The sequence below is a fragment of the Panulirus ornatus genome, chromosome 11, assembly GCF_036320965.1.
Source record: "Panulirus ornatus isolate Po-2019 chromosome 11, ASM3632096v1, whole genome shotgun sequence".
In the NCBI taxonomy this organism is placed as follows: Eukaryota; Metazoa; Arthropoda; class Malacostraca; order Decapoda; family Palinuridae; genus Panulirus; species Panulirus ornatus.
Genome location: NC_092234.1, coordinates 38158510 through 38230598, shown reverse-complemented (window position 1 = coordinate 38230598; position 72089 = coordinate 38158510). Strand labels below are relative to the sequence as shown.

Here is a 72089-nt window from a genome sequence, read left to right as displayed (position 1 = left end):
GACTCATATATTATATATATATATATATATATATATATATATATATATATATATATATATATGGGAACTTCAGTGAAGGGCGCAAATGGGGAGGTGATAAGTAGTGGTGATGTGAGAAGGAGATGGAGTTAGGATTTTGAAGGTTTGTCGAATGTGTTTCATGATAGAGTGGCAGATATAGGGTGTTTTGGTCGAGGTGGTGTGCAAATTGAAAGGGTTAGGGAAAATGATTTGGTAAACAGAGAAGAGGTAGTAAAAGCTTTGCGGAAGATGAAAGCCGGCAAGGCAGCAGGTTTGGATGGTATTGCAGTGGAATTTATCAAAAAAGGGGGTGACTGTTTTATTGACTGGATGGTAAGGTTATTTAATGTATGTATGACTCATGGTGAGGTGCCTGAGGATAGGTGGAATGCGTGCATAGTGCCATTGTACAAAGGCAAAGGGGATAAGAGTGAGTGCTCAAATTACAGAGGTATAAGTTTGTTGAGTATTCCTGGTAAATTATATGGGAGGGTATTGATTGAGAGGGTGAAGGCATGTACAGAGCATCAGATTGGGGAAGAGCAGTGTGGTTTCAGAAGTGGTAGAGGATGTGTGGATCAGGTGTTTCCTTTGAAGAATGTATGCGTGAAATAGTTAGAAAAGTAAATGGATTTGGATGTAGCATTTATGGATCTGGAGAAGGCATATGATAGAGTTGATAGAGATGCTCTGTGGAAGGTTTTTTTTTTTTTTTTTTTTTTGGCTTTGTCGCTGTCTCCCGCGTTTGCGAGGTAGCGCAAGATAACAGACGAAAGAAATGGCCCAACCCCCCCCATACACATGTATATACATACGTCCACACACGCAAATATACATACCTACACAGCTTTCCATGGTTTACCCCAGACGCTTCACATGCCCCGATTCAATCCACTGACAGCACGTCAACCCCGGTATACCACATCGCTCCAATTCACTCTATTCCTTGCCCTCCTTTCACCCTCCTGCATGTTCAGGCCCCGATCACACAAAATCTTTTTCACTCCATCTTTCCACCTCCAATTTGGTCTCCCTCTTCTCCTCGTTCCCTCCACCTCCGACACATATATCCTCTTGGTCAATCTTTCCTCACTCATTCTCTCCATGTGCCCAAACCATTTCAAAACACCCTCTTCTGCTCTCTCAACCACGCTCTTTTTTTATTTCCACACATCTCTTACCCTTACGTTACTTACTCAATCAAAACACCTCACACCACACATTGTCCTCAAACATCTCATTTCCAGCACATCCATCCTCCTGCGCACAACTCTATCCATAGCCCACGCCTCGCAACCATACAACATTGTTGGAACTACTATTCCTTCAAACATACCCATTTTTGCTTTCCGGGATAATGTTCTCGACTTCCACACATTTTTCAAGGCTCCCAAAATTTTCGCCCCCTCCCCCACCCTATGATCCACTTCCGCTTCCATGGTTCCATCCGCTGACAGATCCACTCCCAGATATCTAAAACACTTCACTTCCTCCAGTTTTTCTCCATTCAAACTCACCTCCCAATTGACTTGACCCTCAACCCTACTGTACCTAATAACCTTGCTCTTATTCACATTTACTCTTAACTTTCTTCTTCCACACACTTTACCAAACTCCGTCACCAGCTTCTGCAGTTTCTCACATGAATCCGCCACCAGCGCTGTATCATCAGCGAACAACAACTGACTCACTTCCCAAGCTCTCTCATCCCCAACAGACTTCATACTTGCCCCTCTTTCCAAGACTCTTGCATTTACCTCCCTAACAACCCCATCCATAAACAAATTAAACAACCATGGAGACATCACATACCCCTGCCGCAAACCTACATTCACTGAGAACCAATCACTTTCCTCTCTTCCTACACGTACACATGCCTTACATCCTCGATAAAAACTTTTCACTGCTTCTAACAACTTACCTCCCACACCATATATTCTTAATACCTTCCACAGAGCATCTCTATCAACTCTATCATATGCCTTCTCCAGATCCATAAATGCTACATACAAATCCATTTGCTTTTCTAAGTATTTCTCACATACATTCTTCAAAGCAAACACCTGATCCACACAACCTCTACCACTTCTGAAACCACACTGCTCTTCCCCAATCTGATGCTCTGTACATGCCTTCACCCTCTCAATCAATACCCTCCCATATAATTTACCAGGAATACTCAACAAACTTATACCTCTGTAATTTGAGCACTCACTCTTATCCCCTTTGCCTTTGTACAATGGCACTATGCACGCATTCCGCCAATCCTCAGGCACCTCACCATGAGTCATACATACATTAAATAACCTTACCAACCAGTCAACAATACAGTGACCCCCTTTTTTAATAGATTCCACTGCAATACCATCCAAACCTCCATGGCTTAATTTATTTGTGGATGGGTTGTTAGGGAGGTGAATGAAAGAGTTTTGGAAAGGGGGAGGGGGGGCAAGTGTGCAGTCTGTTGGGGATGAGAGAGCTTGGGAAGCGAGTCAGTCGTTTGCTGATGATACAGCGCTGGTGGCTTATTCATGTGAGAAACTGCATAAGCTGGTGACTGAGTTTGGTAATGTGTGTGAAAGAAGAAAGCCGAGAGTAAATGTGAACAAGTGCAAGGTTATTAGGTACAGTAGGGTTGAGGGTCAAGTCAATTGGGAGGAAAGTTTGAATGGAGAAAAACTGGAGGAAGTGAAGCGTTCTAGATATCCGGGAGTGGGTTTGGCATCGGATGGAACCATGGAAGTGAATCATAGGGTGGGGGAGGGGGCGGAAATTCTGGGAGCATTGAAGAATGTGTGGAAGTCGAGAACATTATCTCTGAAAGCAAAAATGGGTATATTTGAAGGAATAGTGGTTCCAACAATGTTATATGGTTGAGAGGCGTGGGCTATGGATAGAGTTGTGCGGAGGAGGGTTGATGTGCTGGAAATGAAATCCTTGGACAATGTGTGGTGTGAGGTGGTTTGATTGAGTAAGTAATAATAGGGTCAGACATGTGTGGTAATAAAAAGAGTGTGGTTGAGAGAGCAGAGGAGGGCGTTTTGAAATGGTTTGGTCACATGGAGAGAATGAGAGGAAAGATTGACAAAGATGATATACGTGTCGGAGGTGGAGGGAACGAGAAGTGGGAGACCAAATTGGGGTGGAAAGATGGAGTGAAAAAGATTTTGAGTGATCGGGGCCTGAACATGCAGGAGGGTCGTGTAAGGAATAGAGTGAATTGGAACGATGTGGTATACCAGGGTCGACTTGCTGTCATTGGATTGAACCAAGGCATGTGAAAGCATCTGGGGTAAAACCCTGGAAATTCTTTGGGGGCCCGGATGTGGAAATGGAGCTGTGGTTTTTGGGGGCATTATTACATGACATGAGACGAGCGTGAACGAAATTTGGGCCCTTTTTTGTCTTTTCCTACGCTACCTCGCAAACAAAGAGGGGGGGGGGGGTTTTTATTTCATGTGTTGGGGGAGGGGCATGGGGAAAAAATTAAGACAGACATTTTGAAAATTAAAGTACATTTGTATATATGTATTTTTCTGTAAATACGTCGAGATGTATAGGATTTTTAAACCAATCCCACTCCCTATTAGTCGCCTTCTACGACACGCAGAAAATATTTGGGAAGTATTCTTTCTGCCCTATCTCCCTATGTATCAATATAATATTTGATCTTCCTCTGGTAGCGAGGTAGAGCCATGAAGAGACGAAGAAAGGCCACATCCGCTCATATCCTTTTTCTAGCTGTCTTGTGGAAGTACGAAAAACCATACCTCCCAATACACAACCAGGCTCCAGAGTCTTTTTCATGGTTCACCCAGGCCACTGCACATTCTCGACATACAAACCATCCCATAATGCGAATCATGTAAAGCATCCCATCACAAATCTCATACCATACAATCCAACTCATTATACGAGCTACTACAACATGTAATACATCCCATCGCACAAACTATACGAAGCAGCCTCACTAAACCATCTCGATATCACACTAAAATATGATTCTTCCTATGTCATCATATACATGTGATTTCATTATGGCAACTAAAGAGCTGTGTGTATTAGCAACGTGTAGTTTGCTAAGGTAAGGAGAAATATTTTCTTATCCATCTTGGTGATTAAACTGAAAAGATATTATATCAGAAAAATGGACTATAAGAGGAAAACTAAACTGACAATGTTTTAATTTTTTTCGTGGGCACCAAGAATTTTATCGGGCGATAAAGGGCTAGGTAATTAAGGCAGAGTGTTTCATGGTGCCCGCAGAGCTCATTACCAACGGTTCACGAAGATCGTATTAATTCCTTTCTGCTTACCAACCCAACACCACCTCCTTAGTGGCCCTGTGTCGAAATGTGTGCGTTTGAAGGGGAGGAATGGACCACTCATCCCCCGGGAGGTGTGGATGTCAGGGTTGGCTATTTACCCCTGATAGTGTGGAGTCAGGGTCGACTAGTCACCTCGGTGGTGTGAATGCCATGGTTAACAGTCATCCCAGGTAATACGGACGTTAGAGTCGACCAGTCACATCCGTAGCGTGCAATGTCACAAGACTGATCAATCACCCCCTGATAGTGTGGATATCCGAGTTGACAGTTACCTACAGTATTGTGGAGGTAAGGGCATGACCAGTCATGTACAGTAATATCAATATTAGGTGATCGACCAGTTACCCAAGGGAGAAAAGTACACTGACAATTGAACCACGTAACCGTATGCCGCACGGTACGACCGGGTTTCGAGTCATCGGCGCCGAGGGGTAAATGATACTATACTCCATGTGTTCAGTACATGTTAAAGCTATGTAAACTTTATCGTAATGTTGGAGGACTGATTTTCATTAAAGTTACAGCATGAGCGGGATCAGGCTTTTCCTAGTGCACCAAGTCACGAGATGTGATAGGGATCTCATGGACCATTGGTTGTCTGAGATGGAAAGGTTGTCGCCTCGCAGTCGCGTTCCAATCTGTTGCGCGGCAAGACAACGTTTAGAAATCTCGGCGCCCACGGGTAAATAGTTATCTTCTCTTATGTGTCCAGTAATTATATATATATATATATTATATATATATATATAATATATATATATATATAGATTGGGGAAGAGCAGTGCGGTTTCAGAAGTGGTAGAGGATGTGTGGATCAGGTGTTTGCTTTGAAGAATGTATGTGAGAAATACTTAGAAAAGCAAATGGATTTGTATGTTGCATTTATGGATCTGGAGAAGGCATATGATAGAGTTGATAGAGATGCTCTGTGGAAGGTATTAAGAAGATATGTGTGGGAGGCAAGTTGTTAGAAGCAGTGAAAAGTTTTTATCGAGGATGTAAGGCATGTGTACGTGTAGGAAGAGAGGAAAGTGATTGGTTCTCAGTGAATGTAGGTTTGCGGCAGGGGTGTGTGATGTCTCCATGGTTGTTTAATTTGTTTATGGATGGGGTTGTAAGGGAGGTAAATGCAAGAGTCCTGGAAAGAGGGGCAAGTATGAAGTCTGTTGGGGATGAGAGAGCTTGGGAAGTGAGTCAGTTGTTGTTCGCTGATGATACAGCGCTGGTGGCTGATTCATGTGAGAAACTGCAGAAGCTGGTGACTGAGTTTGGTAAAGTGTGTGGAAGAAGAAAGTTGAGAGTAAATGTGAATAAGAGCAAGGTTATTAGGTACAGTAGGGGTGAGGGTCAAGTCAATTGGGAGGTGAGTTTGAATGGAGAAAAACTGGAGGAAGTGAAGTGTTTTAGATATCTGGGAGTGGATCTGTCAGCGGATGGAACCATGGAAGCGAATCATAGGGTGGGGGAGGGGGCGGAAATTCTGGGAGCATTGAAGAATGTGTGGAAGTCGAGAACATTATCTCTGAAAGCAAAAATGGGTATATTTGAAGGAATAGTGGTTCCAACAATGTTATATGGTTGAGAGGCGTGGGCTATGGATAGAGTTGTGCGGAGGAGGGTTGATGTGCTGGAAATGAAATCCTTGGACAATGTGTGGTGTGAGGTGGTTTGATTGAGTAAGTAATAATAGGGTCAGACATGTGTGGTAATAAAAAGAGTGTGGTTGAGAGAGCAGAGGAGGGCGTTTTGAAATGGTTTGGTCACATGGAGAGAATGAGAGGAAAGATTGACAAAGATGATATACGTGTCGGAGGTGGAGGGAACGAGAAGTGGGAGACCAAATTGGAGGTGGAAAGATGGAGTGAAAAAGATTTTGAGTGATCGGGGCCTGAACATGCAGGAGGGTCGTGTAAGGAATAGAGTGAATTGGAACGATGTGGTATACCAGGGTCGACTTGCTGTCATTGGATTGAACCAAGGCATGTGAAAGCATCTGGGGTAAACCATGGAAAGTTCTGTGGGGCCTGGATGTGGAAATGGAGCTGTGGTTTCGGTGCATTATTACATGACAGCTAGAGACTGAGCGTGAACGAATGTGGCCTTTGTTGTCTTTTCCTAGCGCTACCTCGCACACATGAGGGGGGAGGGGGTTGTTATTTCATGTGTGGCGAGGTGGCGATGGGAATGAATGAAGACAGACAGTATGAATTATGTACATGTGTATATATGTATTTGTCTGTATATACGTCGAGATGTATAGGTATGTATACATGCTTGTGTGGACATGTATGTATATACATGTGTATGTGGGTGGGTTGGGCCATTCTTTCGTCTGTTTCCTTGCGCTGCCATACCATACTAATAGGTATAGATAGATAAGATAAACACTTTTGTACATATGCGTCATTTCCCGCATTACCGAGGTAGCGTCAAGAGCAGATGACAGCCTTAAAAGGGGAAATCTTCACTTGGCTCGTATCTCTGTTCCTTTGGAAAAGTAAATCAGGCCCCCAATCCCACTCCCTATTAGTCGCCTTCTACGACACGCAGAAAATATTTGGGAAGTATTCTTTCTGCCCTATCTCCCTATGTATCAATATAATATTTGATCTTCCTCGGTAGCGAGGTAGAGCCATGAAGAGACGAAGAAAGGCCACATCCGCTCATATCCTTTTTCTAGCTGTCTTGTGGAATGTACCGAAACCATACCTCCCAATACACAACCAGGCTCCAGAGTCTTTTTCATGGTTCACCCAGGCCACTGCACATTCTCGACATACAAACCATCCCATAATGCGAATCATGTAAAGCATCCCATCACAAATCTCATACCATACAATCCAACTCATTATACGAGCTACTACAACATGTAATACATCCCATCGCACAAACTATACGAAGCAGCCTCACTAAACCATCTCGATATCACACTAAAATATGATTCTTCCTATGTCATCATATACATGTGATTTCATTATGGCAACTAAAGAGCTGTGTGTATTAGCAACGTGTAGTTTGCTAAGGTAAGGAAAAATATTTTCTTATCCATCTTGGTGATTAAACTGAAAAGATATTATATCAGAAAAATGGACTATAAGAGGAAAACTAAACTGACAATGTTTTAATTTTTTTCGTGGGCACCAAGAATTTTATCGGGCGATAAAGGGCTAGGTAATTAAGGGAGAGTGTTTCATGGTGCCCGCAGAGCTCATTACCAACGGTTCACGAAGATCGTATTAATTCCTTTCTGCTTACCAACCCAACACCACCTCCTTAGTGGCCCTGTGTCGAAATGTGTGCGTTTGAAGGGGAGGAATGGACCACTCATCCCCCGGGAGGTGTGGATGTCAGGGTTGGCTATTTACCCCTGATAGTGTGGACGTCAGGGTCGACTAGTCACCTCGGTGGTGTGAATGCCATGGTTAACCAGTCATCCCAGGTAATACGGACGTTAGAGTCGACCAGTCACATCCGGTAGCGTGCATGTCACAAGACTGATCAATCACCCCTGATAGTGTGGATATCCGAGTTGACCAGTTACCTACAGTATTGTGGAGGTAAGGGCATGAACCAGTCATGTACAGTAATATCAATATTAGGTGATCGACCAGTTACCCAAGGGAGAAAAGTACACTGACAATTGAACCACGTACCGGTATGCCGCACGGTACGACCGGGTTTCGAGTCATCGGCGCCGAGGGGTAAATGATAATCATATACTCCATGTGTTCAGTACATGTTAAAGCTATGTAAACTTTATCGTAATGTTGGAGGACTGATTTCATTAAAGTTACAGCATGAGCGGGATCAGGCTTTTCCTAGTGCACCAAGTCACGAGATGTGATAGGGATCTCATGGACCATTGGTTGGTCTGAGATGGAAAGGTTGTCGCCTCGCAGTCGCGTTCCAATCTGTTGCGCGGCAAGACAACGTTTAGAAATCTCGGCGCCCACGGGTAAATAGTTATCTTCTCTTATGTGTCCAGTAATTATATATATATATATATATATATTTATATATATATATATATAGATTGGGGAAGAGCAGTGCGGTTTCAGAAGTGGTAGAGGATGTGTGGATCAGGTGTTTGCTTTGAAGAATGTATGTGAGAAATACTTAGAAAAGCAAATGGATTTGTATGTAGCATTTATGGATCTGGAGAAGGCATATGATAGAGTTGATAGAGATGCTCTGTGGAAGGTATTAAGAAGATATGGTGTGGGAGGCAAGTTGTTAGAAGCAGTGAAAAGTTTTTATCGAGGATGTAAGGCATGTGTACGTGTAGGAAGAGAGGAAAGTGATTGGTTCTCAGTGAATGTAGGTTTGCGGCAGGGGTGTGTGATGTCTCCATGGTTGTTTAATTTGTTTATGGATGGGGTTGTAAGGGAGGTAAATGCAAGAGTCCTGGAAAGAGGGGCAAGTATGAAGTCTGTTGGGGATGAGAGAGCTTGGGAAGTGAGTCAGTTGTTGTTCGCTGATGATACAGCGCTGGTGGCTGATTCATGTGAGAAACTGCAGAAGCTGGTGACTGAGTTTGGTAAAGTGTGTGGAAGAAGAAAGTTGAGAGTAAATGTGAATAAGAGCAAGGTTATTAGGTACAGTAGGGGTGAGGGTCAAGTCAATTGGGAGGTGAGTTTGAATGGAGAAAAACTGGAGGAAGTGAAGTGTTTTAGATATCTGGGAGTGGATCTGTCAGCGGATGGAACCATGGAAGCGGAAGTGGATCATAGGGTGGGGGAGGGGGCGAAAATTTTGGGAGCCTTGAAAAATGTGTGGAAGTCGAGAACATTATCTCGGAAAGCAAAAATGGGTATGTTTGAGGGAATAGTGGTTCCAACAATGTTGTATGGTTGCGAGGCGTGGGCTATGGATAGAGTTGTGCGCAGGAGGATGGATGTGCTGGAAATGAGATGTTTGAGGACAATGTGTGGTGTGAGGTGGTTTGATCGAGTAAGTAACGTAAGGGTAAGAGAGATGTGTGGAAATAAAAAGAGCGTGGTTGAGAGAGCAGAAGAGGGTGTTTTGAAATGGTTTGGGCACATGGAGAGAATGAGTGAGGAGAGATTGACCAAGAGGATATATGTGTCGGAGGTGGAGGGAACGAGGAGAAGAGGGAGACCAAATTGGAGGTGGAAAGATGGAGTGAAAAAGATTTTGTGTGATCGGGGCCTGAACATGCAGGAGGGTGAAAGGAGGGCAAGAAATAGAGTGAATTGGAGTCATGTGGTATACAGGGGTTGACGTGCTGTCAGTGGATTGAAGCAAGGCATGTGAAGCGTCTGGGGTAAACCATGGAAAGCTGTGTAGGTATGTATATTTGCGTGTGTGGACGTGTGTATGTACATGTGTATGGGGGGGGGGTTGGGCCATTTCTTTCGTCTGTTTCCTTGCGCTACCTCGCAAACGCGGGAGACAGCGACAAAGTATAAAAAAAAAAAAAAAAAAAAAAAAAATATATAACAAATCTTCAACATCCAGGATCGAACCCGGGACCCCTGTGTGGCAGGCGGGAGCACTACCGCTAGGCTATGATTACCCCCTAATAAGGGAAATGACTGTTCGAATACTATGTAATCGAATACCCTTCGTCTCGTTAGTGATCAACGGGGTCTCCACTTGTCATTTTCAATCAGGCTTCCCATCGCACTTCAGGAGGAGTTCATACAATTTTATTTACATGTAATTTTTCTATACATGTGGCACGATATTTCGTGGAGACAATCCACCTCATCAGGTGCCAGTATTTAAAGTTATTTAGATCCCAATATCACGCTTGATTCCCGCCGTCCAACACCAATCTCTCTAAGCCAAGCACTGTCTGCTTTGTGTGGTCGTGACCCTTATAAGTGCGAGTGATTAGGGGGGAGGGTTTAGGTGGCGGGGATTGACCTTGGTAGCTGGGTGTGTCTTCAACTAGGTTTTTTGTTTTTGTTTTATCAATTCTCTAAATGATTTGGTTAATGCTAGGATGGGCTTTAAAATTGCCTGGGGACAAAATAAAAGTTCTTAGTAATTATGACATTTAATGACGTTACGTGTTGCATAATCAGCAGAGAGGTATGGAATAACGGGATTTTCAAGATCTAAGGGTGATCATTTTCATGAATATGTTTAATGATTGAATTTTTGTGGTCATCCTTCCGTATTGAATGTCGGTGCCAATAACACCTCTCCGTTACAGTTTTACTAGTCTGGCCAACAAAGGTATATTTACATGCCTTGCATTTGACGACGTAAACACCTCTAATTGTCGCATGACATGACCTTGATAAAGAGTAGATATGTTTTAGATTTCAGAAAAAAAATGTCGAAGTTACTTTAGAGCCTCCATGTTACCTGAAGTTTACGGCAGACTCCGTCGAATACTCACCTGTTCCTACCTTTTATCAAAAATATATTTTTGATATCCTGAGTCAGGTTTGTGAAAAACTATCATGTACTTTCGATTTTACCTCAACTATTCAAATAAAGACATTTCAGTATAAGAAATTATCTCGGTCAAGATAAACATTATTTCAGATGAAATTTTTAACATCCATGAAATGATATCAGATTGGCTGGGAAGATAAAGTTACATGTGACATCTTTGAAACGAATTGTAACGTGTGAATGACAAACTTTCATGCTATCAAAATGAAATTGTGAGGTGTCATGCTGGTAAACTTGAACAATGTTACACTGGTGGCCACGAGTTGATGCCACAGTGGTAGCCATGAAAGATGTCACGCTTGTAAATTTCTGCGAGGTCACGCTGGTAGCCTTCAAAGATGTTACACTGGTACCTTAGAGAGGTGTCCACTTTCACAGAATGGATGCAAGTCATTGCGTTTGTCCAACAAGAATGGGTTGGCATTGTGACATAGTATGGCAAGTGATCATTACTCTGTATATGAAAAGTTGCCATCTCCTGTCTCCCAACCCCGTCCTTTCTACAGTAGTTCCAACTGGCGGCATTGTTGACCTTCCCGGACCTAGATATTGGCACAGCTGCGGGACGGGAGGCGCAAACAATAATATTCCATAGATGGATCTGAATATTGCGCTGCCTCTGTTTGTTGACGGTGGAGAGTAGGGGGTAGGCACTGGGGCCGTTGGTGCGTTAGTAGATGGGAGAAAGAATGAAAGGATAGACAAACAATAGGAATGGAACAAATGGACAAAAGGATATAAAAGAATCGACTAAGAGAAGAGGTTACACGAGTTCAAAAGTGAGGGAGAAGAAGAGGGAGCAGAGAAGGAAGCGAGGCAAGGAGAGAACATGAAAATCATCTTATGATAGCAACGGAGAGCGTCGCCTTATGAAATTAAACAGACTGCTGTCATTACGTGGTATAGAATGCACTTCAGTGTGTTAGTATTAGGTGAAGCGGTGATACATTATAGAAAAGATTTCATGAAGTAATGGGAAAGAGGGAACCCAGCTTAGAATAAGGGGAGATGAGTGAGTTGGAGGAATTCAGAGTGTGAATTTAGTTGAACGCATTCAATCTTAATCAAAATCATATGCGAGAAGTTATAGGAAGTTGGGAAAACATGTGATAAGCGAGAGAATCTAGGGACCAGAGTCAGACAATCTTGTGTGGGTAAGATTATAGAGAAAAGGAAAAATTAGAAAAAAGGACGATGAAAATTGCAGAATTGGAAAATTATCACGAGAAATATTCAGAAAAATGATTACCGAGACAGTTAATGCAATCTCAGGAAGAGCAAGAATTTTTACAGTACGCGGGGAATTATTACTGCTTGGAACATAGAGATAGGGAATAGTAGCAAATATATGAAAGCAAGCAATGGACGACCAAGAAAAATTGTGGAATATGTAGCAATAAACAGTGGTAAGGTTAGTGAAATGGACGTGCCGAGCGAGATTAGGATTTGAAATATTAAATGGCCATAAAGAAATGGCGAACAGCGGGGGACTCTATCGTCTGTCCAGAGAGAGATGCGAGGGAGGAGCGTTTATTGTTATGGGGAACAGTAAGAAAAATAGCAGGATATTTGGTCGGGAGGGGACCTGGAAAAATTGTAAAAAATTTTCTGGTGATAATGTTTCCACAACCAATAGTATGGAGCACCCATGACTGGTGAGCAGTACCATAAATGCCATAGAAATCCATTTGTTTTTCTAGGTATTTCTCATATTCTTCAAAGCAAACATCTGATCCACACATCCTCTACCACTTCTGGAACCACACTGCTCTTCCCCAATCTGATGCTCTGTACATGCCTTTACCCTCTCGATCAATACCCTACCAAATAATTTCCCAGGAATACTTAAACTTATACCTCTGAAATTTAAACACTCACCTTTATCCCCTTTGCCTTTGTACAATGGAACCATGCATGCATTCCATCAATCCTCAGGCACTTCACCACGAACCATACATACAATGAATATCCTCACCAACCAGTCAACAACAGTCACCCCTTTTTGATAAATTCCACTGCAATACCATCCAAACCCGTCGAATTTGCCGGCTATCATCTTCCGCAAAGCATTCATCACCTATTCTCTGTTTACCAAACCAATATATATATATATATATATATATATATATATATATATATATATATCATATTTAGATGAAAGCCGGCAAGGTAGCGGGTTTGGATGGTATTGCAGTGGAATTCATTAAAAAAGGGGTTGGTAAGGTTATTTAATGTATGTATGAATCATGGTGAGGTGCCCGAGGACTGTCGGAATCCTTACACAGTGCGATTGTACAAAGGCAAAGAGGATAAGAGAGTGCTCAAATTACAGAGGTATTAGTTTGTCTAGTATTCCTGGGAAATTATATGGGATGGTATTGATTGAGAGGGTGAAGGCATGTACAGAGCATCAGACTGGGGAAGAGCAGTGTGGTTTCAGAAGTGGTAGAGGATGTGTGGATCAGGTGTTTGCTTTGAAAAATGTATGCTAGAAATACTTGGGAAAGCAAATGGATTTATATGTAGCATTTGTGGATCTGGAGAAGGCACATGATAGAGTTGATAGAGATGCTCTGTGAAAGGTATAAAGAAAATATGGTGTGGGCGGTAAGTTGTTAGAAGCAGTGAAAAGTTTTTATTGAGGATTTAAGGCATGTGTACGTGTAGGAAGAGAGGAAAGTGATTGGTTCTCAGTGAATGTGGTTTGCGGCAAGGGTGCGTGATGTCTCCATGGTTGTTGAATTTGTTTATGGATGGGGTTGTTAGAGAGGTGAATGCAAGAGTTTTGCAGAGAGCGGCAAGTATGCAATCTGTTGTGGATGAGAGATCTTGGGAAGTGAAGTCAGTTGTTCGCTGATGATATAGCGCTGATGGCTGATCCGGGTGAGAAACTGCAGAGGCTGGTAACAGTTTGGTAAATTGTGTGAAAGAAGAAAGCCGAGAGTAAATATGAATAAGAGCAAGGTTATTAGGTACAGTAGGGTTGAGGGACAAGTCAACTGGGAGGTAAGTTTGAATGGAGAAAAACTGGAAGAAGTGAAGTGTTTTAGATTTGGTGAATTTGGCAGCGGATGGAACCATGGAAGGGGAAGTGAATCATAGGGTGGGGGAGGTCTGGGAGCGTTGAAAAATGTGTGACAGTCGAGAACGTTATCTTGGAAAGCAAAAATGGGTATGTTTGAAGGAATAGTGGTTCCAACAATGTTATATAGTTGCGAAGCGTGGGCTATAGATAAGAGTTGTGCGGATGTGCTGGAAATGAGACGTTTGAGGTCAATGTGTGGTGTGAGGTGGTTTGATCGAGTAAGTAATAATAGGGTAAGAGAGATTTGTGGTAATAAAAAGTGTGGTTGAGAGAGCAGAAGAGGGTGTTTAGAAATGGTTTGGTCACAGAGAGAATGAGTGAGGAAAGATTGACAGAGGATGCGTGTGTCAGAGGTGGAGGGAACGAGGAGAAGTGGGAAACCAAATTGGAGGTGGGAAGATGGAGTGAAAAAGACAGTGATTGGGGCCTGAATATGCAGAAGGGTGAAAAGACTTGCAAGAATTAGTGAATTGGAACGATGCGGTATACCGGGGTCTACGTGCTGTCAATGGATTGAACCAGGGCATGTGAAGCGTGTGTGGTAAGCCATGGAAAGTTTTGTGGGGGCCTGGACGTGGAAAGGGAACTGTGGTTTCGGTGCGTTATACATGACAGCTAGAGATTAAGTGTGAACGAATGTGGACTTTGTTGTCTTTTCCTAGCGCCACCTCGCGCACATGCGGGGGAGGGTGTTGTCATTTCATGTGTGGCGGGGTGGCGACGAGAGTGAATAAGGGCAGACAGTATGAATTATGTACACGTATATATGTACATGTCTGTATATATATGTATACGTTGAGATGTACAGGTATGTATGTGCTGTGTGTGGACGTGCATGTATATACACGTGTATGTGGGTGGGTTGGGCCATTCTTTCGTCTGTTTCCTTGCGCTACCTTGCTAACGGGGGAGACAGCGACAAAGTATTATAAATTATATAATATATATATATATATATATATATATATATATATATGTACATTGTGTGTATGTGCGATTCAAAAAAATGTGATAACACACCGGTATAAGTAACAGGAACGTCTCAAAAAAAAAAAAAAAAAAAAAAAAAAAAAAAAAAAAAAAAACGCGAAATAGATCAGCCGGTATATTCCGGTCCAGAGTTTAGAACCCTCTTCAGCCAACTGAAATGAACACAGACAGACAAGGCCTAAAGTCAAGTCATGACCAGCCACGAGGATTGAGGAACAAGTGGTGGACCCAAACTCCTGACCCATACACTGATCTGAGAAAAGGTTGAAAGTAGGGGTAGAGCTAATGAAAACAGATTCAACTATCTTTCTGCTAAACGTACTATGAAACTTGTATAACAAGGAAGAGTTGTCCCAGTCAATAGCTTTATCCTCATTTAAATGTTTTGAAATAGAATTTTCATGGCCTTACCAAACAGCACGTTTATGTTCAGTTATTCTAGTGCTTTGACTTCGGTTTGACCAATATATATATACAATTATATTCTTTACAGGTTACCTTATAAAACCCAGATTTATCATCTAAGGACAAGGGAAGCTTTGATGGCATGTGCAAGAGATGCATGTGGCATGAGAAATTTGGGAGGTGGTTAGGTCGGAAAGGGTAGTGAGTGGTCGGATGAAAAAGTTGTTGTTAGTGAAAGAAAAAGTGAAGCGTTTGGAGAGTACTTACAAGGAAGGAGTCCAAATGACTGGGAGGTGTACAAGTGAAAGCGGCAGGAGGTCAAGAAGAAGGTGCTAGGGTTGAAAAAAGGGCAAATGAGATTTGGGGTGAGTATCATTTAACTTCAGGGAGGATAAAAAGATGTTTTAGAAGGAGGCAGATAACGTGCGTAAGGCAAGAAAACATATGGGAACATCTGTGAAGGGGGCAAGCAGTAACAGGTAGTGATGAAGTAAGAAGGATATGGAGTTAGTATTTTGAAGGTTTGTTTGATGATTGAGTGGCAGATATAGGGTGTTTTGGTCGGGGTGGTGTGCGAAGGGAGATTGTCAGGGAGAGTGGTTTGGTGAGAAGAGAAGAGGTGGTGAAAGCCTTGCGGAAGATAAAATCCGGCAAGGCGGCGGGTTTGGGTGATATTGCAGTTGAATGTATTAAGAACGGGAGTGACTGTTGTTGATTGGTTGGTAAGGATATTCAGTGTCTGTATGGATCATGATGAAGTGCCTGAGGACTGGCGGAATGCATGTAAAGTGTCATTTTATAAAGGCAAAGGAGATAAAGGTGAGTGTTCAAACCTCAGAGGAATAAGTTTGCTGAATATGTCTGAAAAATTGTATGGCAGAGTATTGAGTGAGAGGGTGAATGCATGTTCAGAGCATCAGACTGGGAAATAACAGTGTGGTTTCAGAAGTGGTAGAGGATGTGTGGATCCTGTGTTTGCTTGAAAAATGTGTGCGAGAAATTGTTTTATGTATTTGTATGTAGCATTTATTGATAGAGAAGACATATGATAAGGTTAATAGATATGCTTTGTGGAAAGTCTTAAGAGTATATGGTGCGGTAGGTATGCTGCTAGAAGCAGTGAGAAGTTTTTATAAAGGGAGTAAGACATGTGTACAAGTAGGAAGAGAGGAGAGTGATTGGTTCCCAGTGAAGGCCGATGTGCATCAGGGTGGGTCATGTCCCCTTGGTTTTTATTTGTTTATAGATAGGGCGGTCAGGGAGGTAAATGCAAGAATTTTGGAGAGAGGGGAAAGTATGCAGTCTGTTGGTGATATAAGTGCCTGGGACGCGAGTCTGATGATGTTCGCCGATGATACAGCACTGGATGCTAATTCGAGTGCGAGACTGCAGAAATTTGTGATCGAGTTTGGAAAAGTGTGTGAAAGGAGAAAGTTAAGAGTAAATGTGAATAAGGACAAGGTTACTAGCTCAGCAGGATTGAGGGACAAGCTAGTTGGGATACAAGTTTGAATGGGGAAAAAATAGAAAAAGTGATGTTATAGGCATATGGGAGTCGACCTAGCAGCGAATGGAACCATAGAAGTGGAAGAGAGTCATTGGTTGAGGGAGAGGAAGAAGTTTCTGGGAGCTATGAAAAATGTGTGGAAATCTCTATGCCACATGTAACGTCATTGAATCTGTCTTAACTGCTAATACTAAGAACTTTAATTTATTCCCAGGCAATTCTAAAGCCCATCCTAGCATTAACCAAATCATTATGAGAGAATTGACAAAACACGAAAAAAAAGTTGTTCAAGACATACCCAGCTACCTAAGTCAACCCGCGCCAGCTGACCCCTTTAATCACTCTCCCTTACAAGGGTTACGACCAGACAAAGACAGTTCTTAGCCTAGAGTTATTGGTGTTGGACGGCGGGAATCAAGTGTGATGTTGGGATTCAAATAATCATGTTAAGCACTGGCACCTTGATGAAGTGGATTGTCTCCACATAGATGGAAAACTTACATGTTAGATAAAATTGCATGAATCATTGAGGCGCGATTTCACCATGCGATCATTATGGACAAGTGTGATTATCATATCTACCATATATATATATATATATATATATATATATATATATAGTATATATATATATATATATATATATATATATATATATATATATACCATATATATATATGCTCTGTGGAAGGTATTAAGAATATATGGTGTGGGAGGAAAGTTGTTAGAAGCAGTGAAGTTTTTATCGAGGATGTAAGGCATGTGTACGTGTAGGAAGAGAGGAAAGTGATTGGTTCTCAGTGAATGTAGGTTTGCGGCAGGGGTGTGTGATGTCTCCATGGTTGTTTAATTTGTTTATGGATGGGGTTGTTAGGGAGGTAAATGCAAGAGTTTTGGAAAGAGGGGCGAGTATGAAGTCTGTTGGGGATGAGAGAGCTTGGGAAGTGAGTCAGTTGTTGTTCGCTGATGATACAGCGCTGGTGGCTGATTCATGTGAGAAACTGCAGAAGCTGGTGACTGAGTTTGGTAAAGTGTGTGGAAGAAGAAAGTTAAGAGTAAATGTGAATAAGAGCAAGGTTATTAGGTACAGTAGGGTTGAGGGTCAAGTCAATTGGGAGGTGAGTTTGAATGGAGAAAAACTGGAGGAAGTGAAGTGTTTTAGATATCTGGGAGTGGATCTGGCAGCGGATGGAACCATGGAAGCGGATCATAGGGTGGGGGAGGGAGCGAAAGTTCTGGGAGCGTTGAAGAATGTGTGGAAGTCGAGAACATTATCTCGGAAAGCAAAAATGGGTATGTTTGAAGGAATAGTGGTTCCAACAATGTTGTATGGTTGCGAGGCGTGGGCTATGGATAGAGTTGTGCGCAGGAGGATGGATGTGCTGGAAATGAGATGTTTGAGGACATTGTGTGAGGTGGTTTGATCGAGTGAGTAACGTAAGGGTAAGAGAGATGTGTGGAAATAAAAAGAGCGTGGTTGAGAGAACAGAAGAGGGTGTTTTGAAGTGGTTTGGGCACATGGAGAGAATGAGTGAGGAAAGATTGACCAAGAGGATATATGTGTCGGAGGTGGAGGGAAAGAGGAGAAGAGGGAGACCAAATTGGAGGTGGAAAGATGGAGTGAAAAAGATTTTGTGTGATCGGGGCCTGAACATGCAGGAGGGTGAAAGGAGGGCAAGGAATAGAGTGAATTGGAGCGATGTGGTATACCGGGGTTGACGTGCTGTCAGTGGATTGAATCAAGGCATGTGAAGCGTCTGGCGTAAACCATGGAAAGCTGTGTAGGTATGTATATTTGCGTGTGTGGACGTATGTATATACATGTGTATGGGGGGGGGGGGGGGGTTGGGCCATTTCTTTCGTCTGTTTCCTTGCGCTACCTCGCAAACGCGGGAGACAGCGACAAAGTATAATAAAAATAATAAAAAATAATATAAACCCAATACTCATCTTTCGGTTCTGAGCAATTTTCATAATATATCGTAAGAGCCTATTGTAAACTGTATAACTAGGGCAGTAATAACAAGAGTATTAGATTAGTACTAAAAAGTACTTTTCAGCAAGTCAGCCAGGCAAGCAATGCTGAAAGTAGTGAAGGTCAATGTATATTACGGCTTGGATATTTGTTTGGAAATATTAACATGCTGGAATTGTGCCATAAATTTCATGATTTTTGACGCCCTGTCGATGTTATTGATACGCGGAGTTAGAAAAAAGTAGACTTCATTCATATGCAAAACTTTCATATACCGGGCAAAACAAAATTCCGTTAGAAACTGTGTTCATTCCGAATATGAGCGCGCCTATGCATGCGTGTGTTGTGCATGTGTAGGTTTGTGCCAATCATCTACAGATCGTACTCCTCTCCCACTCCAACAAGGCTTCACATGTGATGATCATCTACGGTTGTCCCCCAACCCGAACCCCCAACCGCAATCCTCTCTTACCCATGGCCCTCACCAACACCCACAGTCCGTATTCCCAGTTGCAGCCCTCATCCACGGCCGCGCCCTTCACTCACCCACAGCTCTTACCCTACCTACAGCTCTCATCCTCACCCGCAGTCCTAACTCTAACCAGTGGCGCTCATCTATAACTCATCCTCATCGCAATTCTTGGCTACAATTCTCAGGCTCATTGTTACTCAGTCTTTAATCTCACGTGCATCCCTCGTCCTCACATGAAACCAACACTCATACATAGGTCCCTTCTTCACATCCAGCAAAAGCCCTCACACGTAGTCCCCGCCTTCATGTCATTATTTTCATTTTCCCTCAGGCTACATTTACACCAAACGAGTCTAATCGATTCATTAGTCATTTGATTCGAGTCAAATTGACTCCTTCCGTTCACACCGAAAGATTGAAAAAATCAGTTTTGTCAGTATCCAACCTGATCTCGAGCAGTATGGACATATTCTCTTGCTGAAATATATGATCTTTTGTGAGTTCGGCGCCGTAGGAGGAGAAACACGTTGTGGATACATGAAGTCAGCACCAAAGGACCAGATTTTGGTGCTTAGAGTCGCTTATTCCTAGACTTGGCGAATCATCCAGACACATTCTACAATTTCTTTAGTATGACCTCTTAAAACTTCAAGAAGCTGGTGGATATGACAGGATCATCTGTCAAAAAAATGGACTCGGACTATTGGTGTACAGTTGGAGATGAAGCGAGAATAGCCATATTCTAAAAGTAAGAATTGTCACGCATTTGAAGCATACTAGTACTGATGACAGGTGGTGAGCTTATATGCAAGACAATACTGATAGATGATTAGGCTATGAAACATTATGCAGGAAAGTGAGGCCACATTCAATTTTTATTGGTATTTAAGACATACACCAATAAATTTGAACACACCATAAGTTAGATTACACCTCAAAGTATAGAATAATCTGAATGATTAGTACTTGCATTGGAGGAGCCAGGTGATGGTGTCATCGAATCATGTTGCTGGCTCCAGTAATAATGCTGGACAGGAGGAGCAGGCTTAAGAAGCTTCCTTCTGAAGGTTTCATGTATTTCAGTCTTTATGTCCATGTTGACAGCAGGCGACATTCCCTTCACCATGGTAGTAAACTTGATAAAAAAAAAAAAAAAAGGCGATCCGAGTCACTATCAGTGGCAGATCTCTAACTTTTTCAGCTTCTAAAAAACGCATGTCCATTTATCTGCATTGTCGTTGTCACTTTTTTTTGACCTTTGGTTTGATAAAGTTTGTTTAAGAGTAGGCTTGACAGTGCCGTTGATATCACCAATGTCGATATTAATCTTAGTTTCTTGATTATTACATTACGAGATGAAGCCATGGTGGGTTCCTGAACCAAAGTAGTTGATAACTTAAACGATTTCTTAAGTCATCGGCTTACACATGTAGATGCTGCTGCTCGCACCACACCCGACTTGAGGTGGCTGACGAAAATAATGGGTCCAGCCGGACACTACTCGACATGTTTGGTGTAAATGCACCCTCCTTACCCTGACTACCAGCATCGCTCTCACCAGAGCTGGAAACCAGTAAAGATGACAGCGGTAATTATACATGTAAATCTGAATTTTTTCAGATTTCATTTACTCGAGAATCTAATAAAATGGAACAGAAAAAGGTTTTAAAACATTTGTTTATCTGTGTCGGTATGGATGCAAAAACTGATTGTTTCAACATTATAAATACTGATTGTTGATAACTTTACGGTTAAAGTTAGTTTGGACGTTCCAAACGTGAAATGATAATGTAAAGATATCTAGAAATGGATACATTCTAGTGAAAGTGTGTGTGTATATATGCGTGAAACTACCTATTTTCAAATACCATTTTGTACTGTACGGAGAAGGAATTTTACACTCGCTTGGCCTTATCTTCTGATCTGGAGGAGTAAAACTGAATGAAAACGGTAAGTAACGGTTTATTGGACTCTGGCAGCTATTCGGATGAATTTACGCACAAATATTACATATATTACAGAATTGGAGGCCATAACTAACTAGATAAATAATCATAAAAGAGCTTAAGATCAAGGTATGCTGGATATATCCTCGATTTCGATTAGCACTCGAGTGAGGTACATGTAGGTATGTTTACAGAATACTATGGTTTATGCATTATGCACTTGGTGGAACATTAAGTGATGAATAAATATTGTGTGTGAGAGAGAGAGAGAGAGAGAGAGAGAGAGAGAGAGAGAGAGAGAGAGAGAGATGGGGAGGGGCGTATTTTAATTACTGTACCAGCAACTACAGAACCTAAGTTTTCCCACACGTAGACCAGTGACGAATTTTCACCTTTACATAACATGTCGTCTGTGCCGGGTGTTGCGCCCTAGAGAAATTAACCGCTTGTAGTGCACATGAAGCAGAAGATACTTGAGTAAACAACAGACAGCACAGCTAAGCCTCATTAACAGCAGTAGGTCAACACGGGGGAAGGAGGACCTCTCGATTACTAGGTATTCCTCACCCTCTTGCTGGAAGCTCTTGGAAAGGAAACGTGCAAAGGTGTACGGAAGAGAGAGAGTTCCCAGGGAGAATTTCTTCAACTCTTCATTCTCTTCCTATACGACCTTCCATTACCTCTAGTCCCTGCCTCACTTCAATAACCACTTCTCACAGATACCCTTACAAATATAAAGCTAACGAAACACAGAAACCGAAATAATTGGTTAATGCAGTAAACATTCGCCCTCCCAACTCAAACTCCACCCACTAGATATTCACCCATCAGAAACCACACTGCTTAGACAAACACGAGTCACTCTTCCGTCTATGGTATGGACATCACCATTCCTAAAGCACTACAAAAACCGTTCACCATATTAGAGGTTTCGTTGCATGTTTGTCGCCCTCCACATATTCCACATCATGGCAACTTGGATAAACAGATGTTCACCACATGACTCAGTTTCTGGCATTTGTAGCACCACCCTCTCTGAGGAAGATAGATATTCCCTCTGAAGTAGCGGAATGCGCCAGGGACTGTTTTCTTGATAGGTGTTCACCGCCAATCCTGTCTACTACAATTTTTCTATGTTTGATTCGTTCAACATTTCTGATGTTTTCATTTTGCTGAAGGAGTGTGGGGCCTTCGAAATTGTTAAGTCCCCAGACGATGATGAAAGTCTTGTTGGGGTGTGCATGGTTATTTGAAAGAGGTATTTTGCATTTGTTAGCCTTCAGCACAATTGCTGGTTAGTTCTACTTATCACTGATCATGTTCCAGGTGACATTGTCCTGGTTGTTATCTGCAATGTGAAATTCAGCTAGAAATTTTCGCCTCACGCGTGTCCGCTAATCGTATTCATCCTCGTGTCTGTACCTTGGGTAGTGCTTACCTAAAACAGTGACTGTCTTCTATTTCTTCAAAGGAGACATCTCAGCCATGTTCTATTGGTGTGCTCTCTGGTAAAGTAGGATAAACTTCCTCGTATTCGGCCAGCATACTGGTCACGGGAAATATGAATGATTCGCACAATCTTTATACGTCAGCCTTCATTCGCTAGCATAGAATTTTCAGCCTTCAACACTCTTGTCAGTCAGCGTTGACAATACTTCTTACATCATCTCAACAAGACTCATCACACAGCCCTCACTGTTTTCATTTCTGTTTTCATTCCAGATTTCTCACTACATCGCCAGCACTCGGCAATCTTCATAGAGCTTCCATTCCTTGGCTTATATCCCTCAACAATAACGATCCAAGCTTTACATTTCAGCCGTTACTATTCGGTCTTCACCCCTTATTCTTAGCCCGTATCCCTCAGCCATAACTATTCCATCCTGACACTCAATTCTCACCCCTCACCCTTTAACCTCGACAACTTGGAATCCACCATCCCTTGTCCATGCAATCACAGTTCACCCGCTGTGACCCAAATGATCTCCACGAGATGGAGGGGAGAGAGAGAGAGAGAAAGATCACTAACTTTCAGAGGAGTTTCACTACAGAGTGTTCGAACAAAGCATTTTACTCTAACTAGAAGTGAAGTAATGGCTTTATTTTCTTTTCTCCGAATCTAAACATTATGCCGCTTATGTACGAATACTCATTCATCTTCCTTTTTGCTTTAAGATTCAGGAAACCTTTTCATTAGTAGCAATACTCTCGTAAAAGTCCCATTAACTTTTGAAATACGAAAGATTTTTAGGTTCAAGAAAAACAAGATTGAAGGAGTGAAAGAAACTCTTCCTTGGCCTGAGAAAAATACTTTGACACGTATCAGTGCAGTAGAGATCCCTTCATAGCTTTTAGAACGGTGACAGGTTTTGAGTTAGTCTTGAAAATATATGAGACCTTGGCAACATCTGGCTACTGCAACACTACAGTTGAAGTGGCGTGGCAAGCCACTATCGCCGACACAAGATAACTATGAGGCGGGCCACAGGAACGCTTCAGGCTATTCTCATCTTCATACATACATATACACATGTGGTGACTTGCTAACATAAATGGTTAAGTTTACACACACATACAGATAGGTATACATATTCTTGTATGGCAATGTAGATATACATTTACATGGTCATGTGCGTCTGTAAACACACACAGATTCAATGGAATGAAAATTGTGTCAGTGGAATGAATGAAAGCACGCATGTTAGAGGAGCCTTCTCTAAATAGGTTGAGGTAAAGATTAGGGTAGTACAGGGTTCTTTTTTTGGGATAATTACTGTTCTTCATCTACGTATATGACTTGCCTGAAGGTATGACGTTCTACTGGAATATGTCTGTAGCTGATGAAAAGGTCTAGAGGGAAGTGAAAAGTGAGAAAGGATTGCATCATTCTTTTTCATCTCTTGGATTGAAAGAAATATTAAGAAATGAAAACTTTCCTGAGTGACGGGATATCATGACAGTTATTCAGAATTTGTAATGTTTTATCGCTTTAAAGTTTGCTTTGTATACACACGAGACAAAACGCCGTTCATTACCATAATCGACTTGTTTCAATCAGATATTGCTCAGACAGATATAGGAACAGGCTTATACCTACCGTTGTGAATGCCATACACAATACATGAATAAATGCATAGCAATGCAAGTGAACAGCCCAGTTTTGTTAGCTAGACCAAATGGTTTGTAATTTCTGTGTTACTTTAACTTCGTTACCCAATGCTAAAGTGTGCGCATAATGTATAAACCAATCTAACTCTGTAAACATCCCTATACATCTGTCACCCTATCTATCTAGATGTACCTCACCCACGTGCTTATCCAGAGTGTAGGAATATCCCACTAACCTTGATCTGAAGCTCTTTTATGAATAACGAACCAGTAACTATCATGATCTCCCAGCTCTGTAACATGTATAATACCAGAACTGTTTTCAGCCGGATGGCTACTTAGATCCAAGGAATTATATATTGTATTCTACTTAGCTATCTATAATGACCCAGACTCTCAAATATGAAAGAATGTCAGACGACAAAAACAATATAATTTACATTACTAGAAAAATTACGAGATTCTGAACATTATGTTTTTGGAATAGAAAATTACGTAATATGAGAATTTTTGTTTGATGAATTTCTATTTTTTACCGTTCAGTAAATGTGTTCAAGAAACCTAAGAGAAAAAGGAAGAGTAAATGATGAAAGATCTTGAGTTACTTTATTCTTAGGATTTGGAGAGCGCGAGATCGCCACTGTGCTACCTGAGCAGATTAACCCCTTGTAAGCTATAACAGGTTCATACAAACCACTCTAGATAACGGTGAAAAAAATGTGACGTAGAAAGGTATTAGATAAATCAAGTAGGAACAATTCCAGAAATTTCTGAAAATATTCGTACTCTGCCAATCTTCCAGTAACTGCACGATTGCTCTATTGTCCTTCAGTAGACTTGGGTGTGAGAATCAAACATGCTATTGCTACATTATATACAGCCGAAATACTTGTAAATGACATGGTATTCTTCCTTTCATGTTTCAAGGCAAGTTTTTGCTTCTGCCTAGAACAAACTTTCTAACAAAGCATACATAAAATCCGATGAAACATCTTTGCCTACAACAGTGTGACCTCCGGCCACCAGACTGACAGTGTAAGCATTGATAAATTACTTAAATCACTGGTCGTACAAGTTGAGGTATAATTAATATATCAGAATATATAATTTTCCAGTGCTAAAAAGTCAATGGACCTTGCGTTTGCGATTCCACATATCTTGCTAACTTTGAAAAGTAGAACTCGGCCACAAACTTTCAAAGTTGCAACGAACACATTTTGCCCAAGTGTAGCACTCTTTTCAACTTGCGAATGGTGACTCGCAGTAGAATGTGCACCACAGTTTGGTCTATTCGGCTGTATATTGATTCATGCATGTTACGCACCTCTCTCTATTGATTACGACAGGACAACGGTCCCTCCCCCCCATCTCTCTATCTATCTATATCTTTCCGGCGGTTAGGTAGGTGCTAGTTGGCAACCACCGACAATAGTACATTACCGGTACAATATCCGCGTAAGAGCAGAGAGGGTTGATAACAGCTATGTAGTGAGTAAACACTTCAGTGGCTGTCAAATGTCACTTCAGGGCCGGGTAGTTGGCTTATATCTATGCTTCACCTACATGTGGCTATCAGTCCACAAGCAACAACCTCTCCATCTCATCTCATACAAAACACTTAACGCGTAACTCATTTGGCTCGTTCCTCGTACTTCAATATTTCCCTGTGGAGAACAATAAGCCCAAGCCCTTCATTTTGACAGATCTCGTCGCAAATATTCATATGGAAGTAAGCCACTGATCAGGGAGGTATACCCTCGGGAATCGGGGAAGGGTGCATGACAGCTGCACAGTGGCTCTCATGTGTCATTACTTTGGTCAATACATCTGTCTTTTCTTTCTGCCTCAATAACATGTGGGCTGCTAGCTTTCAGTCCACAAGCACTCTCCATCTCATACATAACACTTGGCATCACGTCACGCATAAAACACGTTCTTCGTAATTCTGCGCGCTATCCCTGCTTTTTTGATAAGTGTCAGCATAGAGGAGAGCAGAAGGGGTAGCAATTTATATCAAAGATAATACTAAGAGCTGTAACAGGAGTAAAATTAAAGTAACAAAAATTACAGAATCAATTTGGGTTGAAATAGATGAAAACAATGAAAGATTATTAGGAGTATGATAAACCTATCAGATTAGATAATCTGAAGGGGGAATTTTTATGGGACGAAATTAGGAAGACGATCATAATGTATGTATTGTAGGTGACTAATTTTAGTACATTTAACTGGGAAGATAAACGGTAGATGTTGAGTCAGAAATCGACGGACAGTCCAAGATTGTTTTCTAACACCACATTTCCGAGGGAACCAAAGGTGATAACATTTTATATTTGTTACTAACAAATGCAAATAACCTTATAGATCAAGTTAAGGTGGGAGGACAGTTAGACAAGGACCTCAATAAAAATAAGATTCAATTCAATGAAGGATATGAACAAGAAGAATGAAATGCTCGTTCCCGACTTCCGCAAGGCCGTCTATGCGGGGCTACGTAGGAACCTGTGTTGACTGGGCGGGACTTGCATGAAGGTAGGACGAGATCAGACGGACCAAGCAGTGTAGGGTCAGGTAAAGTCGTGCGATTCAAATCAGCATAGAAGTGGTGTCAATTCATGTGTGGGTAAGGTAGGGGAGACCATTAACAGCGCGGTGTTTCCGTAGAAAGTTTATGGGAAACAATGTTAGGGACAAGAATTGAATATTCCATATAGGCAATATAGGACTAATAATAATGACCCAAAATGGCTAAATAATAGAATAAAACACCTTACAGCGCAGAAGAAGGTCTTGTACAACAAGGTAAAACGGGGGAAACAGTTTACTGATCAGGTAATGCAAATTAAGAGATTAGGGAGGCTAAAAGAAATTACGAAATTAAGGTAGCTTACGAAACAAATAATCCTAAGGATTTTTTTCAAATGTACAGAACGAAGGTTAGGGGAAAAAAATGGACCTATCAAATGGCATTCTGGTAGATTGAAATGTGTGAAGTTTCAAACAATCACTTCACATAATTATTTACGCGAGGAGAATACAAACATTCCGGTTCCAGAGCAAATTTACAGGAGAGGGACGAAAGCGGAAAGCTTTGCGATGTAGAAATGAATGAATTTGATATTTAAAAAAAAGAAATATGAAAAGTAAACTAGTCCGAAGCCAGATGGTATTTATGCATGGGTCTTGAAAGAATGTAAGGAGAAAGAAAGTGTTCCGTTTTTAGATGTGTTTAAACAGTTTCTGGAATCAGGCGTTGCTCCTAAGGAATGGAGGACAGTAAATGTAGTTCTCATCTTTAAGAAAGGGGATTGATCCATTGCCTCTAATTATCGCCTTATTAGCTTGACATCTATTGTCGGGAAATTTCTAGATTCAATTATAGCTGACAAAATACGGGAACACTAGGAGAATCATGATCTCATTAGGGATTCTCAACATGGATTTACAAAAGGGAAGTCATGTCTCAGTAACCCTCTCTCCTTATTTGATAAAGTGTTTGAAACTGTTGATCAGGGTAAGAGTTATGATATTGTATACTTAGATTTAAGTAAGGCTTTAGACAGAGTTCCTCATGAGCGTCTGCATAGAAAAATTGCGGCACACGGCATCGGGTGTTGTGTTCTCAATTGGATTATGGCGTGGCTCACTGACAAAATAGAGGGTATGCATCAACGGAATTACGTCGGACTAGGGTATCTTAGCCAGTGGTGTTCCCCAGGAGTCAGATTTGGGACAGCTTTTGTTCGTTATATATGTCAACGATTTGGATATGGGAATAAACAGCGACTTAAGTAAATTTGCCGATACCAAAAATAGGGGCCGTAATGGACTCTGATGAAAATTCACTAAATTTGCAGAGGCACTTAAATAGATAATGGAAATGGGCGAGTATATGGAAAACGTGTGGGTAAAGACAGGAACACTATTCATAAACTGGACAAAATTACTATTGGCAAAACAGAATGCTAGAGAGATTTTGGGGTACTGGTGAGCAAGGATCTTAAGCCGCGGCACACTGTATTAATCTAATAAAGCTAATAGGATGTAAGAGTTCATTAATAGGACTTTTAGTAATAAAACTAGAGTATCATTGGAATTTTATCTTGCTTTGGCGAGACCACATTTGGATTATACGGTACAGTTTTGGCCACCATACTATGCAGTTGATACATTGTTTAGAGACTACAAAGGCGAATGACAAAAATGATCCCTGGAATTAGAAAACTCACTTATGAAGAAAGGTTAAAAGGACAGTTTATCACTTAAGAGGAGGAGGACAAGAGATGATATGACTGAAGTCTTTAAATGGAAGGGCATTGATAAAAGTAATATGAATAAAGTTCTTAGAATGGCGCCAACGGGTAGGACTAGAAATAATGGATTCAAATTAGAAAAATATCGATTCAGGTCGGATGTAGGTAAATATTGGTTCTGGAATAGGGTAGAAAAATTATGGAACAAGCTGCCAAGTACACAAGGTTGGGTGTGTTTTTGGGTTCAGATGGTTGGTTGTAGGGTGGACAGACTCAGGACCTGCCTAGCATGAGCCAGTAGTCCTCTACCAGAGTCCTCAATACTTATGGTTGTTTAATTTGTTTATGGATGGGTGGTTAGGGAGGTAAATGCAAGGGTTGTGGACGGTGGGTGAGTATGCAGTCTGTTGGCGACACAATCGAATTTAAAATCTGTCTTACATAACGACACATTAGGTACAGAATATGCTAGTGTTAGTCTTTTGTGACAAACTGGAGCATAGTAAAAAAAAAAATATGGACATCTTAAAAAGGGACATAAAAACACGTTGAATATAAGAAAATAAGAGGGATTAATGTAGGTATGACTGCTAATACTAACGCTGCAACAAGGATTATTTTCCTAGAGAACATGTCAGTATTTGCCGAAAGAATATGCTACTCCTGTCGCATTTTAGCCCGACATTGTCATAAGATGCTGATCTGACTATCTTATCTAAGCACAATGATATTCACCAACTTAAAGCCCAATTCATATGCCTCCGCTGAGTATATACTCAGTTGTGTGCAGTCCTGTTGTATCTGGAGTTGTACCAGCTCACATCATCCTGATGTAAAACATTGAGACAGGGAAGAAAAATATGTGGGGCTGAGTTACACATAACCTCTTAAAAAGTCGACATGATCGTTCAACCATCAACAATACCGACGCAAAAGTAAATACATCAGACAATATATCTTACCTCGTTTTCGTAAATCAACTAATCTAGATTTTGTTTGCACCATAACATTAGAAATCCGTAATCAAGGACTAATCATCACTAACTGGGATACAAAATCTTTAAACATCAAGCCTAGGATGCTAGCAGCTAAGTGATCTCAACAACAGCCACAACAAAACAACAGCCATTGCCTGGATTACACTTAGCCAAGTACTTCATACAATAGTGACTCCAGAGCAGCAGCATTATGGTTATGCTTATCAAAGAGGTGGAAGAGGAGACTTTTGGTTACCCCATTGCACAGGTTTGACTGAAGTAATCTACATGATCGCTGCATTTTTTACTCGGGTGTTTGACTTACAATATTGGTACTATTAGTTAAAAAGTGCTAAAAGAACAACTATACTACGAATATGGAGGATGACCATCACAAGAGAATAGGACAAGGAATTAACCGATACTATGACATACACCCACTAAATTTAGGCAATTTAAAACGTGCATGTTGTGCAGTCACTGAAAATCCAAGAAAAACAGCTCTTGCCCAATCCAACACTGTGGGATCCCAGGCCACTATCTTCGAAGTTTTAAGATATTCTCAAAGTATCCAGCCAAGAGAAGGTCTGGTTTGGTGGGGACCGACCCACCCAGCGCGGCTCCTGCTGGAGATTATCTGATCAATATCTTATTAATTGGATCCTGGCGGACCCTGCAGTGCTTAAGGAGAATCTCTTTTGGGGTAAGGAGCCATTTTTAAAGTTTGAATTTTTTTTAGATTGTTTTTATCAGAAGGGAATGGCGGCTTAACAACAGTTCACTGGAGCGTCAACTTCCTGATCAATGAAGGCGAAGTCACAGAGTGCGTGAGTTGGTAGCGACCGAGTATCAGGAAAGCTCTTAAGAACGTAGTACAACTTGTACATTCGTATAAGTGACATTTGAATGAAGATAGGCGATTAAAGCTATCGCGCTGAGAAAGCTCACTAGTGTAATTCTTGAAGATAGTGAAAATGGCAGTTGGGTATTAGCTTTCATGTTCCTGAAGTACAACAAACGCGTTTGTAAATTGGAAAAATGATAAACGCATAACCGCTAACTATGCCGAGGTCATTAATGAAACATGTCTGAAAAAATCATGCTTGATTATTCCATTTTTTCTTTATTACCAGAGAATCAGTTTCTATGGGTCCTAGAGTTACCCAGGCATTAAACAAACTTCCACTTTCTAGTAACAGGGAAATGTAAACTCAAAAAATATCTGACGAGAATGTACTTTCAATAATAAAACCTGGACAAAATTGACTATATTCGCTGTGTAAGCACTTGCAGGCGCAGCCAGGTAACACCAAATATCCTAGAATTTATGCATATGCATGTAAAATACTTAATGACAAATGTGTGAACTGGGATGGTGGGTAAACACAGGGAAGAGCCTATGAGTTTTATTCATCTAACGTTCGGCTTGCGCAGAAGCCTTCAAGAAAACTTCAGTTTCTCTGAAGAAGGCTTGGGCGCAAACCAAAACTTTGGAAGAGTAAAACTCAAAAGCTTTACCCTCTATTCACTCACCATTCCAGTTCACACACACACACACACACACACACATTTAAGAACGCGCACTTTCATATAACATACAAAACTCCAACAGCCAGGATCGAACCCAGGACCCCTACGTAGCAGGCGGGAGTGCTACGGCAAGGCTATGATCGCCGCTAATGAGGAAGTGACTATTCGAATACTATATAATCGAATACCTTTCGTCTCACGTTGGTGAGCAACAGGGTCTACATTGGTCACATCTCATCAGGCTCACACAACCAGCACATACCAGTAGCAAACCCTCCTGCCACGCAGGGGTCCCGGGTTCGATCTTGGCTGTTGAAGGTTTGAGTGCAAGGAATAGAGTGAATTGGAACGATGTGGTATACCGGGGTCGACGTGCTGTCAATGGATTGTACCAGGGCATGTGTAGCGTCTGGGGTAAAACTTGGAAAGTTCTGTGGGGCCTGGATGTGGAAAGGGAGCTGTGGTTTTGGTGCATTATACATGACAGCTAGAGACTGAGCGTGAACGAATGGGGCCTTTGTTGTCTTTTCCTAGCGCTGCCTCGCACACATGAGGGGGGAGGAGGATGTTATTCCATGTTATTGCACGCCTTTCACCCTCCTGCATGTTCAGGCCCCGATCACTATCTTTTTCACTTCATCTGTCCACCTCCAATTTGGTCTCCCACTTCTCCTCGTTCCCTCCACCTCTGACACACATATCCTCTTGGTTAATCTTTCTTCATTCATTCTCTCCATGTGACCAAACCATTTCAAAACACCCTCTTCTGCTCTCTCAACCACAAATCTCTCTTACCCTTACATTACTTACACGATCAAACCATCTCACACCACATATTGTCCTCAAACATCTCATTTCCAGCACATCCGCCCTCCTGCGCACAACTCTATCCATAGCCCACGCCTCGCAACCATACAACATTGTTGGAACCACTATTCCTTCAAACATAACCATTTTTGCTTTCCGAGATAATGTTCTCTACTTCCAGACATTCTTCAAGGCTCCAAGAATTTTCGCCCCCTCCCCCACCCTATGATTCACTTCAGCTTCCATGGTTCCATCCGCTGCCAGATCCACTCCCAGATACCAAACACTACTTCCTCCAGTTTTTCTCCATTCAAACTTACCTCCCAATTGACTTGACCTTCAACCCTACTGTACCTAATAACCTTGCTCTTATTCACATTTACTCAACTTTCTTCTTTCACACACTTTACCAAACTCAGTCACCAGCTTCTGCAGTTTCTCACATGAATCAGCCACCAGCGTTGTATTATCAGCGAACAACTGACACTTTCCAAGCTGTTTCATCCACAACAGACTGCATACTTGCCCCTCTTTCCAAAACTCTTGCATTCATATCCCTAACAACCCCATCCATAAACAAATTAAACAACCATGGAGACATCACACACCCATTCCGCAAACCTACATTCACTAAGAACCAATCACTTTCTTCCTACACGTACACATGCCTTACATCATCTATAAAAACTTTTCACTGCTTCTAACAACTTGCCTCCCATACCATATATTCTTAATATCTTCCACAGAGCATCTCTGTCAACTATCATATGCCTTCTCCAGATTCATAAATGCTACACACAAATCAATTTGCTTTTCTAAGTATTTCTCACATACATTCTTCAAAGCAAACACCTGATCCACACATCCTCTACCACCTCTGAAACCAAGGCACCTCACCATGAATCATACACGTTAAACCTTACCAACCAATCAACAATACAGTTACCCCCTTACATATAAATTCCACTGCAATACCATCCAAACCTGCTGCCTTGCCGGCTTTCATCTTCCGCAAAGCTTTTCCTACCTCTTCGCTGTTTACCAAATCATTTTGCCTAACCCTCTCACTTTGCACACCACCTCGACCAAAACACCCTATATCTGCCACTATCATCAAACACATTCAACAAACCTTCAAAATACTCACTCCATCTCCTTCTCAAATCATCACTACTTATCACCTCCCCAGTAGCCCCTTTCACTGAAGTTCCCATTTGCTCCCTTGTCTTACGCAGTTTATTTACCTCCTTCCAAAACATCTTTTTATTCTCCCTAAAATTTAATGATACTCTCTCACCCGAACTCTCATTTGCCCTCTTTTTCACCTCTTGCTTCGTCGCTGTCGACCACGTTAGCGAGCTAGCGCAAGGAAACAGAGGAAAAATATGGCACCCACATGCACATGTATATACATACACGTCCACATACGCACATATACATACCTATATATCTCAACGTATACATATATATACACACAGATACATATATACACATATACATAATTCATACTGTCTGCCCCTAATAATTCCCGTCGCCACCCCGCTACACATGAAATGACAGCCCCCTCCCCCCCGCATGTGCGCGAGGTAGCTCTAAGAAAAGACAACAAAGGCCACATTCGTTCACACTCAGTCTCTCGCTGTCATGTATAATGCACCGAAACCACAGCTCCCTTTCCACATCCTGACCCCAAAAGACTTTCCATGGTTTACACCATTCGCTTTACATGCCCTGGTTCAATCCATTGACAGCACGTCGACCCCGGTATACCGCAGCGTTCAAATTCACTACTCCTTGCACGCCTTTCACCTTCCTGCATTTTCAGGCCCCGATCACTCTTAATCTTTTTCACTCCATCTTTCCACCTCTAATTTGGTCTCCCACTTCTCATTCCCTCCACCTCTGACATATTCTCCATGTCAGTCTTTCCTCACACTATCTCCATGTGACCAAACCATTTCAAAACACCCTCTTCTCTCTCAACTACACTTTTTATTACCACACATCTCTTACCCTTTCATTACTTAAAACCACCTCACACCACATTGTCCTCGAGCATCTCATTTCCAGCGAATCCACCCTCCTCCGCACAACTATGGCCCACTCCTCACAACCATATAACATTGTTGGAACCATTATTCCTTCAAACATACCCATTTTTGCTTTCCAAGATAACGTTCTCAATTTCCACACATTTTTGAACGCTTCCAGAACTTTGCCCCCTCCATCATCCTATGATTCATTTCTGCTTCCATGGTTCCATTCGCTGCCAAATCCACTCCCAGATATCTAAAGCACTTCACTTCCTCCAGTTTTTCTCCATTCAAACTAACCTCCCAATTGACTTGTCCCTCAACCCTACTGTACCTAATAATCTTGCTCTTATTTACATCTACTCTCAGCTTTCTTCTTTCACACGCTTTACCAAACTCAGTCACCAGCTTCTGCAGTTTCTTACCCAAATCAGCCACCAGTGCTGTATCATCAGCGAACAACTGACTTGCTTCCCAAGCTCTCATTCACGATATGCTGCATACTTGCCCCTCTTTCCAAAACTCTTGCATTCACCTCCCTAACAACCCCATCCATAAACGAATTAAACAACCATGGAGACATCACGCACCCCTGCCGCAAACCTACATTCAATGAGAACCAATCACTTTCCTCTCTTCCTACACGTACAAGTGCCTTACCTCCTCGATAAAAACTTTTCACTGCTTCTAACAACTTGCTTCCCACACCATATATTCTTAATACCTTCCACAGAACATCTCTATCAAATGCCTTCTCCAGATCCATAAATGTTACATACAAATCCATTTGCTTTTCCAAGTATTTCTCATACATTCCTCAACGCAAATACCTGATCCACACATCCTCTACCACTTCTGATACCACACTGCTCTTCCCCAATCTGATGCTCTGTACATGCCTTCTTCCTCTCAATACCCTCCTATTTTCCCCAGGAAATTTTTATATATATATATATATATTTTTTTTTTTTGCAGGGAAAAAATGTAACTGAGTGGGAGATGTATAAAAGTATAAAAGAAAGAGACAGGAGGTCAAGAGAAAGTTGCAAGAGGTGAAAAAGAGGGCAAATGAGAGTTGGGGTGAGAGTATCATTAAATTTTAGGGAGAATAAAAAGATGTTCTGGAAGGAGGTAAATACAGTGCGTAAGACAAGGGAGCAAGTGGGAACTTCAGTGAAGGGCGCAAATGGGGAGGTGATAAGTAGTGGTGATGTGAGAAAGAGATGGAGTGAGTATTTTGAAGGTTTGTTGAATGTGTTTGATGATAGAGTGGCAGATATAGGGTGTTTTGGTCGAGGTGGTGTGCAAAGTGAGAGGGTTAGGGAAAATGATTTGGTAAACAGAGAAGAGGTAGTAAAAGCTTTGCGGAAGATGAAAGCTGGCAAGGCAGCAGGTTTGGATGGTATCGCAGTATAATTTATTAAAAAAGGGGGTGACTATTGTTGACTGCTTGGTGAGGTTATTTAATGTATGTATGACTCATGGTGAGGTGCCTGAGGATTGGCGGAATACGTGTATAGTGCCATTGTACAAAGGCAAAGGGGATAAGAGTGAGTGCTCAAATTTCAGAGGTATAAGTTTGTCGAGTATTCCTGGTAAATTATATGGGAGGGTATTGATTGAGAGGGTGAAGGCATGTACAGAGCATCAGATTGGGGAAGAGCAGTGTGGTTTCAGAAGTGGTAGAGGATGTGTGGATCAGGTGTTTGCTTTGAAGAATGTATGCGAGAAATACTTAGAAAAGCAAATGGATTTGTATGTAGCATTTATGGATCTGGAGAAGGCATATGATAGAGTTGATAGAGATGTTCTGTGGAAGGTATTAAGAATATATGGTGTGGGAGGCAAGTTGTTAGAAGCAGTGAAAAGTTTTTATCAAGGATGTAAGGCATGTGTACGTGTAGGAAGAGAGGAAAGCGATTGGTTCTCAGTGAATGTAGGTTTGCGGCAGGGGTGTGTGATGTCTCCATGGTTGCTTAATTTGTTTATGGATGGGGTTGTTAGGTATGTGAATGCAAGAGTTTTGGAAAGAGGGGCAAGTATGAAGTCTGTTGTGGATGAGAGAGCTTGGGAAGCGAGTCAGTTGTTGTTCGCTGATGATACAGCGCTGGTGGCTGATTCATGCGAGAAACTGCAGAAGCTGGTGACAGTTTGGTAAAGTGCGTGAAAGAAGAAAGTTAAGAGTAAATGTGAATAAGAGCAAGTTTATTAGGTACAGTAGGGTTGAGGGTCAAGTCAATTGGGAGGTTAGTTTGGACGGAGAAAAACAAGAGGAAGTGAAGTGAAGTGTTTTAGATATCTGGGAGTGGATCTGGCAGCGGATGGAACCATGGAAGCGGAAGTGAATCATAGGGTGGGGGAGGGGGCGAAAATCCTGGGAGCCTTGAAGAATGTGTGGAAGTCGAGAACATTATCTCGGAAAGCAAAAATGGTTATGTTTGAAGGAATAGTGGTTCCAACAATGTTGTATGGTTGCGAGGCGTGGGCTATGGATAGAGTTGTGCGCAGGAGGGTGGATGTGCTGGAAATGAGATGTTTGAGGACAATGTGTGGTGTGAGGTGCTTTGATCGAGTAAGTAATGTAAGGGTAAGAGAGTTGTGTGGAAATAAAAAGAGCGTGGTTGAGAGAGCAGAAGAGGGTGTTTTGAAATGGTTTGTTCACATGGAGAGAATGAGTGAGGAAAGATTGACCAAGAGGATATATGTGTCAGAGGTGGAGGGAACGAGGAGAAGTGGGAGACCAAATTGGAGGTGGAAAGATGGAGTGAAAAAGATTTTGTGTGATCGGGGCCTGAACATGCAGGAGGGTGAAAGGAGGGCAAGGAATAGAGTGAATTGGATCGTTGTGGTATACCGGGGTTGACGTGTTGTCAGTGGATTGAATTAGGGCATGTGAAGCGTCTGGGGTAAACCATGGAAAGTTGTGTGGGGCCTGGATGTGGAAAGGGAGCTGTGGTTTCGGGCATTATAGCGTGGCAGCTAGAGACTGAGTGTGAACGAATGGGGCCTTTGTTGTCTTTTCCTAGTGCTACCTCGCACACATGAGGGGGTGGGGGATGGTATTCCATGTGTGGCGAGGTGGCGATGGGAGTGAATGGGGGTAGACAGTGTGAATTGTGTGCATGGGTATATATGTACATTGAGATGTATAGGTATGTATATTTTCGTGTGTGGACGTGTGTGTGTGTATACATTGTGTATGGGGGTGGGTTGGGACATTTTCTTTCGTCTGTTTCCTTGCGCTACCTCGCAAACGCGGGAGACAGCGACAAAGCAAAATACCTTAAATATATATATATATATTCTCTAAGAAGGAACAGAAGGGGGCCAGGTGAGGATATTCCCTCAAAGGCCCCGTCTCTGTTCTTAACGCTACCTCGCTAAACCGGGAAATGGCGAATAGTATGAAAATAAAATATATACATATATGAAAAGATCAATTTTTGCGCGAGATCAAGATATTCCTACGAGTCCACTGGGAAAAAAAACGATAAGTTCCCAAGTGCACTTTTGTGTAATAATCACATCAGGGGAGACAAGAGAAATATGTGTCAGTTGATATACATCGAAGAGAAGCTAGGACGTTATTTGGTAAACATGTTTATGAAATGGCGTCCTAGCTTTGTTTCTTCTATGTATATCAACTGACTCATATTTCTCTCTTGTGTTTCTCCTGATGATGTGATTATCACATGAAAGTGCAATTGGGAACTTATCGTGTTTCATTTTCCCGGTGGACTCAAGTGTATATTTATATATATATGTGTGTATATATATATATATATATATATATATATACACACACACATATCAAGGCCCTAACATTACTCAAGATCTTTCTAAAGACATCAGCAGCCAAAATCTCGTCCATATCTGGATAAACGGAATTATCTCTGCACCCTCTACAGTGGTGGGAAATGGCGTCTTGGGGTTGATGGACAAGCAAGTTAATACTCTTTATTAGTATGATACTTTATTTTTATCAGTAACAGTATTTTGATAAGTAAGCATGACGTACTGTCGAGTTGTAACAGTTTACGTTTACCCATAAATACGTTAAGCATTTTGCAGTTCATGCAAATAATTCTAGAAAATTATGGGATACTTTCAGTTGTTGCCTTTGATTGTATGCAATATCAACAGTATGAATGACCCAATAAATTAGAAAAGATTTTATTCGTATCAATTATTGCGTAGTCTTTATTACTATTGGCACAAGCGTTCTATACAAATGATCAATATGTACTAACATTACTGGATTATGTTTTGTTATATATGGACGGTTCCGAATAAACGAGAAAATATGTTAATATGTTTGTCGCAGACAAATGTAGGCAACAAACTATCATAAGGGCACCTTCGTTAGGGTTCCTTTGGGTCACGCTTAACATGTCTATTGCCAAAGACCTTTCCGTTACGTTTGTGTAAGCGATATCATGGAATCTTATCCTTAGCTACGTATGTCAGCGATGCTACAAAGTAATGTCCGTGTTAGTCAAGTTATAGTGTGGAACGTAATGCTGTGTATGCTGGCAGGTGCTTAATGAAACTTCTCTCTCCGATGCTGCGAAAACTTGTGGATCCTGTTGTGTTCCTCTCAGTGGTGCCACGGTAATTTGCATCTGTATTGTTGATGCCAGTTCTTTGGTGCTTGTTAATTTTTGCAAACATGAATCTTTACACAAATTGTGTCTGCAGAGCTCCGATGCTTTACAGACTATGAATATAGCCTCTACCTGTAATAAGAACTTTACTATTGAGTGTTTTGTGGTATCACGGAGCTTTACAGAACAGCAGTGGCACAGCCGCCGACGCTGGCATTCTGGCCGCTAAGAAGAATGAATGTTCCTCCCAGATCAAGGCGTTAAGGTGGGTAATCCTATAATGTCCACATCTCTTGGCCAAGAGTTGTGAGGACATTACGCTAGGCCCTGGAAGGGAAGGTTGGGGTAAGAAATGGAGAAGTCTGAGGGAGGAGCAGAGGAAGGTTGGAAAGGTCTCTAGGAGGAGAATAGGGGTTTTAGAGAGGGTTGTAAAGGGAGAAGCGAGGGATAGGAATAGCCGTGAGATAGGGAAAGGAGAACTGGTAGAAGAGGACAATACTAGGGAGGAAAATCACAGATGAGAACTTAAAGAGGAGAGGGCACAGCCGAGAGAAAGTCGTAAGGGGAACGACAGAGCTTGAGAATAGCATGGAGATAACCAGCCAGTATGATGGGATGTCTTAGTAAATACTACCGTCCTGAATTAGGAGCGTTAGGATTGCTGGCCTCGTTTGTTTTTCCATCAATACGGGATTACCGGAACAGTCTTGCCAGCTTCTCAAACACCATACACCTACTCACACCTCACTTATTTTCTTCATACAAGTGCTCTTGCCATATCTTGGCTGCACAATCGATTTTAAATGTAATCATGGGACAGCTCAACAAACATTCCCCCAGTCCGCATAAGAATCTAAATCTCTAGGTTCCCGCCTGGCCCTACCGCCAATGGGAGGGAGGGTTCAGACAGTAGCAGTACCGGCCCCTCCCACGGTCTTTCCCACTTTTTTTTTTTAGACCTGCTGGTTTTTCTGTTCACTATACGAACATTCGTGGTCTTTAGTAACCTTCTGTTGAACATGATATATATATATATATACATATATATATATATTACTTATTTTGCTTTGTCGCTGTCTTTACGAGTCACAGGGTAAATGAAACACGATAAGTTCCCAAGCGCACTTTCGTGTAATAATCATCAGGGGAGAAACGAGAAATACAAGTCAGTTGATATACATCGAAGAGACGAAGTTAGGACACCATTTGGTAAACATGAGAGTCCAAAACATACAACGAGCGTTCATACTTATTTTACAAATTTTATTAACAATAAAGTTATCTAATTTGTATAGACCATCACTAATATTAAAGTTCTTTGTATTCAATAATAGAAGATTCAATGACATTTCTCTTGGTAACAGAGTTAGAGTTAATTGAGATGGCATTAATCCAGTCAATACAATGATCAGTTTTAACGTGATTAAACAATGCATTTGATTCTTGTCCCGTTCTTACTATATGTTGCTTAAGTCTAACAGAAAGATCCTTACCAGCCTTATCTGCTTTAGACAAAAGTAACTGTTTATCTAAAATGAATGATCTAAATGATAACATTCGAAACTTAGTAAAAATCCCTTAGAAGCAGTTAATTCTCTTTTCAGTAAAGAACTGAAGTCGTTGAAAGGTAATAGTTCCCTTATCAAAAGTCATCTTCGTCCCATTCATTGCCATATATGTATGGACTTGCCAAAACAATTTTCCAGCAAGACCTATAGCGAGTTCAGTAGACTCCATCACATTCTCAAAATGGTTAGTTTCTTTATTAAGCCCTTTAGTGGGTAAGGTATCAAATTCGAATATGAACAATGTAGATCTAGTCAAGCTAAACAATATCTATGTTAATTTTGATTTCAAACTAGTTAGCTTTGACGTTTCCTCCCTTTTCACTAAATTTCCAGTTGATGACCTTTTAGAATATTTATTTGATGTTTTGGATGATATTCAGTTACCCGTTTCAAAGACTGTTGTCATTGAACTGATAAAATTGTGTACAAAAGACTGTGCATTTCAATTCAATGGAGATTCTCAAAAATTTGTTATGGCAATGGGTAACCCTCTTTCACCTGTACTAAGTAATCCTTATATGGAATTTTGAAACAAAATTACTAAAGGATATCTTACCTTCTAATGCAATTTGGTTTAGGTATGTAGATGATGTTCTTTGTATTTGGCCAACAAATGAAAATTTACAAATATTTCTCCCCTTAATTTAGTATCAAATTTACTGCAGAAAATTAAATTAATGGCATGTTACCATTTTTAGATTGCATGATCCATAGGCAAGGAAACAAGTTTAAGTTTAGCATATACAGAAAACCTACCAATGTATGCTCATATATGAATATTACTCATCTCAACATGACAGTTAAATTATCATTTCAATACATGTTCCTTAGGGCATTACGTTCTTGCATTCCAGAGTTTATTGATGAGTTTGAGAAGATATATTCTATTGGATCCAAGTTAAAATACCCTAGATTTTTCATTGATAAATCCCTTAAGGTAGCAAAGAACTCATTTCATAGAGTTGAGCCCAAACCTCCCATTGACACCAAGAATCTTTTAGTTCTCCCTTTTAATAATAATTTTACTTCTCATGTTGCTGAAATCCTTTAATGTAGATGCTGCTTTGGCAACAGTAATACTATAAAGATTATCAATCAGGAATTCACCAGAAAATTCTTTCGGATGCATCTATAAAGTGCCATGTGGAAATTGAAAATTTTATGTTGGTCAGACTGGTAAGGATCTTTCTGTTAGACTTAAGCAAAAGATATAATATAAGAATGGGACAAGAATCAAATGCCTTGTTTAATCACGTTAAAAACTATGATCATTGTATTGACTGGAGTAATGCCATCTCGGTTATTAACTTACCAAGAGAAATATCACCGAATCTATTATTAAATACACAATTATAATATTAATAGTGATGGTCTATACAAGTTAGATAACTATTGATAAAATTTGTAAAATGATAAGTTTATGAACGCTCGTTGTATGTTTTGGACAATCACGTTTACCAAATGGCATCCTAGCTTCGTCTCTTCGGTGTATATCAACTGGCTTATATTTCTCTCGTGTCTCATGATGATGTGATTATTACACGAAATTGCACTTGGGAACTTATCTTGTTTTATTTTCCCAGTAGACTCATAGGAATATATATATATATATATATATATATATATATATATAATCTTTCATACTATTCGCCATTTCCCGCGTTAGCAAGGTAGCGTTAAGAACAGAGGACTGGACCTTTGAGGGAATATCCTTACCTGGCTCCCTTCTCTGTTCCTTCTTTTGGAACAAAAAAAAAAAAAAAAAAAAAAAGGGGAAGATTTCCAGTCCCCCGCTCTCTTCCCTTTTAGTCGCCTTCTACGACACTCAGGGAATACGTGGGAAGTATTCTTTCTCCCCTATCCCCAGGGAGAACATACATACATATATATATATATATATATATATATATATATATATATATATATCCTCAGGCACCTCACCATGAATCATACATATATTAAATAACCTTACCAACCAGTCAACAATAGTCACCCCCTTTTTTAATTAATTCCACTGCAATACCATCCAAACCTGCTGCCTTACCGGCTTTCATCTTACACAAAGCTTTTACTACCTCTTCGATGTTTACCAAATCATTTTCTCTAACCCTCTCGCTTTGCACACCACCTCGACCAAAACACTATATCTGCCACTATCATCAAACACATTCAACAAACCTTCAAAATACTCACTCCATCTCCTTCTCGCATCACTATTTGTTATCACCTCCCCATTAGCCCCCTTCACTGAAGTTCATTTGCTCCCTTGTCTTACGCACTTTATTTACCTCCTTCCAAAACATCTTTTTATTCTCCCTAAAATTTAATGATACTCTCTCACCCCAACTCTCATTTGCCCTCTCACCTCTTGCACCTTTGAGGACTGGCGAAATGCTTGCATAGTGCCATTGTACAAAGGCAAAGGGGATAAGAGCGAGTGCTCATATTAGAGGTATAAGATTGTCGAGTATTCCTGGTAAATCATATAAGAGGGTATTGATTGAGAGGGTTTAGGCATGTACAGAGCATCAGATTGGGGGAGAGCAGTGTGGTTTCAGAAGTGGTAGAGGACGTGTGGATCAGGTGTTTGCTTTGAAGAATGTATGCGAGAAATACTTAGAAAAGCAAATGGATTTGTATGTAGCATTTATGGATCTGGATAAGGCATATGATAGAGTTAATTGATATGCTCTGTGGAAGGTATTAAGAATATATGGTGTGGTAGGAGAGTTGTTAGAAGCAATGAAAAGTTTTTATCGAGGATGCAAGGCATGTGTACGTGTAGGAAGAGAGGAAAGTGATTGGTTCTCAGTGAATGTAGGTTTGCGGCAGGGGTGTGTGATGTCTGCATGGTCGTTTAATTTGTTTATGGATGGGGTTGTTAGGGAGGTGAATGAAAGTTTTGGAAAGAGGGGCAAGTATGCAGTCTGTTGTGAATGAGAGAGCTTGGGAAGAGAGTCAGTTGTTGTTCGCTGATGATACAGCGCTGGTGGCTGATTCATCTGAGAAACTGCAGAAGCTGGTGACAGTTTGGTAAAGTGTGTGAAAGAAGAAAGTTAAAAGTAAATGTGAATAAGAGTAAGGTTGCTACGTACAGTAGGGTTGAGAGTCAAGTCAATTGGGAGGTAAGTTTGAATGGAGAAAAACAAGAGGAAGTAAAGTGTTTTAGATATCTGGGAGTGGATCTGGCAGCGGATGGAACCATGGAAGCGGAAGTGAATCATAGGGTGGGGGAGGGGGCGAGAATTCTGGGAGCCTTGAAGAATGTTTGGAAGTCGAGAACATTATCTCGGAAAGCAAAAATGGGTATGTTTGAAGGAATAGTGGTTGCAACAATGTTGTATGGTTGCGAGGCGTGGGCTATGGATAGAGTTGTGCGCAGGAGGGTGGATGTGCTGGAAATGAGATGTTTGAGGACAATATGTGGTGTGAGGATTTGATCGAGTAAGTAATGTAAGGGTAAGAGATGTGTGGAAATAAAAAGTGTGGTTGAGAGCAGAAGAGGGTGTTTTGAAATGTTTGTTCACATGGAGAGAATGAGTGAAGAAATATTGACCAAGAGGATACATGTGTCAGAGGTGGAGGGAACGAGAAGTGGGAGACCAAATTGCAGGTGGAAAGATGGACTGAAAAAGATTGAGTGATCGGGGCCTGAACATGCAGGAAGGTGAAAGGCGGGTAAGGAATAGAGTGAATTGGATCGATGTGGTATACCGGGGTCGACGTGCTGTCAATGGATTGAACCAGAGCATGTGAAGCGTCTGTGGTAAATCATGGAAAGTTCTGTGGGGCCTGGATGTGGAAAGGGAGCTGTGGTTTTGGTGCATTATTACATGACAGCTAGAGACAGTGTGAACGAATGGGGCCTTTGTTGTCTTTTCCTAGCCCTACCTCGCACACATGAGGGAGTTGTTATTCCATGTGTGGCGGGGTGGCGATCGGAATAAAGGCAGACAGTATGAATTATGTACATGTGTATATATGTATATGTCTGTATATATATATGTGTACACTGAGATGTATAGGTATGTATATTTGCGTGTGTGGACGTGTATGTATATACATGTGTATGTGGGTGGGTTGGGCTATTCTTACGTATGTTTCTTTGCGCTACCTCGCTAACGCGGGAGACAGCGACAAAGCAAAATATATATATATATATATATATATAGGAAAGGATCACAATTTTGTGCGTGATCCCCGTGGACTCATAGGATAGATATATACATGTTATATATATATTTTTTACCCCCTTTTTTAATAAAAAAGGGGGTGACTGTATTGTTGATTGGTTGGTAAGGTTATTTAATGTATGTATGACTCATGGTGAGGTGCCTGAGGATTGGCGGAATGCGTGCATAGTGCCATTGTACAAAGGCAAAGGGGATAAGAGTGAGTGCTCAAATTACAGAGGTATAAGTTTGTTGAGTATTCCTGGTAAATTATATGGGAGGGTATTGATTGAGAGGGTGAAGGCATGTACAGAGCATCAGATTGGGGAAGAGCAGTGCGGTTTCAGAAGTGGTAGAGGATGTGTGGATCAGGTGTTTGCTTTGAAGAATGTATGTGAGAAATACTTAGAAAAGCAAATGGATTTGTATGTAGCATTTATGGATCTGGAGAAGGCATATGATAGAGTTGATAGAGATGCTCTGTGGAAGGTATTAAGAATATATGGTGTGGGAGGAAAGTTGTTAGAAGCAGTGAAAAGTTTTTATCGAGGATGTAAGGCATGTGTACGTGTAGGAAGAGAGGAAAGTGATTGGTTCTCAGTGAATGTAGGTTTGCGGCAGGGGTGTGTGATGTCTCCATGGTTGTTTAATTTGTTTATGGATGGGGTTGTTAGGGAGGTAAATGTAAGAGTCCTGGAAAGAGGGGCAAGTATGAAGTCTGTTGGGGATGAGAGAGCTTGGGAAGTGAGTCAGTTGTTGTTCGCTGATGATACAGCGCTGGTGGCTGATTCATGTGAGAAACTGCAGAAGCTGGTGACTGAGTTTGGTAAAGTGTGTGGAAGAAGAAAGTTAAGAGTGAATGTGAATAAGAGCAAGGTTATTAGGTACAGTAGGGTTGAGGGTCAAGTCAATTGGGAGGTGAGTTTGAATGGAGAAAAACTGGAGGAAGTGAAGTGTTTTAGATATCTGGGAGTGGATCTGTCAGCGGATGGAACCATGGAAGCGGAAGTGGATCATAGGGTGGGGGAGGGGGCGAAAATTTTGGGAGCCTTGAAAAATGTGTGGAAGTCGAGAACATTATCTCGGAAAGCAAAAATGGGTATGTTTGAAGGAATATTGGTTCCAACAATGCTGTATGGTTGCGAGGCGTGGGCTATGGATAGAGTTGTGCGCAGGAGGATGGATGTGCTGGAAATGAGATGTTTGAGGACAATGTGTGGTGTGAGGTGGTTTGATCGAGTAAGTAACGTAAGGGTAAGAGAGATGTGTGGAAATAAAAAGAGCGTGGTTGAGAGAGCAGAAGAGGGTGTTTTGAAATGGTTTGGGCACATGGAGAGAATGAGTGAGGAAAGATTGACCAAGAGGATATATGTGTCGGAGGTGGAGGGAACGAGGAGAAGAGGGAGACCAAATTGGAGGTGGAAAGATGGAGTGAAAAAGATTTTGTGTGATCGGGGCCTGAACATGCAGGAGGGTGAAAGGAGGGCAAGGAATAGAGTGAATTGGAGCGATGTGGTATACAGGGGTTGACGTGCTGTCAGTGGATTGAATCAAGGCATGTGAAGCGTCTGGGGTAAACCATGGAAAGCTGTGTAGGTATGTATATTTGCGTGTGTGGGTGTGTGTATGTACATGTGTATGGGGGGGGGTTGGGCCATTTCTTTCGTCTGTTTCCTTGCGCTACCTCGCAAACGCGGGAGACAGCGACAAAGTATAAAAAAAAAAAAAAAAAAAAAAAAATATATATATATATATATATATATATATATATATATTTATTAGTACATTATTCCTGGGGATAGGGGAGAAAAAATACTTTCAACGTATTCCCTGCCTGTAGAAGGCGACTGAAAGGGGAAGGAGCTGGGGACTGGAAATCCTCCGCTTCTATTTTTGATTTTTCGAAAGAGGGAACAGAGAAGGGGGCCAAGTGAAGATATTCCCTCTACGACTCTGTCCTCTGTTCGTAACGCTACGTCGGTAACGCAAAACATGGTGAATATGTATGAAAAAAATTGAATGTAAATACATATATGTCGTTAACGGGATAGCCTTGATTTGGGCCTCGACTGCCGTTGCCGTCTCAGCAAACAAAGAAAAAATACAGCCAGCTACTAGTAACTCAGTTTTATCCATCAAACCTTATCCACAACAACATCAAGTCCCTCAACAAATTTACTCATGGCCCACAGCTGCTTGCTTCACCTACAGCCCAAGCCAAGAAAGTCAAGTTTCAGGCAAACCATTATCAACCTTAACTATGGATCTAACAACCTCATATATACAAGTCATCTACAGATCTAGGAGCTATTGAAATGCGATTCACCCTAAGCGTCGGCGGCTACGGGTTTACAAGTCAGTTACAAGTAAATAAATCATCCAAGGAGCAAGCACCTACAGATTACCTGCATGGCCAACAGCTACACAAGGTATCAGGTCATCTACAGATCTAGCTGCAAAGAACTACGTAGCAGCTGCAAGGATTAGAGTCTCCCACATCTTCAGCAGCTGCGTCATCAATTGTCCCAGAGTTAATTTGATGGTTCACATTGCTATAGCTAAATTGATAACATTCATGCTTTCGATTGGAGCTCGGAACCATTAGAACAGAGTTGCTGAAATGAACAGAAAGCAAATAAATACTTGAAAGTTGTTTCCTGTGTCAGTTAAGATGAAAAGGTCAAGAAGGGCGACTTAGTTCTGGTTTAGGAGTGAAAATAGTAGTCAGGCAAGTGCTTACTCATGGGTGAGTAATTATGAGCTGGCTTTAACTAAAGGCAGTAGATATTCTTTTGTTGTGAGAGTAAATGTCTGATCAGGATAAAACAGATTTTGACGATTGAAAAAGGGTTTCACAGGAAATGGAACTAAGGCTGGATTGGGGTAATGTTTTCGGACGTTCAGCAAGAATAATGTACCAATTTCTGCCAGACTGTTCCCCTTAACCAGCCATCATCGGCCCTTTCTCTAACAATCTTTAGCGAGGAGAGTCTTGGAGCGGTGGGAAATGTTAAAAGGTGATGAAAGTCGGGTAGTGGGGAGAGGAATTTGAATGTGGTGTGAATGATAAAGGAGATAAAGTGGAGATAAAGGTTGGAGATTGGTGAAATTAAGGAGTAGACAGAAGGGTTTCAGGATAACGAGAGATAGCCCATGGACGGCGGGAAGGAGTGCCAAGGAGTTGCAATAGAATTAGAAAATGAAAGGATAAGGGAAATAAATAGATGCTGACGATATTGTAAGATCACTTAAGAATATGATGGGGTCAGAGGTAGTGAAAGGAGCCAAAGGCTGGTGAAGAGATTTAGGGAATGAGAATGGTCATTTCTTCCTGAGGAAAACCAGAGGTTAGGAAGGGAATGAGATCATGAAGAAATTCAGTAGATGAGAAGGTGGGAGGGTCATGGGTTCGTGAGGTGGGTCGAGGTTTATGCTAAGGATCAGGAAACGGGAAGGATGCGAGAGGTCAAAAGTTAGAGAGGCAGGCTACGAGGAGAGAGGAAGTTGCGAAGGAAATGGCGAGACGAGTCACTGGCTTAGGAAAATCAGATGGAGTGATCATGATGGTTATATGGATGAAGGATTAGAGTTAGTAAGTCGTGTGGAGGTATTGGATTCTTGAGGACGATCTTGAAGTAGAAAGAGGAACTAGATCTTAAGGGCAGTGCTCCTGAGGAGGATCGAGGAACGCTCAGAGGTCAAGGGGCTATGAGTAGATTCCGAGAAGTGAGCATCGGATGTCAATTACTTTGCTGAGAGAGAGAAGAGGATCGAATTAATGAGCGGAGTTATAACATGAATAGGGTTTAGACTGGACCACAGTTGGAAAAATATTCATAAAGATCAAGATCTTTTCACAAAGATCACATGAAGTTTATTATAAAAAGATCGCCGATAGATCAAGGCGTAAGAAGGATCACGTAACCCTGTTGACAAGTGATGAACACGGGATGGATATGAGGAATCAATATGAGGAATACATTCAAAAGCGATTCAGTGTAAAAGAGAGTTTGGTACGAGTCGCTGGGAAGATTTGGGTGGGGCAAACATTTGTGCGATTCATGTTTAGAGTCCTGAAAATGTTCCGAGGGATCGTAACGACATGAAAAAGCTTTCCGTTCGTCGTTTAGAAGATCTGAATATTTTGAGTGGTTATGTATGTTTTCAGAAATATCTGTGGCAGTCAAGATAATAATGTGAACATTCCTCTTCCTTGATCATTGTCACTTCTGTGGAATACTCATAACATTAGCTTATTTGTTTTACATCAGTAAAAGAAACCCCGTAGTTAGTTTTGCCGACAATTATAGAATATATAGCGAGACAAACGAAAAGAAAAAAAAAGCTAATTATATATGTGAGCAGTCTATGAATGATGCTAGGTGTTTACGCAAGATGTTACTTGCACGAATAAATCTTTTGGAAACGAGACTTCAAGTTAGAAGAGAAGTGTTGTTCATTATCAAGCACACAACATGTGAGACTGTCATAAGAACTCTGACCTTCTCTGTGATCTTTATCGAACAACACGACCATCATCAGCCGTCATCTCTATGGGATCATATGATATGACGGTATGATTCAGACGCAGCTATTACTCTATCTAAAAACTATTTCACCCGACGTAAACTAACGTAACCTAAAGAAGGATGGTAAACAGTTCTTAATGTTTATTTATACTCAAACTAATCAGCTACATCTAACCAGGAAAGAAAAGCTTAATGAGAATTGCAAGGATATGCTGAACGAGTCTGAATACTTCAGTCAAGCTGAGGAAATGAATACTCTATACGCCACGAGCATTATAAGACTTCATTCCCACCTGCCGAGTTGGAGGAAGAGGGGGACCAGCTTCCATGCACAACACACCTCCTCCTAAGGCTGGTGAGGCCAAGGCCAGGTTCCAACCACAACACAGCTTCTCTTATGGTTGGGGAGGAGAGGATCAGGTTCCAACAACAAACTTCATATAAAGTGGGGAGGACGGGGCCAAGTTCCAATTACAACGCACCTTCTCCCCCAAAGACTGGAGATGAGGGGTCAAAGTTCACAAACTACACACCTTCTCCTAAGCTGAGGGTTCGAGTGCCAGGTTAGACATATTGATGTTCAGAACTGGCGAACTTATTACCTTTGTGGTCTGTGAAAAGCTAGAAAATAGCCACCACAATATTGTTAGAGTTGCTGTAATCTGACGATTCGATTTCAAAGGAAACATGACGGTACTCAAGTTTAGGTTATCTGACTGCAATAACTTACATCATGACTCGGGTCAAGTAAATTTGATCAGACTGGTAGATTTGGATACAGTTGAAAAGATCTGAAACGATTCAAAAATACATTACTTACCTCTAGAAAAAAAAAAGATAGCATCTCTAGAAAGGTGATAAAGGTCTGTAAAAGGTAGGAGCCAAGTAGAAGCAAAGAAATAGATTACTTAAAACGTACAAGAGTGGTGAAAAATTATGACCGAGTGTACATATGATTGCAAAGACAATGTAGGACGGAAATTAGACCTAGCAAGAACAAAAATTTCTTAATGTGAAAAAACACCCTAAAGATATATTTTTTGAATGTTAATAAGAAAGAATCAAAGAAACTACTGGTCAAATATTAAATCATAATGAAGCATTGATAGATGTCACTAAAGAAATGGCTTCCTTTCTTGACAAGTTTTTTGACAGGTATTTACCAACGAAAATTCGTTAAGATATCACCAACGCCAAATATATTTCTCAAACTATATCCAAATAAATTAACAGGTCCAGGCGATATCTCCAAGTATAACGAAAGAAGCTAGACAGCAATTAGCTTTTCTGTTCACCAAAATAGTCAACAAATCAATGCAGGAAGGAAAAACTCTTGATGCGTGGAAGCTAGCTAACGTAACACAAATATTAAAAATCGGTGACGAGAAATGTACTTCGGATTTCCTCCTCATTAGCTTTACTTCAATCATAGGCAAAGTATGAGAAACAATAATTAGAGAAAAAGGCGATCATTCTCAAAGAAAATAGTTTGATAACTGACCAACATGGTTTCTGATGTTATATACTTGGAATATCGGAAAGCCTTCGATAAAGTACTAAATAAGATATCGCTAAATAAGATTAAAGATCATATATATCCGATTGGCTCAACCCAAATTCTCCTGTTGAGGCTGAGGAGGATGGGATAAAATGAAGCATCTGATTGGCCTCACGTCTACAGCGGAGCTCTACAAGGCGCACTTCTAGATCCCATACTTTTCTTCGTCTACATAAAATACCTGGAGAAAGGACTCGCTGGCAGAAACTAAAGATTCTCTGACAACATAAAACTGGGAGAATTAGCCAACTAAAAGGAAGACTGCCTGCAGATTCAGAGGGATTTAGATAAAACAATGCAGTGGTTAGAGACATGACAGATGGATTTCCATGTCAACAAATGCAAAGTCATGCATCATTGTTCCAAAATTCTAGGTGGGCACAAGACTTTTGGTAAACCTTTACAAGAAGTTAAAGAGAAAAGGGTCTGTGATAATCAGAAATGACCTTAAGCATGGTAAACAATGCCTAGCTATTTACGCAAGGTGAACCCAATATGACCTTAGTTTTCATAGCTCGAAATACAAGCTACAAAGGATACGATACTCATCCCTTACATACCCTTGTTAAATTCCATTTACAGTACGCTGTTCATTACTATTTACCATACCTCAACAATGATTAAGAGAAACTTTAGCGAATTAGAAAAAAGGCCAACAAATGCAATTCCTTGACCCCCAAAATAAGTTATACAAGGAAACTGAAAGATAAAACTATCTTCTCTAAAAAGAACTGCAAAACCTGAGGGAGACCCATAGAAGTGCTTAAAATGCTAAGCAATTTCGATGACATGTAAAAATCTCATCACTTCAGTCTGACTTTGCAAGATATAATGGCATGAAGGTAAAAGATGCAATGATAATTGCAAAATTTTTCACATGTAAAGTGATGGAGTACTGGAATGAATTACCTCGTCATAAATGCTTGTATTACAAATACCTTCAAGTCGAAGCTAGACAAATACTTTATGACATCTGTTATCAGTATAAAAATCTAAGTCGTCATTAATCTTTTTCCCTAGAATCCTACCACAGAGCAGATGTCGCCAAATTGATGGGGAACTTTTTCCATTCAATATACCTAAAACATTTCCATGACTATCTTATCTCTGAACTAAATATTTTCTAATCATTTTCCTGACGGCAGTCGAGTCGGAGGGAGAGGTGGATGGGACCTAGGTGCCTGTTCCTTTATTCTACCACTGTATGTAGAAAATTTCTACATAATTTCGTTATGGGGCATCAGAATTCCTTTTATCTGTCCTTCACATATACTTCCATGTACAGCACACCTTCTCTTAAGTCTGGGGAAAAGGAGACATGGTTCATACGACACACACCTCCACCTAAGGTGGGATGGGGGTCAGACTCCGTTGCCTGACACACGGCACACCAGGGGTAGGACGTGGCGAGGGGACAGCACACCACAGCGACAATTAGGAGAATGGGACGTTGAGGGAAAGCTTTCAGGATGCAGTTTAATTTCCCAGGACGGTTGGGAATGTTATTCAACCAGTAGTATCACATTTCACCGTCCTCGCAGGAGAAACATGACTATATTCATTGTATGTTATCAGCAGAATCACAACACAAATATCAAGAGGAAAAGATAATTTCCCCATTTGTTTTTTTCTTTCATCATATATTTTCTAACATTTCACCTCGAAATTTAGATAGGCGCAATGAAAGAATGAAATGGTCTCTTACAGTCTCCATTTCTTTGAGAGCCCACAATACGACTGGACGTGACTGACCACACAGTCGACTTTTTGACTTACCACGTAGCAAGACTTTGCGTGTCTGACCAGTTAGCAAGACAGTACATAGAGCATACAGTTGGACTGCGTTGCTGACCACACAGACTGCATATGGCTAACCACACAAATAGACGGTAAGTGGCTGTCTACAGAGTACATGGCTGATTTAATTGGCTGACCACACAGACTACATTAGCAGATTTAGGCCAGAAGGTACATCACATAAGCCAAAAGCTCAAATGAAGTCGCTGACCAGCTGCCGATGACCTTCAGACTTGGACTTACACTGAGCACAAGTTCCCACAAAGAAATTCGGAGAATTGCGGAAGGATAATGTTTAGTGGAATAACCAATCACTCCTGACGTTTATCCCCTCATATCGGAACACGTTCCTTTTTTAGTTTAGTCATTGTGCGTTTGGCAACCTCCTAGGTTTGTCAACAAAGTACAGACACTACCCGAATGCCTTTTCGAGGTACCCTCACAACCTCTTAACCAAACCATATCTATACAGTTAGATTTTCATAGACCTTTTCCATTTTTCATCGTTGTTCATTTCAGAAGTCTAGTTTAATAATTCTAGGATACTTTTTTTCTAACGCAGTTTTATCTCAAGCAATTCTCTTTCTACATCTACTGATAAAACAGATATCCCGTCATCATATGTACACTGAATATATAACTAGCCTTCATTACTGTTTAGCTTTCAGTCTTGCAACAGTTGTAAGCTTCTCTCACTTTATGCACGATTATCCGGCTACTGAAACCGACTGGAACACTGAATAGTTCGGTAGCGAAGAAAATTCAATTAAGCAAGAACTCATTTCTCCCTGGAGCAGGTCACACGCACAAGTTCACACACACACTATAATGTATTGCAACACGACGTAACATTTTTTTACCTAAAACCTTTCAGAATGTGCGAGTTGGAGGTTGTGGACCAAAACGTTGCTGTGATAGATGACAGCATTACTAGTATGATGGTAATGGATGAGAATGCCGGGTGACCGATGGTGGCACGTCCTTCTTGCTGGTGCGGGCGAAAGGTTGCCTCATAAGTCACTTTTACACAAGCCAATCCGCCCGTACGGCTGGTATTAGCATTATCGACGGAGACAATATGTCGACAAAAATTATTTGTACTAGAATAACGTTTTGAGCTAGTATACCGTCCACAACAAAAGTAACGGCAAAATACATGTATCTCAGTTTACATATCTGCGATACAGATTACTACCTGCGTATAGCTTTAAAAAGATTTATGAAAAATCTTTAGATTTTTATTCTAACAGGAATTTAAATCTTCAGTCAGTGTACATGTTATGAACAAAAAGTTCAACCTCATCAAGGAGACTTTAAAAAGTAACAAGATTACACGGTAAAAAGCTACAAGAGTATCTGGGTAGTGTCGCCTCTTATGGAAAAAAACATTTAGAAGATCGTTATCGTTGACACATTTTCATCCCATAATCACTACACCCCGCACACTTCGTAGGACCCAAAAATTTATTTTTCTTTTACGTTATCTTCGTACTCATCAATGAACTACACAGAGTCAAATTCGCAGTAGTTTTGCCCAGAAATAACCAAGATTGTGGTGATACAGCTCTCCCAACATTACAGAAAGATGTGGACATTCGTGAAGAAATCAAGATCAATACTAGATTTTAAATTACCGCAAGGAATTTCTCTGGATACAGTTAAAGATCTTACCTTAATAAGGATGAAACTGCAGGCCGATAAATCAACAGGCAAGTTCGAGTATTGTGAAGAACTTCAAAGGGAAACAGAACATACCTGAAAAAAAAATCTTTCGATGTTCATTCCGCATTAAGAAAAAGTTCGCAAAAAAAAAAAAAAAAAAAAAAACTATTTGAGGGTCCTGCAAGGACAACGAAAGAAATTTTAAAAGAATGAATAATAAATAAGAGTTAATGCTGGTCTCTGTCGAAATATATTTGACAATATCTTTATAAAAGTCTTGGATTCCTGGATGGAGTATTATTAAAAAAGGATCAAATGTGGAAAATGAAATATTTTACAGGGTAAAAAAAAAAGCCAAGCAATCGTTTAGCTTTTTTCTAAGTAAAATTTTAATGTTAACCACTTCCATTAATAGATTGAAGCACTTTTCGTACACCAATTTCTAGGATAAGTAGAGAAAAAATAATTGCAGTAACGTACTCTAATAACCTCTACACCGAATGAAAAATATATCTGGAGGCTCAAGTATCTTATAAGACATGACTAACCATGTTCTCTTTCTACCAAATATTGCTTCCTATCGATAAAATGCATTTGCAAAATTATTCCAGGTACATTAGGCCACAGTAGTTCGCCGACAGAGGTGGTGACACCGAATGGGAGGGAAGGAGTGAGAGTACGTGGAATAGTGATGAACTGTTAATTGCTATCAAGTGCATGTGGTTATTAGCACATTTGGGAAAGCAATAACGACATCCGATTAGAGGGTATTACAGAAGTGTTTGAAAAGCGATATTATCGATTACAGAAGGGCGAGTGGAAACGGTGAGCGGAGTACAAGGGAGGAGTGTGTTTAGAGATTACAAGACGCGACAATTTACCCGTAAATGTTGCACGTTCCTGTTAGTCTACGTATTTATACGAAACTATAAGGTATACAGAATCCTGCATGGACCTCCACGGTAAACACATGCTAATAAAATGTGATCTATTACGCGTTGGTTGACAGCTGCTGTACAACTGCATGTTAGCGACAACGCGAAATATTAAACACTTACATGCCTGATTGTCATACAAAACATAACACCGGACCAGTCTTAAAAAGCAATTAGACGGACCATCTGTCGAACAGTGAACGTTACTACTCTTCCATTTACCGTGACGCCATCCCCCATAACAGTCACCAGCTCAGTTGACAAACATTAGGTTTGTGCTCGCGAACTCGTGTGGCCTAACAGATGCTTCTTCAACCCAATGATTGAAATACACGAATTTAAATCACGTGACCATCTTAATATAGCCAAGCATCCTCCTCCACTGCGTGGGCTAACGAGCTCAATGTTATAGTTAACTTTAATCAGCTACAGTTCCAGGGCTGATGAGCACACAATTTTAAACTGGTCTAATCAGAATCTATGCATGTTCAGTAATGGACACTTCAGTGAAGCATTTCATTTCGAAATATTTAGCCTATAATGGTACCCGTCTGTACGTATACATCATGATAGTTCCCCTTAAAACTAAAGTTCATACACAATTCTCACTGGTACCGGCCTGTCACCACTTTAAAAGCTTCGTTCTATATTACTTAGTTGTATGGCCACCAATATCCATGTTTGTCTGGACAAGTGGTAGGAATAACCAAGTCTGTGTTGCTGGACAAGCGATACGAGTTTCAATTTCCTTAGATTACTAAACCGTGCAATACCTAAGCTCATCTAACGCTTTTAAAGGAACTCATGGTAGAAGAGAAAATTTCGAGAATGGGTTTTACATCGGTACAAACCTTCCAGATAAATCTTCAATCTACCTGGCATAAGCGAGATCTTTATAAAGTAAAAGGAAATTTTACTAAACTCATCATAAACGTACACTAAATCCAAGAATTTCAGGCATAAATCAATATAAAAAGCCATGTTTAATGGATTAAAATGTTACAAAAATCACATTCGCAAAGCAAACTACGTACTGTAAGAAAAATAGATTTAGTGAAATTACGGAAGGAGCAAAACCAGCACATGTATAACCTTTATATATTTCAAGACTTCCCTTCATACGACCTTACCTATACCAATTTCTTTCGCGAAACTGCATTAACATCTACAATGAATTTCCTAGCGTGACAAAACCATTAAACCAGCATTGACGAAGGTAAATATTCATACCAAGTACTTCACGTTCAATTTGTTCCAAGAAATATTTACCTGTTACATCAGCAACCAGCATGGGTTTCGGCAATAGCCGATGTGATGCCAACCAACACGGACATTCCACTCGCTTTGACTATTACAGTAACGACAAATCTTCGCCTCCTTGCACTCGATCTTGTGTTTCTCTTCTCGTATCTTCAATCATTTGACAAAACCTTTATCACATTTGGTAATCGCGAACAAACGATGACAGTATGTCACTCCGCTTAGAGAGAACGCTACGCAGTCATGACACCTGCAAGCTTAATTGTCTCTAACCTTCTGGCCACAAACTGGGGTCCCAAGTGGACCAACTGCGTCGCCTAATGACGTAGGGACTCTAGCTGCACCAATCATCGACCAGAATGATTTGTTTACATAGGCTGGGCTACAACGACTGTTCTAACTATCCGTTAGTTGTGATACAATCACATGGTGGTAAGGTAAAACATGATTTTTTTTTCACTTACGACATAGAGAATGAAACCAAAGAAGATATATACATTAAGGTCAGTTATAAAGATCTCAGGTAATCGAAAATGTTTGGAGGAATAAGACAATCTTCCATCAGAACAACATGTTTGTCACCGTCTGAACTAGCCAGCCAGCCTGCCTGCCGCGTGCTGACTGACACTTCGATAAGAAGGGTGAACCAGCAGCATGATTTTATAACACGGAAGAATGTATATCTTATCTATATAATTCATTATTTGAGCATCCAAATGTAAGAATAGGAAAGCGTCTCAAGGAGTTTTTAAATAGAAAAAATTTAACTTTCTTGTTGGTATGAGTCTATGTCACATTCCCAACTGAAGCAAACCCCATCGGTGTCCCGGGTCAGTACCGTCCTTCATAGTGAAGCATTGACGGCAAGCCTGCCTGGCTCTTATTGTACCTGGTCATTAATCCAGCTGTGAGCCTTGCTTCAAGTCCACTAAAGGACCTTGCTGTGAGCTTTGCTTCAAGTTCAATCAAGATCCTGTCATGAACAATGTTACAGCTTCGTCCAAAATACATCTGATTCATTCGTTAAAACTCTTAGAATATGTTCGCTTTGTTAGTACGTGAACTTCTAGGAATACGCGCTTCTGTGCGTGCATGGGGAGCCACGCGCACACGTTTGATTTCCAGAGATCATGTGCGTAAAATGTGCTCATGTAGTACAATGTGCCTAATTGATATTTTCATTGCCTCTCTGCTTTACGCATGCGTGTGTGATTACCTGCTTGTACGGTATGAGGACATAGTTTCAGATTTGAGGGGCGGCCACACCTCTAAGTATGAAGAGATTTTCACAGGGATGGCCTAGCTAGTAGATGCTACTTTCTCCATCCAACTCTCTCTCTCTCTCTCTCTCTCTCTCTCTCTCTCTCTCTCTCTCTCTCTCCCGAAAAAAAAGAAAGATCACCAAATGATCATTCGTCTTCTTCATACATACATGTACACGAACAAAGACACCCATCGGAACACACACAATACAAGAATAGAAAAGAATTCACACACAAAGACAAACTTACATGCATATGTACATATACACATAACATAAAAATACATACAAACGCACAGACGTACATTCCTACACACGTATCTAGAAGCTAACAGATGCGTATACACAAGTAAACGTAAAAACAGACATATACACAAAAACACAAATCAACACATTCACCTATATACAGACGCATAAATCTACTCACATGCACACGAAAGTATGCATTTGAAACACACATACAGAACAACTACACACACACACACACACACACACACACACACATACAGACAGACTCACACACACACATACATATTCAAACACCACCGGTTTCCGTGGTGTAGTGTTTAGCGATATTGACTATGGATCACCACGTACCCGCCTGTGGCTGGGCCAGCATGCGTTCGAATTCTAGGCGCGACAGTCATTCCACACTCAACCTAGATATTCATCCTTCCCTTGGGGAAGGTCGGTATATGTGTGCCTGGCTCAAGTTGGGGTGCGTGTATGTATTTATAATACACAGAATGAAATTCATGACACATATACAAGGTTGATAGACGGAAGAGAGAGAGAGAGAGAGAGAGAGAGAGAGAGAGAGAGAGAGAGAGAGAGAGAGAGAGAGAGAGAGAGACTCAATACTGTTTTAGCGTTCGTATCAGAACTTTCATGTGGCAAGATGATGGAGATATATAACAAGAAGTGTTGGTATGTTTCTCTTTTTTCTTTTGTGCTAAGTTTACATGAAGACCTCGTCAGGTCGGGTCAGGGTCGATTGAACACGTGAGATTATCACTGTTTTACATGACTGCTGATGTCTTCTTCAGGCGAGCCCTGCCTGCTGAGGACGATAATGAGCTCAGTCGTGTGGCTGGAGTTGTCGTGGTTATGAGGTGTTGAACGTGGTGTAGCTGGTGTTCTCTGTGTGGCGGGAGTTGTCGTCGTTGTGCTGGTGTTGTGCGTGGTGTAACTGATGTTCTTGGTGTGGCTGGCGTTGCTGTGGTGTAGCTGGAGTTGTTCGTGGTGAGACGCGTGTTGTTCGTCGTGCGGATAAAGTTGCCCGTGCTGAGGCCTGTTTTGTGTGTGGATGGCGTTATTCGTGCTGCTAATGTTTGTGGTGAGGCTGGTGTTATCCGTGTTGCTAGTGGAGTTGTTCGTGGTGAGGCTGGTGTTGTCCATGTTGTGGTTGGTGTTATCCGAAGCCAAGGAAACCGCATATTAGACTTTACAGTTGCCTATCCTGGCATGATATGGAGATAATACTTAAACTAAACCAAAAAAAAAAAAAAAAGTTAAAATACACAAGGGAGAAATGAAACCACGGCAGTGTTTGGAAAGATAAAGAAAAGATAAGATTAGAAACATAGTGACGAGACAAGTAACCGGGACACCAGCGAAACTAGAAGATGTAGACGGGAAAAAATTAAGATGTTTCAGGTAAACTGAACGAATGAACTTGAAGGCTACTTAATTATACTTAACAGTCAGTATCAGAGACTCCAAGTAGGAGCCGAGGAGAGAGCTAATTGTAAGGCCTTCAAATGACAGGCGCAAACCTGTCCCCGGCAGGTTTAGGCGTGGCCGTGTTGTTTGACGAATATTGCAATATTCTACAACAGCATTACCTAGTTGAACCAAAAGTCCAATTCAATATTAGATGCTGAATATTCTGGACAAGGCTACGACTGCATACAGCAACTTGGCATCCAGGTTATATACAACTTCACTTTGACTAATGACATCAGAGTCAGAAAGATGTACCACTCATTAGCTTGCTTTGAGTTTAGATTATTTCCTTAAAGATCTCGAAAATATTCGAAGTATTTACGCTGTGATTATAAGGCTCCAAGAGCCTTAATCAAAGTGAGTGCTTCGTGATACACACACACAAAAAACTGGGTCTTACTCATTACTATTGTTGTGTTATTCGATTTTTTAATGTTAATAGAGAACCTCAGTGTGCGACATTCTTGGCCATCAAGGTTGATTGCATATATGTAAGATTTTCTTGACGAATCGTTAAATGAAATGTAGTAGTTGTAGTGGCCATGAGATAAGGGAACTAAGCTTCGTAAGCAATCTTACATCTTTATTTTTATTTGACGTATATGCACATTTAGTGGACTTTAACCGTTTCATCAACAGGCATCTTCACGTAAGAGGGAAAGATGATATTGTAGCTGATGCATTGACCCGCATTTCGTATTCTCTTCCAGATTCGAAGAATGTTATGAATTTCCATTCTATTATCATGTCATGGACTTTTTGTTATATAAGTTATTAATAAAGTGATGTAAGAATTATAGTTATTACTATTATATAAAAACAAGGCTTTTATGTTTAAAGTACTGTAAGAATCATAGTTATGACTTTTATGTAAAAACAAGGCTTTTATGTTTAAAGAATGATTCTGAGGGCTAGAGCTGAATTCTTGAAACGCAGAGTTGCTGTCTCTGCTCGTTGATTGTTAGTTGCTTACACGTGCGCACTGGTTTCTCTGTATAATCAGGTTGTATTTGCCCTTTTTGTCGTCATCAGTCCTCCATTAATTGCCATATATAAAAATAAGGGTCTAAACATTATGTACAGAAGGAAAGAGAACAGTATCTATGAGTACATGTAAATTTCACATTTAATTAGAATGAATGTTTCGCTGGCTAGTCCGCCACAGCGAATGTCTTGGATGATATTCATTTACCTGTTTCAAAGTCTTTTTCATTAAAATGATAAGATTTTGTATAAAAGACCGTGTATTTCAATTCAATGGAGAATATTATGCTCAAAAATTTGGTATGGCAATTGGTAACCCTCTTTCACCTGTACTAAGTATTCTTTACATTATTTGGAATTTTCTGAAACAAAATTGCTAGAGGATATCTTACCTTTTAATGCAATTTGGTTTAGGTATTTAGATGATGTTCTTTATGTTTGGCCAACAAATGAGAATCTACAAATATTTCTACCCCTACTTAACAATTTAGTACCTTCCATCAAATTTGCTGCAGAAAATGAAAATAATGGTATGTTACCATTTTTAGATAGCAAGATCCATAGGCAAGGAAACAAGTTTAAGTTTAGCACATACAGAAAACCTACCAATGTATGCTCATATATCCATTATTATTCATCTCAAAATGACAGCGTTAAATTATCATCATTTCAATCTATGTTCCTTGGGACATTACGTATTTGCAGTCCAGAGTTTATTGATGATGAGTTTGAGAAGATATATTCTATTGGATCTAAGTTAAAGTACCCTAGATCTTTCATTGATAAACCCCTTAAGTTAGCAAAGAAATCATTTTATGGAGTTGAGTCCAAACCTCCCATTGACACCAAGAGTCTTTTAGTTCTCCCTTTTAATAATAATTCTACTCTACTTCCCATGTTGCTTAAATCCTTTAATGTAATTGTTGCCTTCAGCAACAGTAATACTATAAAGAATATTTTAATGAGGAATTCACCAGAAAATTCTCCTAGATGCATCTATAAAGTGCCATGTAGAAATTGTGATGAATTTTATCTAGGACAGACTGGTAAGGATCTTTCTGTTAGACTTAAGCAACATGAATATAGTATAAGAACGGGACAAGAATCAAATGCCTTGTTTAATCACGTTAAAAACTATGATCATTGTATTGACTGGAGTAACGCCATCTCAGTTATTAACTCTTAACTCTATTACCACGAGAAATATCATTGTAAAATGATAAGTTTATGAACGCTCGTTGTCTGTCTTGGACAATTGCATGTTTACCAAATGGCGTCCTAGTTTCGTCTCATCGATGTATATCAACTAATTGTTATATTTCTCTTTTGTGTCTTCCCTGATGATGTGATTGTTACACGAAACTGTATATCTTGATCACGCGCAAAATTGTGATCCTTCCCAATATACATATATATTATATGTGTATATTCATATTTATGTATATGTGTGTATGTGGGCGTTTATGTAAACATATGTGTATATGAATGGATGGGCCGTTCTTCGCAAGTTTCCTGGCGCTACCTCGATGACCTGGGAAACGGCGAACAAGTATAATAAAAAGTCTAATTATTCATTCATTTTGCTTTGTCGCTGTCTCCCGCGTTTGCGAGGTAGCGCAAGGAAACAGACGAAAGAAATGGCCAAACCCACCCCCATACACATGTATATACATACACGTCCACACACGCAGATATACATACCCATACATCTCAATGTACACATATATATATACACACACAGAAAAATATATATATACACATGCACGCAATTCACACTGTCTGCCTTTATTCATTCCCATCGCCACCTCGCCACACATGGAATAACATCCCCCTCCCCCCTCATGTGTGCGAGGTAGCGCTATGAAAAGACAACAAAGGCCCCATTCATTCACACTCAGTCTCCAGCTGTCATGCAATAATGCCCGAAACCACAGCTCCTTTTCCACATCCAGGACCCACAGAACTTTCCATGGTTTACCCCAGACGCTTCACATGCCCTGATTCACTCCATTGACAGCACGTCGACCCCGGTATGCCACATCGATCCAATTCACTCTATTCCGTGCCCGCCTTTCACCCTCCTGCATGTTCAGGCCCCGATCACTCAAAATCTTTTTCACTCCATCTTTCCACCTCCAATTTGGTCTCTCACTTCTCCTCGTTCCCTCCACCTCTGACACATATATCCTCTTGGTCAATCTTTCCTCACTCATTCTCTCCATGTGCCCAAACCATTTCAAAACACCCTCTTCTGCTCTCTCAACCACACTCTTTTTATTTCTACACATCTCTCTTACCCTTACATTACTTACTCGATCAAACCACCTCACACCACATATTGTCCTCAAACATCTCATTTCCAGCACATCCACCCTCCTGCGCACAACTCTGTCCATAGCCCACGCCTCGCAACCATACAACATTGTTGGAACCACTATTCCTTCAAACATACCCATTTTTGCTTTCGGAGATAATGTTCTCGACTTCCACACATTCTTCAAGGCTCCCAGGATTTTCGCCCCCTCCCCCATCCTATGATTCACTTCCGCTTCCATGGTTCCAACCGCTGCCAAATCCACTCCCAGATAACTAAAACACTTTACTTCCTCCAGTTTTTCTCCATTGAAACTTACCTCCCAATTGATTTGACTCTCAACCCTACTGTACCTAATAACCTTGCTCTTATTCACATTTACTCTTAACTTTCTTCTTTCACACACTTTACCAAACTCAGTCACCAGCTTCTGTAGTTTCTCACATGAATAAGTCTATAATATATATATATATATATATATATATATATATATATATATATATATATATATATATATATATATATATATATATTTCTTTTCTTCCTTTCAAACTATTCGCCATTTCCCGCATTAGCAAGGTAGCGTTAAGAACAGAGGACTGGGCCTCTGAGGGAATATCCTCACCTGGCCCCCTTCTCTGTTCCTTCTTTGGGAAAATTACAAAAAAAACAAGAGGGGAGGATTTCCAGCCCCCCGCTCCCTCCCCTTTTAGTCGCCCTCTACGACACGCAGGGAATACGTGGGAAGTATTCTTTCTCCCCTATCCCCAGGGATAATATATATATATATATATATATATATATATATATATATATATATATATATATATATATATATATATATATATATATATCTTTCTTTTCTTTCTTTTAAACTATTCGCCATTTCTCGCGTTAGCGAGATAGCGTTAAGAACAGAGGACTGGGCCTTTTTTGGAATATCCTCACCTGGCCCCCTCTGTTCCTTCTTTTGGAAAAAAAAAAAAAAAAAAAAAACGAGAGGGGAGGATTTCCAGCCCCCCGCTCCCTCCCCTTTTAGTCGCCTTCTACGACACGCAGGGAATACGTGGGAAGTATTCTTAATCTCCTATCCCCAGGGATAATATATACATATATGTATATATATAATATATATATATATATATATATATATATATATATATATATATATATATATATATATATATATATATATATATATATATACATATACACACATATATATATATATATATATATATATAAATTATTTATATTCATTTTGCTTTGTCGCTGTCTCCCGCGTTTGCGAGGTAGCGCAAGGAAACAGACGAAGGAAATGGCCCAACCCACCCCCATACACATGTATATACATACACGTCCACACCCGCAAATATACATACCTATACATCTCAATGTACACATATATATACACACACAGACACACACATATACACCCATATATATATATATATATATATATATATATATATATATATATATATATATATATATATATATATATATATATATATATATATATATATGTATATATATCTATATATATATACATATATATATATATATATATATATATATATATATATATATATATATATATATATATATATATATATATATATATATATATATATATGTATATATATATATATATATATACATATATATATATATATATATATATAATCATCATGAAGGATCTTATACAAAGTGCTAAGTATTAAAATCATCTATTAATTAGTGATGCAAGATTAGTCACTTGAAATCAAGTCCAGATGACATTTACGATAGGTTTAAAGAAATGAAACAGCAGATCCCTTGAAGAAGACAGTATAAGGAGGAAAGAAAGGCCTTCGATGCAAATATCCACTGATTTGTTAGCGAAAGCTTCGTCTTGGAGGCCATAAAACCCAAGGAGTGGAACCACTTTGTTGGACGCCATCCTGCTGAGAGGCGCATCAGCTCAACTCACCGGATCTAAATCTCCTCTCGTGTAACACCCGCTTCCCATCCCCGCATAAAACACGATTTTCAGCCAAAAGTTATTGAGTCGATTGTATAGCGTTCGTCTGTGAAGTTATCGCTCTTCAGGATTTTATCACGAGCTACACTTATGCCCCGAGGCTCTGATTGTAAACCTCGACGCGGTATATCCCGCACAAATCTTCCAGAGCAGAGGGAAGATGTATTGTTGGGCTCTCTCAGGTCGCAGACAGCCAAGGGAGACATAGTGGCTATAATCTCTCTCTCTCTCTCTCTCTCTCTCTCTCTCTCTCTCTCTCTCTCTCTCTCTCTCTCTCTCTCTCTCTCTCTCTCTCTCCTTCCACAACCTGTCTATCTATCTATCAATCTATCTATCAATCTATCTATCTATCTATCTATCTATCTATATATATATATATATATATATTTATTATTTTTTTTATTATACTTTGTCGCTGTCTCCCGCGTTTGCGAGGTAGCGCAAGGAAACAGACGAAAGAAATGGCCCAACCCCCCCCAAACACATGTATATACATACGTCCACACACGCAAATATACATACCTACACAGCTTTCCATGGTTTACCCCAGACGCTTCACATGCCTTGATTCAATCCACTGACAGCACGTCAACCCCGGTATACCACATCGCTCCAATTCACTCTATTCCTTGCCCTCCTTTCACCCTCCTGCATGTTCAGGCCCCGATCACACAAAATCTTTTTCACTCCATCTTTCCACCTCCAATTTGGTCTCCCTCTTCTCCTCGTTCCCTCCACCTCCGACACATATATCCTCTTGGTCAATCTTTCCTCACTCATTCTCTCCATGTGCCCAAACCACTTCAAAACACCCTCTTCTGCTCTCTCAACTACGCTCTTTTTATTTCCACACATTTCTCTTACCCTTACGTTACTCACTCGATCAAACCACCTCACACCACACATTGTCCTCAAACATCTCATTTCCAGCACATCCATCCTCCTGCGCACAACTCTATCCATAGCCCACGCCTCGCAACCATACAACATTGTTGGAACCACTATTCCCTCAAACATACCCATTTTTGCTTTCCGAGATAATGTTCTCGACTTCCACACATTCTTCAAGGCCCCCAGAATTTTCGCCCCCTCCCCCACCCTATGATCCACTTCAGCTTCCATGGTTCCATCCGCTGCCAGATCCACTCCCAGATATCTAAAACACTTCATTTCCTCCAGTTTTTCTCCATTCAAACTCACCTCCCAATTGAATTGACCCTCAACCCTACTGTACCTAATAACCTTGCTCTTATTCACATTTACTCTTAACTTTCTTCTACCACACACTTTACCAAACTCAGTCACCAGCTTCTGCAGTTTCTCACATGAATCAGCCAGCAGCGCTGTATCATCAGCGAACAACAACTGAATCACTTCCCAAGCTCTCTCATCCCCAACAGACTTTATACTTGCCCCTCTTTCCAAAACTCTTGCATTTACCTCCCTAACAACCCCATCCATAAACAAATTAAACAACCATGGAGACATCACACACCCCTGCCGCAAACCTACATTCACTGAGAACCAATCACTTTCCTCTCTTCCTACACGTACACATGCCTTACATCCTCGATAAAAACTTTTCACTGCTTCTAACAACTTGCCTCCCACACCATATATTCTTAATACCTTCCACAGAGCATCTCTATCAACTCTATCATATGCCTTCTCCAGATCCATAAATGCTACATACAAATCCATTTGCTTTTCTAAGTATTTCTCACATACATTCTTCAAAGCAAACACCTGATCCACACATCCTCTACCACTTCTGAAATCACACTGCTCTTCCCCAATCTGATGCTCTGTACATGCCTTCACCCTCTCAATCAATACCCTCCCATATAATTTACCAGGAATACTCAACAAACTTATACCTCTGTAATTTGAGCACTCACTCTTATCCCCTTTGCCTTCGTACAATGGCACTATGCACGCATTCCGCCAATCCTCAGGCACCTCGCCATGAGTCATACATACATTAAATAACCTTACCAACCATTCAACAATACAGTCACCCCCTTTTTTAATAAATTCCACTGCAATACCATCCAAACCTGCTGCCTTGCCGGCTTTCATCTTCCGCAAAGCTTTCACTACCTCTTCTCTGTTTACCAAATCATTTTCCCTAACCCTCTCACTTTGCACACCACCTCGACCAAAACACCCTATATCTGCCACTCTATCATCAAACACATTCAACAAACCTTCAAAATACTCACTCCATCTCCTTCTCACATCACCACTACTTGTGATATATATATATATATATATATATATATATATATATATATATATGTATATATATATATATATATATATATGTATATATATATATATATATATATATATATATATATATATATATATATATATATATATATATATATATATATATATATATATATATATATATATATATATATATATATACATATATATATATATATATATATATCCCTGGGGATAGGGGAGGAAGAATATTTCCTACATATTCTCTGCGTGTCTTAGAAGGCGACTAAAAGGGGAAGGAGCGGGGGACTGGAAATACTCCCCTCTCGTTTTTTTTTCTTTTTTAATTTTCCAAAAGAAGGAACAGAAAATATAAGGAAAAGAGGATATTCCCTCAAAGGCCCAGTCCTCTGTTCTTAACGCTACCTCGGTAACGCGGGAAATGGCGAACAGTTTGAAAAAGAAAAGAAAAAAGAATATATATATATATATATATATATATATATATATATATATATATATATATATATATATATATATATATATATATATATATATATAGATTGGGGAAGAGCAGTGTGGTTTCAGAAGTGGTAGAGGATGTGTGGATCAGGTGTTTGCTTTGAGGAATGTATGTGAGAAATACTTAGAAAAGCAAATGGATATGTATGTAGCATTTATGAATCTGGAGAAGGCATTTGATAGAGATGATAGAGATGCTCTGTGGAAGGTACTAAGAATATATGGTGTGGGAGGCAAGTTGTTGGAAGCAGTGAGAAGTATACATCGAGGATGTAAGGCATGTGTACGTGTAGGAAGAGAGGAAAGTGATTGGTTCTCAGTAAATGTACGTTTGCGGCAGGGGTGTGTGATCTCTCCATGGTTGTTTAATTTGTTTATGGATGGGGTTGTTAGGGAGGTGAATGCAAGAGTTTTGGAAACAGGGGCAAGTATGCAGTCTGTTGGGGATGAGAGAGCTTGGGAAGTGAGTCAGTTGTTGTTCGCTGATGATACAGCGCTGGTGGCTGATTCATGTGAGAAACTGCAGAAGCTGGTGACTGAGTTTGGTAAAGTGTGTGAAAGAAGAAAGTTAAGAGTAAATGTGAATAAGAGCAAGGTTATTAGGTACAGTAGGGTTCAGGGTCAAGTCAATTGGGAGGTAAGTTTGAATGGAGAAAAACTGGAGGAAGTAAAGTGTTTTAGATATCTGGGAGTGGATCTGGCAGCGGATGGAACCATGGAAGCGGAAGTGGATCATAGGGTGGGGGAGGGGGCGAAAATCCTGGGAGCCTTGAAGAAGGTGTGGAAGTCGAGAACATTATCTCGGAAAGCAAAAATGGGTATGTTTGAAGGAATAGTGGTTCCAACAATGTTGTATGGTTGCGAGGCATGGACTATGGATAGAGTTGTGCGCAGGAGGATGGATGTGCTGGAAATGAGATTTTTGAGGACAATGTGTGGTGTGAGGTGGTTTGATCGAGTAAGTAACGTAAGGGTAAGAGAGATGTGTGGAAATAAAAAGAGCGTGGTTGAGAGAGCAGAAGAGGGTGTTTTGAAATGGTTTGGGCACATGGAGAGAATGAGTGAGGAAAGATTGACCAAGAGGATATATATGTCGGAGGTGGAGGGAACGAGGAGAAGTGGGAGACCAAATTGGAGGTGGAAAGATGGAGTGAAAAAGATTTTGTGTGATCGGGGCCTGAACATGCAGGAGGGTGAAAGGAGGGCAAGGAATAGAGTGAACTGGATCGATGTGGTATACCGGGGATGACGTTCTGTCAGTGGATTGAATCAATGCATGTGAAGCGTCTGGGGTAAACCATGGAAAGCTGTGTAGGTATGTATATTTGCGTGTGTGGACGTATGTATATACATGTGTATGGGGGTGGGTTGGGCCATTTCTTTCGTCTGTTTCCTTGCGCTGCCTCGCAAACGCGGGAGACAGCTACAAAGCAGAAAAAAAAAATATATATATACATATGGACAGATAAATAGATAAATAGATAGCTACTCAAAATGATTGATAGGGTAAGAAAGAAACAGATGTTACAGACATTTTGTCCTATTAGCAAGTTCCTCAAAGATTATGCTGACATTTTTCTGTGTGTTGTGCGGCCATATTTACTCTGGTCATTAGAATGATCTCTTGATGATAACGGCGTTAGCATGGAAGAACATGAAGCACTCGCCTTTACCGGCAAGAGATGTAACTCAGCATAAGCAGTTGTAACTTGTATATGATAAGTACAAGGCATGAGATATGTCATGCACTTATCATTCGCAAGTAAGTAGATGTACATCTAGGACGTAACACGCCAGGTAAATAGGTGTATACCATGTATATAACAGGCACTTGTGAAGAGATGTATACCTTGTGTTCAATGGGCCAGATGGATGGAATTTATCCTACATAAACAACGAGCAGAAGTAGGAAATATAAACCTTAACCCGCTGGAAATTTTGGTCTCGTTAAGAAACAATTAAAATCATAACCTGAAGAAAAGGCAAGGTCCATTGTGGATGGTGGATCGCTGTGCTTGAAGGGCTGCTGGTAAGCAAGGAGCAACGTGACTGGTGGCCGCAACACACACTGCATCCTCTCAACATATCCTGGGTTTGCTCACCTTGATGAAGTCTTGGTTACTATACTGCTTGATGATCATGTGCTCAGAATATGAATACCATAAGGCCTAACATTCATTACTTTATGTTTGTGTTCTGAACTTACGACACATAGTGTACATGTTGAACTGGAGTTGGTGAGACGCTCATGGATTTATCGTCGAAAATCTCTTGATTGTGTTCAGAGGACTCAAACATTTCTGTTATCAAGAAAGCTGCTGCCTTATTGATCAAGATACTTGGAGATGCGAAATTGTTGAAAATAGCATAAGAATCTGTCCATAGCTTTTATCCTTATATTCCATTCTTTTCATCTTTGAGTAACATTGCCTCAACTTACATTCCGAATGTGTATTTTTGTCGAGTCGCATCCGGCAAGGGTTTTGTATATTCTATCTTATAAGTGTTACCTCTTACATTTACAAGACCGGCAGCGATGTCGCAATAACGGTCCAGAGTTTGATAGGTCCAGCCGACATCGATGTCTCAGTACGGCGCGCTCGAGCCATCATTACATCTCTCCTCAATCTTCTCACCATTAATCTTATTTGGCTGATTCACAGCTTGTAACAAGCGGCTTTGCTCTTCTGGTGATTTATTCTGACGCATGGCGAGGGACCCGATATTCCTGACGTGAAAGTCACCTGACCAAATTACTGAGAATATTGGGTCTTTGTTCCATTGTTTCAATTTCTACACAGTAACGGTAGAGACAGAATATCCCATCTCAGAGATATTGGTGTCAGTTTGTAGAAATGTAGTTTCTGTGATTCACAAGATGCAGAAATCAACTTTAAAGTGGTGGATGACATTGTTTATACGGCGTATGACCCACTTCTTGCCTCATAAGACTTCTTCCTTTATTCCTGCGTCTACACTAACCTCCATTTATATCCTCACAACCTTGCCCCATCTTGCTCAACCCTCACCTCACCTTTAGAGGACCGCAGCATAATATAATCCAGCACAAGCAGAAGCTTACTCACGCCAGACACTTTATTACATGGTTTCATTAGATGCCTTCAGTTTTTTCAGAGTTAAACTTGAAAAACATTTTGCTTTCGGTTAATATGCTCATACTTAAAGTCACCTGTTAAAACGATATTTGATATGTTCATTTTGAAAGTAATTTTCAAGAGAATATCAATAAAAGTATCTCTTGTAGCTCTTAAAAGCAGCTTTCTTCCCACACCGTATATTCTTGAGACCTTCCACACAGCATTTCTGTCAACCGTATCATATGCTTTCTCCAGATCCATAAATGTCACATATAAATCCATATATTTTCTGTAAGTATTTCGCACATATTCTTTAAAACAAACACCAGATCCACACCTCTACCACTTCAGGAACCACACTGCTCCACGCCAATCTGATTCTTCGTACATGCCTCTATCCACTTGATCAAGTCTCTTCCATACAACTTACTAGGTACACTGTACAAACTTATGCCTCTGTAGTTTGAACGCTCACCTTTATCCCCCTTGCCTTTATATAGCGGCAGTATACATGCATCCCGCCAATCCTTAGACATCTCACCATAATCCATAAATACACTGGATATCTTTACTAACCAATCAATGATACAGTCACCCTATTTGTTTTATATATATATATATATATATATATATATATATATATATATATATATATATATATATATATATATATATATATATATATATATATATATATATATATATATATATATATATACATATATATATATATATATATACATATATATATTCTTTCTTCTTTTAAACTATTAGCCATTTCCCGCGTTAGCGAGGTAGCGTTAAGAACAGAGGACTGGGCCTTTTTTGGAATATCCTCACCTGGCCCCCTCTGTTCCTTCTTTTGGAAAATTAAAAAAAAAAGAGAGGGGAGGATTTCCAGCCCCCCGCTCCCTCCCCTTTTAGTCGCCTTCTACGACACGCAGGGAATACGTGAGAAGTATTGTTAATCCCCTATCCCCAGGGATAACATATATATATATATATATATATATATATATATATATATATATATATATATATATATATATATATATATATATATATATATATATATATATATATATATATATATATATATATATATATATATATATATATATATATATATATATATATATATACATATATATATATATATATATATATATATGTATTTTATTATCATTATTTTTTTATTATACTTTGTCGCTGTCTCCCGCGTTTGCGAGGTAGCGCAAGGAAACAGACGAAAGAAATGGCCCAACCCCATCCATACACATGTATATACATACGTCCACACACGCAAATATACATACCTACACAGCTTTCCATGGTTTACCCCAGACGCTTCACATGCCCTGCTTCAATCCACTGACAGCACGTCAACCCCGGTATACCACACCGCTCAATTCACTCTATTCCTTGCCCTCCTTTCACCCTCCTGCATGTTCAGGCCCCGATCACACAAAATCTTTTTCACTCCATCTTTCCACCTCCAATTTGGTCTCCCTCTTCTCCTTGTTCCCTCCATATCCGACACATATATCCTCTTGGTCAATCTTTCCTCACTCATTCTCTCCATGTGCCCAAACCACTTCAAAACACACACATATATATATATATATATATATATATATATATATATATATATATATATATATATATATATATATATATATATATATATATATATATATATATATATATTATGTATATATATATATATGTATATATATATATATATATATATATATATATATGTTGACTGGTTGGTAAGGTTATTTAATGTATGTATGACTCATGGTGAGGTGCCTGAGGATTGGCGGAATGCGTGCATAGTGCCATTGTACAAAGGCAAAGGGGATAAGAGTGAGTGCTCAAATTACAGAGGTATAAGTTTGTTGAGTATTCCTGGTAAACTATATGGGAGGGTATTGATTGAGAGGGTGAAGGCATGTACAGAGCATCAGATTGGGGAA

The 72089-nt window shown here is 40.4% G+C and overlaps 1 long non-coding RNA gene across 1 annotated transcript; it reads right to left on the bottom strand.

The window, feature by feature from the left end:
* Positions 1-20343: 20343 nt before the first annotated feature.
* LOC139751102 (uncharacterized) lies at positions 20344-56215 on the bottom strand. Its single transcript, XR_011713285.1, has 3 exons — positions 55961-56215; positions 53766-53849; positions 20344-20775 (listed from the first exon to the last, which is right to left on the bottom strand). It is a non-coding gene; the product is annotated as an uncharacterized lncRNA (long non-coding RNA).
* Positions 56216-72089: the final 15874 nt, after the last annotated feature.